The sequence below is a fragment of the Musa acuminata genome, chromosome BXJ3-4 (assembly GCF_036884655.1).
Source record: "Musa acuminata AAA Group cultivar baxijiao chromosome BXJ3-4, Cavendish_Baxijiao_AAA, whole genome shotgun sequence".
NCBI classification, from domain to species: Eukaryota; Viridiplantae; Streptophyta; class Magnoliopsida; order Zingiberales; family Musaceae; genus Musa; species Musa acuminata.
Window position 1 is genome coordinate 5,388,452 of NC_088352.1, and position 69,455 is coordinate 5,457,906.

At 38.4% G+C, this 69,455-nt stretch overlaps 8 protein-coding genes across 18 annotated transcripts in view; 5 read left to right on the forward strand and 3 right to left on the reverse strand.

The window, feature by feature from the left end:
* Window positions 1–3,868: 3,868 nt before the first annotated feature.
* LOC135635279 (protein SOB FIVE-LIKE 5-like) lies at window positions 3,869–5,458 on the forward strand. The gene is made up of 4 exons (XM_065146252.1): window positions 3,869–4,662; window positions 4,750–4,857; window positions 4,946–5,023; window positions 5,131–5,458. Exons 1-4 carry the CDS (start codon window positions 4,267–4,269, stop codon window positions 5,197–5,199), a joined length of 651 nt encoding a protein of 216 aa, XP_065002324.1. The 5' UTR covers window positions 3,869–4,266; the 3' UTR covers window positions 5,200–5,458.
* Window positions 5,459–8,716: 3,258 nt separating this feature from the next.
* LOC103980827 (NAC domain-containing protein 72) lies at window positions 8,717–14,964 on the forward strand. Of its 2 annotated transcripts, none has more exons than XM_009397341.3 (6): window positions 8,717–8,831; window positions 9,640–9,809; window positions 11,551–11,801; window positions 11,907–12,086; window positions 13,059–13,401; window positions 14,219–14,964. In XM_009397341.3, the coding sequence occupies exons 1-6, from the start codon at window positions 8,809–8,811 to the stop codon at window positions 14,503–14,505; spliced, it is 1,254 nt and encodes a 417-aa protein (XP_009395616.2). In that variant the 5' UTR covers window positions 8,717–8,808; the 3' UTR covers window positions 14,506–14,964. The 2 variants fall into 2 exon arrangements, with proteins under 2 accessions (XP_009395616.2, XP_009395617.2); XM_009397342.3 differs by having other exon boundaries at window positions 14,276–14,964.
* Window positions 14,965–16,418: 1,454 nt separating this feature from the next.
* On the forward strand, window positions 16,419–37,659 carry LOC135634872 (myosin-11-like). Its single transcript, XM_065145554.1, has 40 exons — window positions 16,419–16,556; window positions 16,664–16,742; window positions 17,262–17,390; window positions 20,018–20,161; window positions 20,256–20,401; window positions 20,482–20,638; window positions 20,746–20,804; window positions 20,909–21,068; window positions 21,200–21,349; window positions 21,438–21,574; window positions 21,664–21,810; window positions 21,924–22,025; window positions 22,126–22,183; window positions 22,450–22,551; window positions 24,255–24,292; window positions 24,433–24,559; window positions 24,637–24,807; window positions 24,932–25,063; window positions 25,171–25,280; window positions 25,398–25,458; window positions 25,834–26,011; window positions 26,086–26,291; window positions 26,413–26,532; window positions 27,408–27,506; window positions 27,715–27,936; window positions 28,577–28,716; window positions 30,237–30,348; window positions 30,437–30,487; window positions 30,595–30,678; window positions 30,796–30,966; window positions 31,049–31,204; window positions 31,314–31,520; window positions 31,711–31,854; window positions 32,097–32,167; window positions 32,244–32,343; window positions 36,414–36,470; window positions 36,873–36,929; window positions 37,012–37,092; window positions 37,165–37,247; window positions 37,382–37,659. Exons 2-40 carry the CDS (start codon window positions 16,728–16,730, stop codon window positions 37,503–37,505), a joined length of 4,608 nt encoding a protein of 1,535 aa, XP_065001626.1. The 5' UTR covers window positions 16,419–16,556; window positions 16,664–16,727; the 3' UTR covers window positions 37,506–37,659.
* Window positions 37,660–38,519: 860 nt separating this feature from the next.
* LOC135582310 (methyltransferase-like protein 2) lies at window positions 38,520–43,211 on the forward strand. Of its 10 annotated transcripts, none has more exons than XM_065145034.1 (10): window positions 38,520–38,910; window positions 39,006–39,219; window positions 39,575–39,717; window positions 39,930–39,999; window positions 40,108–40,201; window positions 41,109–41,286; window positions 41,417–41,506; window positions 41,669–41,765; window positions 42,418–42,664; window positions 42,901–43,211. In XM_065145034.1, the coding sequence occupies exons 1-9, from the start codon at window positions 38,632–38,634 to the stop codon at window positions 42,567–42,569; spliced, it is 1,317 nt and encodes a 438-aa protein (XP_065001106.1). In that variant the 5' UTR covers window positions 38,520–38,631; the 3' UTR covers window positions 42,570–42,664; window positions 42,901–43,211. The 10 variants fall into 10 exon arrangements, with proteins under 10 accessions (XP_065001106.1, XP_065001107.1, XP_065001109.1 ...); XM_065145035.1 differs by having other exon boundaries at window positions 42,916–43,211; XM_065145037.1 differs by having other exon boundaries at window positions 42,924–43,211.
* A 3,259-nt stretch (window positions 43,212–46,470) lies between these two features.
* Window positions 46,471–47,635, forward strand: LOC135634632 (homeobox-leucine zipper protein HOX14-like). Its single transcript, XM_065145078.1, has 3 exons — window positions 46,471–46,714; window positions 46,830–47,131; window positions 47,207–47,635. Exons 1-3 carry the CDS (start codon window positions 46,645–46,647, stop codon window positions 47,438–47,440), a joined length of 606 nt encoding a protein of 201 aa, XP_065001150.1. The 5' UTR covers window positions 46,471–46,644; the 3' UTR covers window positions 47,441–47,635.
* Window positions 47,636–48,673: 1,038 nt separating this feature from the next.
* LOC135634631 (deSI-like protein At4g17486) lies at window positions 48,674–56,740 on the reverse strand. Its single transcript, XM_065145077.1, has 4 exons — window positions 56,417–56,740; window positions 55,205–55,416; window positions 54,557–54,844; window positions 48,674–49,229 (listed from the first exon to the last, which is right to left on the reverse strand). Exons 2-4 carry the CDS (start codon window positions 55,410–55,412, stop codon window positions 48,985–48,987), a joined length of 741 nt encoding a protein of 246 aa, XP_065001149.1. The 5' UTR covers window positions 55,413–55,416; window positions 56,417–56,740; the 3' UTR covers window positions 48,674–48,984.
* Window positions 56,741–61,364: 4,624 nt separating this feature from the next.
* LOC135635114 (scarecrow-like protein 15) lies at window positions 61,365–62,933 on the reverse strand. The gene has a single exon (XM_065145980.1). It carries the CDS (start codon window positions 62,931–62,933, stop codon window positions 61,365–61,367), a length of 1,569 nt encoding a protein of 522 aa, XP_065002052.1.
* A 4,500-nt stretch (window positions 62,934–67,433) lies between these two features.
* The window catches only part of LOC135636049 (zinc finger protein GAI-ASSOCIATED FACTOR 1-like), a 3,001-nt gene continuing 979 nt past the window's right edge, over window positions 67,434–69,455 (reverse strand). The window contains exons 2-4 of the mRNA XM_065147582.1: window positions 69,425–69,455; window positions 69,101–69,300; window positions 67,434–68,636 (exon numbers count right to left, since the gene is read on the reverse strand). The exon at window positions 69,425–69,455 is cut by the window's right edge and continues 366 nt beyond it. Coding sequence (XP_065003654.1) covers window positions 67,867–68,636; window positions 69,101–69,300; window positions 69,425–69,455 — 1,001 coding nt within the window. The 3' untranslated portion in view covers window positions 67,434–67,866. The remainder of the gene's footprint in view (window positions 68,637–69,100; window positions 69,301–69,424) is intronic.

Consider the following 69,455-nt stretch of genomic DNA (forward strand, 5'->3'; position numbering starts at 1 on the left):
GAAAAAATAATTTCAAAATAATTTTCACTTTTTCTTGAAAAAAGTTTATTATCAGAAAGGGAAAGATGTCACTGTAGATGAATACACTACCATTTACGATTGGAGAGGAGATAAGGTCACTATTTACGTAATTATTAAAGAGGAGCAGAACAGTTCATCACCACTGGAGAGGGGAAGATGTTGTTTTCATCCGTAAATACCAAATATGAGTAGAGGACTTTGTCATCGCCATTCATCATCGAAGAGGAAAAGAAGATTTCACCGTAGGAGAGGATGTTATCGCCATTTGTAAATATTAGAGAGGAGCAAAAGATTTCACTATCAAAAGGAGCAAAGGAGTTCGTTGTTACCAGAGAAGAGATGATGTTATTATCATTCATTAAAGGGGCTAAGGAGGGAGAGGAGCATTGGTTGCCATCAATTATATAAGAGTTACAATAATTTGGAGTAATCCTCGTATAAACCTTTTATCTTTTGATTCAAACTTAATCATATATATTTTGTAGGATTCGACCCAAACTAGCTCTTAGATCGACCAACCGATTTAAAAAAATGATCAAACCAATTTGAAGAGTACTTTTAAAATTTTAAACAAAGGGATATCCCTGATAAAAATAAATAAATATGGAGCGCAATCTAATAAAACCTCATAATTATTTTTTTGATAAATTATCCTTTATTTATTATATTTTTTTTCAAAAAATAACAATTTGTGAGCAGAAGGTTTCAGCATTGCATATAATAATATTATATTATGAAGCAGCTGTTAATAGTATGATAAATGAGAAATTTTTGTATCATTAAAATAACTCAAAGGGTAGTTAAATAGTTGACAAAAATTCTCTCCCTTAAGACTTGCTTATTTTACTACATTATGAAGCAAGCGGTGAATCCTATATTCCTTTTAAGGGTAGCATATCTTAATTTTGTTTGGTAAAAGAAAATTTCTGAGCCACGTTGACTTGTGTCACACACCGTTGTCAACGAAATAATTTGTCAAATTATTGAGAATTTAATTTGTTTGGCCTCTTTATTGTGTGTCCTACTAAAGTAAGAGATGTGAGCAGTAAGCAGTCTGCTATAAGAGCAGCTGTCAAAATAAGCTAATTTCATGTCACACGTTATACATATCTTTCATATTCTACCAAATATATCAATCTAAGAGAAGAAAATAATAATAATAATAATAATAGTTATAGTTTTATTTTTTATTGTTTAAAGAAGTCTCTTTTGTGAAGTTGTTCTTACACGAACTCTCATACGACAGTGGCAGAGACAATAGATGAAGAGATACACAAGGGGATTTCCAATTTTGTTTTGGAAGAAGAGATCGATCACCTTTGATTGTAGTCGACAAGTTCATGCACCTCAAACATCAACCGTCTTTTTCCCCTCATCATGTTCAATGTACATGCTGAAGTCATAGTAGCCGATGACAAAAGACCTTCTCTCAATATATCTTATTCTATTTTTTCGTTTGAAGACCTACTGCTTGCAAGATTGCAAGACTTGTGTGCAGCCACTTGTTATATAACATTGAGCTTTTCCTTTGCAAAGCAGTCCTTTTTGTCATAGCTTCTTCCTCATGTGGATCAGATCATTGCCGCACCACTTTTCTGAGTCTGCTTTGATGATAGCTGTTGAAACGATGCTTCACTGAAGTCCTGCATCTGTTGTTGGGTGATCACTTGGCATTTGAAATCACGACAATGAAGGCAGAATTCTTGAATCATGAGCTCAATCATGCATTTAGGTGGTGGTAATGTCTGCACTTATTCATCTGAGTTCAGACGTCTTTAGCAATGAGCAAAGCTTCTTTTTATTCTTTTGACAAAGAAAAAGGGGTTTTTTTTTTAAATAAATTTTAATTTTGAAATTTTTTTACAAAGTGCTCTCATTTTCAAAGATTTTTGGAGAGCGCTTTCATTTTAAAAAATATTCACAAAACACAACTTCTTTAAAAAAAAAGATGATTTTATCTCTACTCACTAGTCATAATCTCTTCCCCTAGCCCCGCTTATACCTTCGTGCACAGGTCCCCCCATCATATTTTATCATTGTCGATGATGACTCATGAACTCTCACCCATGACCCCCTCTACACTATGACTATATGATCGATTGCTTTCGCCACAACTCTCCTTTGTTGACTACCTCAATCATTATCTTGGTAGAGGGGGTTATGGGTAAGGGCAAAGACCTACGGGTCATCTCTCTGCCCATCATCTCCGTCATCCCATCGTTGACTTTAGCGAAGGGGTTACGGACGAAAACGATAATAGAGAAAAGGAAAAGGAGAAGAGAGACAAGAGCAGTGGCCAAGGGCAGAGATAAAAGGTAATTTTATCATTTAAAAAAGGAATAATATACAAAAAAAATTAAAAAATATGTGTTAACTAAGATTTTTTCTAAAAAAAAGAGGACTTAAAAAAAAAGGGTGCTCTGTAATATCATCATTAAAAAAAAGAAAAAAAAAACTAACTGAGAATTTTTTTTCAAAAAATAACAGCTTTCTCTGGCAATTTGCCCCAAAAAGGACAATTAAATGATTGGGAAAAGGTTGGAGTCATATCGTGAAACAAATCACAATGTCTGCCATTGATGCCAAAGATAAATATCATTATTGCCTTCTGCTCTCATTCTGAGAGCTGAGAGTTGAGGATTGATCCACTAATCTTCTCTGTTCGCCATTGCTAGAGCTGATATAACTCTGAAACTTACGTTCTATCAGCTCCTTTTACCCACGTATGACTGTCGACCATCACCAGAATGAACTCATCATCATTGCATACCATCTCAGGCACCTCAAGAAGCATGATTGTTTCAAGTGTAAGTCAAAAGAGATGGGAGCAATGGCAACCTTTCTTTGGGGGCAAAATAGGGCAGTAAGTCCCCCATCATGTGCAGGTGCATTCAAAGAGGGGTAACAGCAAGCAGCACAGGCCTGTCTTCCTCTTTCTCTTGGTCCCATGATAGGACCAAGGGGATCCATCATTTTGATGATGATGGCACATATGACTTGAGCTTCAAGGAGTCAAAAAGGGTCCCATATCATCTTCCAGTTTACTATCATTAACTTAAGTATTTTCTGTCAGTATTTATATTCCTCATAGATGCAAATTATATCAATAAACCTTGTTTTTACCTCCTCATTGAAACTTTTTGCCTCCTTTCTTTCTGATCCTTCCTTCTCTCTGTTTCTCCATATATTACACAGCTTTAATTGTTATACTCAAGTCCTATAAACTGCTCTGCGTGTACTAAATGGGAATCACAAGACATTGTTAATGCGATACATTTTGAATATTTCCCTTATGCTTCAGAAATATCATCAGTAACTCTTGCCATGCTAATCTACTTCCATCAGTTTACTGCGAACACAGCATGGTTTAGATTCTGAAGACAGAAAACGAAGAGAGAAGGGATGGAATTGATTCCACGCACTACAGGCATTGATGTTCTTGTGTCTCTCGTGAACAATGGATGGCACCAAGCCGTGGAAGCTAAGGTCGAAATATCCAATGTACTCCATTTCAATTGCTATTGATCTGTGTATGTATCTATTCTTTCTACAGAAGTAAGCAAAGAAACACTGTTACTGATTCCAAAGGCCCCAAGGAAGGAGGGGGGATTAAAGAGGCTAATCCATGACGCGGTATTTGGAGGCCGTACGCGGAGTTATAGGCTGCACCTTCCCATGTTTCCTCCGTTCACGGGATCTGGACGCAAATAATGAAACCGGTGTAGCGTGGTACTCTTTGCCTCGCTGTATCGCATGTGAAGCCGTTGTGCCTCCGTTCTTTCTACGGATAGAGGCAAAGACTCCCTCCGATGGTGCATGTGTGTGATGGACACCAAAAGAGAATAGAGAGAGAGAGAGAGAGCTCTTTGTTTCATAGTCTCTCTTTCTTTCTTTCTCGCTCTGTGGTCTCTGTTTGTGTAGTCTCACTGTGCAGGTTCATCAACAAAGCGCGCCCAGTGCCCAACTGGCAGTCTTAATTTTCATGTGCACTGAGGAAAGCAAGGAGGTGGGAGGGGTGGCATCGAGACAGGGACAAAACTAGTCTGGGAATTGGCTCTGATGCTCTTCATTTCTTTCTGCCTCCAGTCTCCCTCCCAATCCCGCCACCACGTACTCCTTTCTTCCAGTCGCATCTTGATTGTACTACGCCTACTGCTACTGCCACTATCTTCTCCATTTCAAACTAGTCCTTGAGGTGAGAGGAGGAGGAGCTGTCTTTTGCCAGAGTGCTTCTCCTATATTGTAATGCTGGGGGAAGGGGAAGATGTTAGCTCAGAGTGCAGCAGCGGATGTCAATCTGGTTGGACCACCTACCTAGACCACTCCTCCTGTGAGCCTCTTGTCTATAACAAAGGTGGTTTCTTTCATGGGAAGGAGGAGGAGGAGGAGGAAGACCTATCCATGGTCTCTGATGCATCCTCTGGGCCACCGCACTTTCAAGAAGAGGATGAGCATTGCTTCTACTATCTTCACTCCAGCACTTGCTTTGGAGGCAATGGCTGCCTCTGCTCTGCCTTGGTTCCAACAGCTGAATTGGCCGTGGGTGGTGGCAAAAAGAGGAGAGTCGAACCAAAGCAACAGGGGAAGCATTCCTCTCTTCTGGATGACACCGCAAGCTCCCCTCCCTTCAGCTCTTCCAAGGCATGCTCCATTCCCTGACACTCGCTCTCAGTCTTGATCTCACCCTTGTTGTTTCCTTGATCTCTTTGGGGTTCATTTACCTCGCAGACTAATAGCTTTAGCGGCGACGACAACAGGAGCCGCGGCAGCCATATGATGCCACCCATTGCAAGCGTTTTGGAGTTCTCTTGTGGCTTCTCCGCTACTCATTTTAAGGTGCATTTGAGGTTCTGGTACTTTTGTTTCTTCGACAGTGTTCTTCTTTGCTGCGTTACATTGACTACAAAATATGAGATCATGGCAGAGAAATCATGCAGTGGAGAAGCAGATGGGCGGCTATCTTCAATCCTCTGCTCCTGTGAAACCAACCCCTTCAATACCAGTTAAGTGATCTCCATATTCTTCATCTACATATCTTCAAAGGTGAAAGAAATCTTCAGTTCTTCACAGTTTTTCTTTGACTTACTCCTGTGCACTTTGTATCAACAGGTACCAAGGAAAGAAGGCGGGAAGACCATCTGCTCGCAAGAAGAAGAAACAAAAAGGATAAATGTCTGAAGATCTCAGAGAAATCTTGCTTGGTCTTCTGTTGTACTTCTCTCATCTGTTATTATCCTTTTTGTCATGTCATTGCAGTGGGAAGCAATCAACCTGAGCAGTAGAAAAGAGAGAAATAAATAATAGCCTTCTGTTTCCCTTCTTTATTCCTTCTTCTCTCATGAATGAAAAGTAACAAAATGAAGCTTGTGGGTTATCTGCCCATACCTACTTTCCGTGGCATCAGAGGGAGCTACCAAACTCCTTTTCAATCCTCACCTCCCACCTTCCCATGGAGGATCCACAGCAATCCAGACTGTCATCATGAGATTACAAAACAACACTTCTTTATCTCAGTTCTAAGCCACATGCATAGAACCATCAGGGTGTACTTTCGAAATGCACATTCAGGCTAAGAACCCTTATCCAGTTAACAAGTTCATAAATTCCAAGATAAGAATCAGTGACCTAAAAGCATATGGAATGATGGAAGAGGAAGGAGCTACCAGAACATGTCACTTGTCCAAATAAGCTTCATGCATGGTCACTTTCAATACCAGCTTGGCCTAGAACAGCTCATTGATGAGCTAGCTGTGAAGGGGATCTCATGTGAGTCAGTGAGTGACATTAAAGCCACCCTAATATAAACAAAGGAATAAGATGCAAGCTCTCTACTACTGGCACTGCCAGCATTTTTGGATCAAACGGAGGCATACATAGCAAGCTTACCCACTATGAGCATGATGCAACAGCTAAGGACTGGTGAAAGAGAAACATGGACACCTTTTCCACTATTTTGAGAAGCTCTAAGATTCTTTAGATTTGATTTAAAAGGAGATTACACAAAAACCAGTTCTAGATAAAATACTCAAAATGCCTGTATTTTTCTAGGACAAAGTCTATCCAAAACAAAGTTTGACTTGGTTAATCTGAAGGATCTAATCTAAGTGGCCTGAGATCCTTCATCCAGATATTGCATGCCGAGAGTCCAATTTAATATTATGATCCCTCTCCTTATTGAAATCCAATATCTCTGTCTCCTTTTTCTAATGTCTTCTGCCTCCTAGGCTGTCCCCTCTGGCACAGTCTTGAGTCCTGTGCCATGCAACTACAACATGAAAGAGAGAAACAGTATAGTTAAAGAAAGAGGATTGGAGTTCGGAATGATCACATATCACAAAATCTAATATCAGGGAGAGAGAGAGAGAGAGAGGAGAGAGAAGCTAGCAATAAGCAAATAAAAGCTCCCGTCTCACTGCAATCTGATGCTGTTCTCAATTAAAATACAGCCGTGAAGTGCACTAGGTCTTTAACTTGAGCACTTAGCCCCAGAAACTCTCAAACCAAGATATCACCATGAGCAGAGTAACATGTTACATTGTTACTCCCAATCATATTTGCTGAGTATGAGTTCTTGGTGGTTTGATGCAAAAGCTGGTAAGAACTTTGTCAGGCTAGAAATTTTTAAGCACATCGATGAGATGAAAGATTGCTCACTTGACCCTCATTAAGAATCACTAGGGAAGAAGACAAGCTATCAAATATGCAAGGTTTGGCTTAAACCACAAAAAGAGATCAAATAGACACCAGGCTGCAGAAGTCAAACCTAGTCTTTCAGAGAACATAGCTCTTTGATGGGGTGCTGCTTTTGAGTTGGTTCACTCATCGCAAGCCTTCATAAATGAGTCTTTAACCGAGCAAGCAAACACATGCACATGAACCTTAGCAGTCAAATCCAGTCTTTAAGACTGCACACCCTCATCATCTTTGTCAGCCTTTGCGTTCACCACCTTTATCAGCCTTAAATGGCAATTCATTGTCGGTAGTGAGTGGGTCTGATGCCCCCGTAAATATTCTCTTCGAGAACAAACATGTGGTATGACTGACTCACACCTTCCACCTCCATCATCTCGGTCCTGATATCATCAAACACCCACTGAATCCTTTGAAGTCTCAACAAACCTTCCTCGTTGCATCTGATCTCAGAGAGGAATCTACCATCCCTACAATAGAAAGAATCGATCCAACATAGTCTCTTCATTGTGCGAATGAAAACATTAAAATTTGATTTTAATAATACTTTTGTCATTCTATTATGTTTTCATGATCTAATAACCTGTATTTCTCTCGATATAAATCTTACGGAACCATAAGAGATTAATAATACACACTTAAGATATTAGAGAAATTATCTAAAACACTAATTTGTTTAGCTGATAAATAATATATATTGTCATGTGAGACAGACTTTTCATTCGGAGAACATGTACTCAGTCTCGAAATGATTGTACTTGGCGGACCACTGTGATCAAGTGCAGTCAACAAGGACAAGTGGCCGATACAGTGAGTCCATTCGGTCAAACGGAGGCAACACGTTGCACCGTGTTACTCGCGAGACAGTGAGAACGCAATCGGGTGCGATTAGGACCGAGATCTAAAAGTAAACACCGTCTAAAAAATGTCAGCCGAAGAATGTGCAAGTTATAGATCCTCATCGATCGAGCTTAAATAAAAGAATTCAAAGTCACAATCTCTTTCATACCATGATAGAAAACGTTCGATTCATTTTAAATGGTAAAGACCGGATTCGATCCCCCGAGTTTATGAGAATATGATAGTATCTTTACTAGCTATGATACATCATGATCAAATTAATATATTTAATATATAAATATATTCGACTTTTAATAAGTTGATCTGATTTATCATCGTATCAGATTAATATTTGACATATAAAAATTATATTAAATACGATTTCGACAAATAAATCAACGTGTTGCTACGATCATTCCACAAAGGATGGAGCTCATAATAATTTTATTTCAACCCAAGTCAAATTGTACCTGAACTCATTATAAAACCGATTGAAAAATAGACGGATATAAGCATCCAAAGAATTCGCTAAAGGAAACTATCATGACCGGTCTTAATCAAACACAGTGGATTACAATCCACCATCGCGTTTCTACCCAAAAGACGTCCTTTGCGTCGCGGTTTTGGGACGGGATTCGCCATGCGTCCTTTGTCTTCCCCACGTGAGTGAGCCGTTCACACTGGAAGAAGCTTGTAACTTGGTGTGGTCCAAGGTGGACTGGGCCCCGCCGTTCCACCGACCAGGGCCCAGTTGTCTACTTTCACGCGTGACGGGTAAAATTGTCATATACGGACGGGATCTTTGGGTCTCCGAGGGGCCCCATTCGTCGAGAGACGTGTCGAAGTGAAATTGTCAGTTTTATAAACGCCGTCTATCGCAATCATAAGCATAATTCGGATTACATCATAATTCAAATTTCGGATTTTTTTATTTGATTATATAAACTACTTTGTCATAGGTTCGGCATCAATTTAATCGAATATATATATATATATTCAATATCTATTATATTATTATAATATGCACCCAAAATATGCTTGGATCACGTTCAACGGCGTAACGATGGTGTGTCGGATGACGTCAAACAGCGGCGGCTCCGTGAGTAGAGATTAATCGGAGGGTAGAAAAAGGAGTGCCTATTCGCTCCACTTTAACTAACCATGGGTTTAACCCCTCGGGTTAAGAGCTTCTCGCGCTCTATATAATGAGCTCACTGGCCGTCGCGCTTGCCTTCGCTTCAGCGTTTCGATATATCGATGCGAGGAGTTCCGGATCCCAGGTTAGATTCGTAGCCTTGGTTTCGATTCCTTTCATTCGGTTCTCAGTAGTTTGAGCTGTTGGAGATTGAAATTTCGAAAGAATCCGACCATCGTCATCGAATCGGTTCTTTGATTTCTGTTTTTCTGGATTCTTATGGTCCGTGGAGTTGTTTCTTCGGATCGTTGTGGGGAGCTTTATGAGAGGTTTGAGGGAATTGTTAGGTTACCCATTAGTGGCTTTCTCGGAGTCTTCTAGGGTATTTGGTATTGTTCCGAATTGTGGTTGCAAATTGGGCCTTTGCTGATGGTCTTTGTCGATTGTTATGGATGCGTTTGCGTACAGATTCCGTTTTATGTTATCGGACCAAAATTTAGCTTTTTATGTTAATTCTGTTATTTGTCGTTGGCCTTTGATTCGTGTGAATTTTGAACAGAGGACAGGAATCATAAGGATCTGTTTGTTCGATCAGATTCATTTAAGATTTCCAATTGATGGTGTTTTTTCGCTTGCGTTTGTTATCTATCCACTTCAAAATTCCAGATTCGGCGTTCCCCCTTTCGGATGTTGCTGTTAGCTAGGATTCTTTGTTTTGCTTGGCAAGCAAAGAAAAAGGACGTTTTGGATTGCCACGACTTATAAATTCCATTTTTCTCTAGTGTTATTGTCATCTATAGAAACTCTGTTTTTGCTTGTCAAGCAAAATAAAAAGCGAGACGGTTTATTATTGTCCACCCTTGCTATCCTCTCCCGTGCTTATTTGTTCTTTTAGAAAGTTTTTGTTGCACTTGTATTTTAACCCTTTCCTTTATTCGGCCTTGTTAAATCAGGGTTGACTTATATCCTTCAGCATCCAAGTCTGTCCCAATGGACATTAACATCAATTCAACTGATGATGAAGTTGTACTGTACCTGGAAGGCAGGAAAGTTGGAGATCCCACTCCAAACAATGTCATCACTGAAGTGAACCCTTTTGGCGTTGAACCATGGGATTCTCCTGGTTAGCTTTGGTTGAGATTCGAGTAGCCTATTTTATATCCTTGTTGTTGATGGTTTCACGGTTAAGGTATCAGATATCAAATATCAATCCCCTGAATCTAGTATTGATGGCTTCTCGAGGATTACTTCCATTGCATGGTTATGCTTTTGGTTCTCAAATCATTAAAATTATGAACTATCATCTGGGACTTGTTGGTATTTTACATTATTAAAAAAAATTATTATTATAGCATCACAGGCTAAACATGAAGTTATCATGCCTGAGATTTTGAATCCGGATTCTTATGTTGTATGCTTTACTATTCATTTTTGGGCTAAATCTGACTTTTCATATTGTGGATTCTCTTAGTTTATACAACGGTTGTTGATAGCCTAGGACATTATCCGTTGCTTTAGCTTCAATGATTTGGCTCATTGCTGGTTATAGTAAACATATGAAGAGAAGGAAATACTTTCAGTAATTCCATATAATTAATGTTTGGCGATGAGCACCTATATTTCTCTAGCGTATCTAAATATGGGCAAGAACTAACGGTATGGATATCCTAAAAGTCACAGGAAGAGTTTGTGGTTTGGGCAATTATAAGTTAATTTTTCTCTGTAAAACTAAGAAACTTTGGACTAGGTTTAACATTCATTTTTTTTAGTAAGATTTCATTGAAAGTGCAAGTAGGACAATGACTCGTATTCTTTGTCAGGTGATGAAATATATTTTAGTTGACAATATCTTTAAGCTGGCTGGAGGTTTCAATTTTCGATTATGATGTCAAACTGAAAGTAACAATGCATAGATAAAAAGAAAAAAACATGTATATATGCATGGGTACGTATCTGTATAACTCATGGTTTATGCACCAAAGGTAATTCGTGAATGTGAAATCATAATATTTGCCATGCTTATATTATTTGACTGTAGATCTCAATGCAGTAAACTGATTACACAGCTATGTCAGTTTTAGGTTTAGAGGATGAACAATTACCATTTTAATGGAATGTAACATCAATCTTCTAGCAAAAATAGCATATCTTTAGGTAACAGGAACTTGATGGTGCCCATTGTTAGCGTATGAACAGCAACATTTGTTAATTGAATTTGGTTATGGTTGCCTCTCTTTGTTTGTGCTTTCTTCTGATATCCGGTTAGCCACTCATCTAGATGGAGTGATGTTCCTTGGATCTAGAAACAAAGTAGTTTCAATGTTCGATTTGTGGTTCACCATTTCTAGGCCAGCTATATCTTTCTATCTACACATTGCAAGCCCAGAAGATCAGAGTACGACATAGAACATTAGGCCTACAAGGAAACTAAAACATATTTGATTATACAAGATAATGCACACATCAGATCAGTCATGTGACGAGTAACACGAGAGTTGGAGCAGGATTCTACAAAAATACAAAACAAAAATGATTTTAATCAGAAGGCAAAATTTTGGTTGGAAATCTAATGTTGAGTGCATAAAGCTACAAAGATTTCATATGAATGCATTGTCAACTTGCCGTTCATAAAAAAGATCACACTATATGTAAGATGGGGTGATATGATTTGAAGTCTTTGTAAGGAAACCATTGAATCTATTGGGCAGTCATCTGTTTACTAGAGTTTGTACTACAAGTTGGTTAACATGTGCTTGAATAAGATATTCAGCCTCTCCTGGCATCAAATTTTCCCTGCTTTTTCAATCTGAAACACTAGAAAGCTTTAACTACACTGAGGAGCTGTCACTTAAAATAATATGCAGAAAAAATTTGGTACCTGTACCACTCAGAGGGGCCACGATCTCCTGAAGGGGGATGTGAAATCAAAGTAACAAGATCTGGGTACTGGAGACCAACAGATGATGTAAAGATATATACAGGTACCAGCACCATTGGTAGGAAAACAACACTGGAATTTTGTAAAGGCAAAGTACCTTTCGGAGACAGAACTGGGTGGATGATGCATGAATATCAGGCGGAACAGCATAAGCTGAATGGATATATTTACTCAAAGGTACTCAATCAGTCTTGACACTAAACTCTTCTGGTGCCTAGCTAATATGTAATTTATAGAACTTCATAAATACCTTAGAATTTCAATTTTCACATGATTTTGCAGGATAGCAGTTCCTTGTTTAGAATCTTCCTGCAAACTGACAGAAGTAGAAGTCAAGGGGAATTGAATTATTCTGCAAGTGCTGGTGCATCTGGTGGTGAGTATGTAGAACAATTGTTGTTGAGCCTTCTAGAACAAGAAGAGATCAACTTATGTCTGACGGTTTCTGCCAACAGTTCCCAGGTAGAGACTGTTTCTTTTCTTCAAGTTGTGGTTCGTGCTCTGCATCATTGCTATTAAGCGCTTTGCACTATGTGTGTCTTTTGGTTCTTTTCCAAATGGCATTGATGGTTGAACATATCTTGGAGACTCTTTCAAAATTATTGTTGGTACTCTTTTAATTTTATAGTAGCCAGGATTTTTAATTTGATCATTATTTCTATAACAAATGTCAGATGTAGAGCCCTGATCTAATTGATATGATTTTTGGTCCATATGATACTGTTTAATTATTATTTTATATCTTGGCATTCACTAATAAATTCTTTTGAAAAACACCACCCACTCTCTCGAATATCCGAGCTCCACTATGTAGTAACAATTTTAAGTAAATTTGCAAAGTTGATTTGGTTTGAGGATTGCTGAATGAATTACAAAGTGATAAAACCAAATAACTGGATCTATCTGACATGGGATTTCTTTCCCTTTATCACTCAAATCTGTTGGAGAAGCCATAAACCGGCCAGGACCATTCCAAGATCAGCTTAGAACCAGCTAGAAATTTGTCGCAATAGTCTAGACTTGAACTGGTTAAATTGGTGGGGGCAGTTAAGCCAGCCCGCCATAACCTGCCTGAACTATCCTGGAAGCAACCAGGTCCACTAGAATCCTATCCAATTCTGATTGAGTGGTTGTCAATTCTGGCTAGTGTTGGCCGAGTCTGACCAGTGCTTCTAAAAACAGGTTTTTCTTGCCGAATCCAACCTGTAGCACCCAGATTTTTCTGTGTATGCTATCACTGTTTTAAGTGACAATTGCGCATGCAAGCCAAGCTGTCAGTGCCTAGTTGTATTTCCTGTGCCGGTATACAATATCACATAGGCTTAGTATTTGCATGTGGTGCATACCACAAACTTGAAAGCCTTGATTAGAATAGTATAAATGATTTGATTATAAATTTTGTGCACACTTTAGTTTGACATAACTCCAACGCAGACTGTTGCTGAGATGGATCAAGCACAATCAGCATTGTCCAGCAGAAGGCCTGATGAACCTGTACCCGAGAATTTTCATGCGAACATGTATGGAAATTGTGACTTTTCAAAGGGAGAATACTTGGAATTGAATGATTTTAATAGTCCAGAGACATCTTCAGCTAGTTCAGGCAATTCCAGCCGGTTGTCAGTGAATTCTGATGAATACTTTGATCCTGATGCATTAATAAGGGATATTGAGAATGATCATGGTCTTGGTGTTGAAGAGGAGTATACAGAATGCAGGTACAGTATTTCTGCACCTGTCAAATCAAGTCAGGTGGTTATCAGGCCTCCGCCATCAGGTATGCCAATATTCCAGCTCCTTTGAAAACTTATGCAATTTTTTGAGAAGGTTCTTGTTACTCATAGAACTAGCAATTGGCTTTGTGAGGGAATATTTAAGCCGAGTTAAGCCCATCAGCCACTTCAATCATATGCTATTTCATTACCACCATCTATATTGTACACTTGGATCATTCTTCCCACATTACATTTTTATTAGAAGCTAAACTTCTGCACTACCTTGTTTATACTTTGTTTAGTTATCATGCTTGTACCACAAGTCAACCTGAGCACTTAAACTTTGATGATTATACTTAGTGCTAAGATTTTTAGGTAGAACAAGCTGTAATGACTGCAGCCCATTTTATGACACTTTGTATTCTGTTCAATCTTGAATGGACAAATCCATATTCAGATATATTATTGTCATTTATCATTATAGGGATGATGAATTTGCTTCTACTTTATAAACAAAGTTATAATTCTATTGACTATTAAAGGCATGATTTTGCATTTTTTCCATGAATTTCATCTAAATCGTCAGCATTTTAAATTGTAGCCTCATAACTGTAATTATCAATTAATAAAATTATAATGAAGATAGAATTTGAAGTCCTAGCAAACAACTCCATTTTAAACTTTATAGAGAGACTAGATTAGATTTAATTGTCCACTCTAATTTTGTAATATCTTTCTTGGTTTTTTTATTTATTTCTTCATTTCTTCGAATGAATTTTGGATGAGATTCTCTTATTTATGTGTCTACTTTTTATCTGCTATAACATATTTTCTAAATATAGCTTTTACAGCTTTAAGTTGATATTCATTTATGCACAGGTTCAATTAAAAGAAATGGTAATCTTGCAATCTATGAGAACAATAATTGTGGAACAGGCCATCTGCTGGACAGAAATGGATTGACAATACAGCCAGGGCATTCTTCATCGACTGATAAGATACAGCAAAAAGGAAAGGCTTCTACAACTAGCAGGCCGCTTGGTAGTCATGCCAACGAAATTAATGATAGCTCACAGCGTCTCAGGGCTTCTGGGGGGAATGGAAAGAACTCCATTCATAAGTTTGCAAATATAGGAAAAAAATACTTCTGCTTTGGATCATTTTGATCTTAACATCGCCGGTGATATGATTGACTCAGTACATCACTGATATTGATTATATGGGGAGAAAGGATTCTCGTAGCAGTATTGTCACCTTTTCCAAGGTTTCCTTGCTTTCAGATCCCATAAAGAAGTTACCGTGATAATTTAAATGTTTATGTATCAGCTTTGAGTGATCACAAGGAATGTAACACCCATCTTGAAGTAAGTTGGCAAATAGTTCTCCAAGAAGTACCAAGGGTGGAAGATGTGTTTAGGTGTCTAGGCTTCATCATGTTTATTTAACACAAGTCTTGCACATTTACTTAGCTAAGTATGAATATATGCATCATAATCATCATTCTCAGCACCATTAGTTGTAAAAACTGATAGCAAGACAGTTGTATATTTTGTTGATATATGTATTTGTTACGTTTGTATAACTACATTGTCCATTCATAATTAATTGATTACACTTTGACATCATGTATACACTCCCATGGAGGGCTCTGAGACATTTTCTTTTTAATGGTTATGATTGGTTGTTAGAATTTTGTGGTGCTCATAATAATGCTGTCTCTCTTTTGAATTGCTTCATTAGATAAGGCTTCAGTTAGCAGGAAATTGAAGGATATGGATTCATGTTTGGGACAGGAATTTGTAGTGAACGAAGAATATAAAAACAAGCAAAGCAAAACAAAGAAAAAAGAAACACAATATCTTAACCCAGTTTTGAAGGTGCATAGTCAAAAGCCATTGACACTCTGAAGACGATGATGATTCTTCAGTGGCGGTTTGGTAGCTGATAAAAAGGATTTTGGTTTTCCGGGAAAAAGAATGGAGAAAATATTTTTTTCTTCCCAAGAAAAATAGAATCCGCTGGAAAGACAGATATAAATAATGAAAATAAGAGTACATTTTATAAGAAAATGGTTAAGACATTTTTATGATAGTTATGATCAGATGGTAATTATTTATATATATTAAAAATCATGATGAATTTGAAAATAACTTGTTTGCACTTACTAATTTTAGTATATGCTATATACTTTTCTCCAAACATTAAAGTCCTACAAGTATATATACTCTTGAAAAATCATCTGAAAATCCAAGTTAAGTATTAGTAATGGTGACTAGCATTTTTTAAAATTTAAAAAATAATTTACAAATAAATTATCCTTAAGAATCTTATAATTATTATATGCATTAGAATTTCTATTAGAAGTCAAATGAAAGTGAACTGATGAATGATTAACCCTTATGATCCAAGCTTGTCAAACAAATGCTTAAGTTAAGGTCAATAGTGGTATCATAAATCTAAGTTTTCACTGCTAATAATAGTATCTAACCTAGTGATGATTTTATGTTTTAATACCATTTATGATGACCTGCTCTTATGAAATAATTCTCATTAGGTTTGTCGAGTTTGAATCATTATCTCAAGATACCTAACTTGAAATTAACAATATAATACTAATCAAATTTTTATAAGTTAATCTTAGTTTTTTTTTTGCATAGTTTCGATATGAAACTAAATCGAAAGGTTATATTAATTAAAAAATCTTGAAACTCAAGTTTTTTAAGGATATAAACCGAATTATAGAATGGAGGTATAAATACAAAATTATTTACTTCAGAGGGGTTTATATGCAAATTGTTCTTTCTAAGCCGTTTTGGCGGTTCGAAAGCATGACATGTTATAAAGCATCAAACCGATTTAGCGGTCCGTTTAATGTGTGTGTGTTAGAGAGGGAAGTGAGGGCAGAGGGAGCTCCGATGGAAATGGCGCAGGTGAAGGGAGGCAACGGCCACCACTCGCGGCCGCGGGTGACACGGGCCGTCTCGTGGCTCCCGTCGCGCAGCGTCTCCGAATGGCGAGGGTGCGCGCTAAATCGCCTTCGGTCCAAACACGTCCCGCTCCCCTTCCGCTCGTCTCGTCTCGGGGTTCCCCGCCCTGCTTCCTTCCGCCACATCCACATCCTCTTCAACTCCTCCATCGCCGTCGACGCTCTTCTTTTTCCCTTATTCTTGTTCATCCTCCCGAGGAGAGGCATATGGACGCGAACCAATCCAAAATGGTGCGGATCCCTTACCCCTATATCCTCCTCGTCCGTTTTGTATTTTCGGCTTACGTTCTTGGATCTCCGTCTTCATATTATGTTGTGTCTCTGTCCGTTATTCATAGGTGCAAGTGTAATCGTGAAGTAGAAACAGAAACTACGGTGGCTTGACATTTCAGGAAGCTTGTGATGGCATCAGTACCAGTAAGTTGAAGATGAGAACACAATATATATATATATAATTTAGATAACCACTAGAAGTATACAATTTTTTTGGAAATTTTAATGTAAGCATGAACGCTCAAGCGGAATTGATGCACTTTCAAGCCTAAGTTCTGGTTACATAATGTTCTTCTTTGGGTCTCCTGGAGGGGAATCTAGTTTGCTTGGAGGTGTAATTAAGTGAAAATGAAATCCATAGTTTCACAAGAAACTGCTAAATGGTTGGTGTGGTCCATATATTGAAAGGTGTAATCTGCATATTGATATGTAATTTTTTTATCTTATGAATAGATTTATCAGTAACAACAACAAAAACATTCCATAGTGTCTCATTTATTTGGTGTTGGCCATTGGTTTGTTTTCCTGCTATTGAGATCTTATCGATGAATTTACGACGATAATTGTTTTTCACGCTGATGATTATGAAGATATAGCTAGTGCAACATTTCCTTTACAAAACTTTGAACATGATTATAATTTTATTTTTTCTAATTTCTGCAGGGAACTCCAGTTAATATAAGTATAGGTTCTCATGTATGGGTTGAAGATCCAACATCATCTTGGATTGATGGACAGGTCACTAAGATCACCGGTGAAAATGCTGAGGTCCAAGCTTCTAATGGGAAAACAGTAAGCTGACTGCTACTGCTGAAGTCCAGATCCATTCAAGCATTATTATTAGTAGATTTGTATAGACTTACTCATGAAATTCTATTCCGTCTGATTATTATGTAATCTGAAGGTTGATAGGTAAATATAATTTATGCCAAGATTAAACATGGATGGTTCGTCAAGCACAGACTTCTGTAAATTCCAGCTCTCCACTTGTACAACATGACTTATTACTTCTTTCTGGACAAAATTTGGTAACCAACTCATAGATAGCCTCAAGCAAATTTGGTTTCAGAAGGACAAAAAGTTGTTCACATTCCTACTCATGAACTTATAAGTTCATGAGTTCCTATTGTTTTCTAAGTTCATGAGTTCATGAGTTCCTATTGTTTCCTACTCATGAACTTATAAGTTCATGACAGAAGGACAAATTTGGTTTCAAAAAGAAAAACTTATAAGTTTTTCTTTTTGTTTTCTACCTTCTCTCCTCAATTTCCTATTATTTTGCAGTTTGGAAAATGTTTTTACTGTTAAAGCTTATTGTCACTACTACAAGTTCTTTTCAGATATAATTTTTTTAAGTTTATTTGATATTTTCTTCAAATTTGTGACTACAAATAGGATAGCAAATTTTCGTTCACCATTTTTGTCATCCAAGACTCTGATGATTTAATATATGGATATTACTTAGTTTAGGTCTATGCAATGATATGCTGAACAATCTACTGGTGCACCAATCGCATCTGTTTGGTGTGTCTTCTGTTTATTTATACCTTATTCTTGACTTCCCAAATTTTAGTTGCTAACATTTTTCATTCCATGTAGTGTAGCAATTGTGCTAAACTTAGGGCATATTATTCTCCCTTTAATATTTACAAACAGAATTTACTGCAGAAGACCATTGGGTTATGTTCTCCCCTATTCTCATTTTTTTTCATGATTATATTATTTCTTTAAAGGGTTACCATGTCCTTTCCTTACACTCGGTGATGCTTAGTGTGAGAACATTTGTTCTAATATGTTTTTTTATGAGTCTATTGGCCTGTAAAACTCTTATCATGTGTTTTTTTAATCAAGCCCAGCTGATGTTAATTCCATAATCCTTACTAGGTGCTAATTTATGATTTCCTTCTGTCCTTAATGGACATCTCGGTAGAAGTATTGGTTCAGGTTACCAGAACGGAAACGAAAAATGACTGGTTGAGGTTTGGGACTTTGGGTCACTATGTCACTGATCGAATCGGTGGGTCATTTGGTGGGACTGCATATTTAACAAAAAAATTTAAAAAAATATAAAATAATTCAAAGTTATATGTAGTCCAAAAAAAATCTAGAAATATCAAAATTAATAAAAAATGAACAATCTTGAACATAAATGAAAATAAAACCTTAGTTATATGTAATAACATAAGAAAATAACATCAGTCAATACTCAATACATTGTTCAAGAATATGAAATAAATAATTTATCTAGCATAATTGTCATGATAAGGATATAACATACACCATGAGTTGTGAAGTTGTCGAAGGAAGAAATGGATAGAAGGTGAGGAAAGACTAAGGAGAGGGATGAGCGAAGGAAGATGAGCTGAAGAGAGAAGAGTATGAAAGAGTGGAAATAGAAAAGCAATTAGAGAGAAATGAGAAGATGAGGGAGGGGCGGTCGATGGGAGAGAAAGCAGAAGAGTGATCTGATGAGAAAGAATTTTCTCTCCTTATCTTTAATTTAATTAACATAAATTCCTCTGGAATAAAAAAAAAATGTAATGAACAGTATTTAAGTATTATTTACTATACTACCAAATAATTTGTTCCTGGTGTTTTCAGCCCAACCACCTAGTCTGGTCCTATTATGATAGCTATGCATAGAAGGACTGGCAATTGAAAAAAAAAAGAGAGGTGGGATTGCCACTATGGAACCGTTGGTCATGTACATTCTAGAAGAATTATAAAGGATCCCAATCCATGACAAGCATGTCATATTTGGACTGCATCATGGAAAGAATTTAGGTTATTTCTCACCATTGAGGTGCAATTTATGAATAATCTTTCCGAGGAGAAAGTCCTTTGTGGTTTTGAGCTTCCTGTGATAAGCTCGAAGATTTATTTTTGTTGCCAAAGATCCTTGTAAATTACTGTTATCGAGCCACAATGTCTAGAATGTGTTTGTACATCTTCCATTTAACCTGAGATCCATGACATTGCCTGGGTTTTGGGTACGTACTTGCTGATATGTCTCCCTATGATCAGTATTGGAATCCATCAATAGGGTATTCTTGTTGATCTAATTTCCTGTGATAATTACATGTGGCTTCTTGAGGTCCTATGTTAAATATTCTTTTCACATTTGTTACTCTATATATTAATATAATAAAAATGATAATTGATCATAATTGGAAGAACACATGCAAACCAACACCAACTGATTCACTTGATCATGTCTATTTTCTCTCAATCTTGTAAAGTGCAATGCTAGTCTTTATCATTTATACTCAAATATCTAACTTAAAGATAGAAATAATATAGGTATATTTCACTCTTAATTTTCTTGATTCGTATGTTTAAATGCTAAATTAAATGGAGAATATACTTTATGAATCAAGATGTGTATACAGTGCTAATATGTATTTATTATGATTCACCAGGTTGTTACTAATCTATCAAAAATATATCCCAAAGATATGGAAGCCCCACCTGGAGGGGTTGATGACATGACAAAACTCTCTTATCTGCATGAGCCTGGTTTACTGCAGAACTTGTCAACCAGATACCAACTGAATGAAATTTATGTAAGCTGTACCTTGTTTATCATCCAATTTACTTTTCAGTACATATGCTCCTTTTTTATTTTATGTTTTAATCTGATATGTATATTCTTGGCAGACTTACACAGGAAATATTCTAATTGCCATAAATCCATTTCAAAGGTTGCCCCATCTATATGATTCTCACATGATGATACAATATAAAGGAGCTCGATTGGGTGAGCTAAGTCCTCATGTGTTTGCAGTGGCAGATGTGGCATACAGGTTTAATTTATTGCTTTTGTGTACTAGATTCATAATCCTACAAAATCATAAGTTTGTTCCTAGCTATGTATATGAAACAGGGCAATGATAAATGAGGAGAAAAGTAATTCCATTTTGGTTAGCGGTGAAAGTGGTGCGGGTAAAACTGAGACAACAAAGATGCTTATGCGTTATCTTGCTTATTTGGGTGGACGGGCTGCTACTGAAGGACGAACTGTAGAGCAACAAGTACTTGAAGTAAGTTGATGATCTCTGATAATTAGTAAGCACAGTTCAACTAGAACTTCTGTAGTAGTCTATTTATGATCTGTTTCTGAGGGGTAGATAAGTGATTGTTTTTCCAGTCAAACCCAGTTCTTGAAGCATTTGGAAATGCAAAAACTGTCAGAAATAACAACTCCAGGTAATGCATTAAGAGGTTTTGATGTCAAATAAAATATTATTTTGTGACATGCTATTATCTTCATGAGCATCTATATTGATCCATATGTTTTACAACAAATGCAGTCGTTTTGGCAAGTTTGTTGAGATCCAATTTGATAGGCAAGGTAGAATATCAGGTGCTGCCATTCGGACATATCTTCTTGAGAGGTCCCGAGTTTGCCAGGTTTCTGATCCAGAGCGTAACTACCACTGCTTTTACCTTCTATGTGCAGCACCAACAGAGGTGTCTTTTTTGTAATAATTATTTATTTACTATGTAATTTATGTATTATGATGCTTAATGGTGAAACATCTTTTTTGATCTTAAGTTTACTTCCCAAGTATTACAGTAACTAATTTTGCATCTCATTCCAGGTGGTTGAAAAGTACAAGTTATCAAAACCAAATTCATTTCATTATCTTAACCAATCAAATTGCTATGAGTTGGTTGGTGTGAGTGATGCCCATGACTATTTAGCCACCAGGAGGGCTATGGATATAGTTGGAATTAGTGCACAGGAACAGGTAAATATTGATTTTTTAAAATGTAACTGCTATTGCATCTGTGACTAAAGCAATATTGTGAAATTCATCTTTTGGGTCCTATTCCCAGGATGCAATTTTTAGGGTTGTTGCAGCCATTCTTCATCTTGGAAATATTGATTTTGCCAAGGGACAAGATATAGATTCATCAGTTTTGAAAGATGACAAATCTAAGTTCCATCTGAAGATGACCGCTGAGCTTCTTATGTGAAGTCCAAATTCTAAATGCACTTGTTCTTGTTGCTTTAGATGCTACTATTTCAAAGTCGTTGAAATAAGAACGTATGATATTTCAGGTGTGATTCTGCAGCTCTGGAAGATGCACTGTGTAAGCGTGTGATGATCACACCTGAAGAAGTTATTAAGAGACCACTTGATCCTCGTGCTGCAACCATCAGTAGGGATGGCTTAGCTAAGACAATATATTCTCGCTTGTTTGACTGGTAAAGAACTGTGATTACTCAATCTCATACTACTTTAAACTTTCTTGAACCATTAATGAAAATGATGAGTCTTGAAGAATTTGATATTATACTTTATTTCATTTAATTTACAGGATTGTTGATAAAATAAATGTCTCAATTGGACAAGATCCAAATTCTAAGTCACTGATTGGGGTCCTTGACATTTACGGTTTTGAAAGTTTTAAGACAAACAGGTAAAATAACAAAAAGGAACTTTATTAAGCAAGTGGCAGTAATAAGTTCTTTTTATCCCTAATGTGATCCTATTCTATATTTACCTTTTTTTTTTTGCAGCTTTGAGCAGTTTTGTATTAACTTCACAAATGAGAAACTACAGCAGCATTTCAACCAGGTAAACTCTTCGCATATGGTAAATTCATTCTTGTCTTTGTTGATTAAAAAAAATTCAGTAGATGTAATATGTAATGCCCAATATTTCAAGGTTGGTACAACTCGTCTTTTCAGCATGGGAAATTAAATATGAAACTTCTTTTTTTCTCTATTAGTAGTTTTAATAGCAGGTAGAGAGTTTTATTTGATAAAGGAAAATGAAAACAAAGGTAAGTACTTGAGGTGGTTCTTTAACAACTGAACTGGATTGCAACTTGTTCTTTTCAGCATGTTTTCAAGATGGAGCAGGAAGAGTACACAAAAGAGGAGATAGATTGGAGCTACATTGAATTTGTTGATAATCAAGATGTCCTGGATCTTATTGAGAAGGTTTTCTCATTTCTCTTTTACTTGCACATGATCCATGAATGTTAGTTTTGTGTTTTATGGAAAATTTTCTGGAGATGTTAATCTATATCCATCATTCACATGTTTGTGTGGCACGTATGTACTGTATATGTGTGCTAATGTCTGGTAATGTCCAGATCTTGATCAATTATGTTCTAAAAATGGGGCATGGTGTCTTTCATAGTGGTTTTAAGTCTAAGTTTCATGCAGTGCATATGATGGTGGTATCTTGTGGAATCGGAGTGATGTTGATGCATTAGCACCACAATTGCTGATATTGTGGGATGCTATGATGTACCCTAAGCTGACCACTTTCAACCTTATCTCTGTTTGCAGCTCAAATTAAGACTGGTCCCACTCTTAGGTAGCATTAACAGAACAGTCAAATTCTAAATGGAAACATCAAAATGAGTTCTCATATTTGTTAACAATTAGTACAAATAGTGACTTGATGCTTGTAATTCTAGAATGGTCAGAACAAAATTATATTTGTTCTGTTCGATAACCAGCATGCAAAAAAGTAAAATGTACTCAAGAACTTTAGATTGACCCTACAGGTGTGAAAATTTGCTCTAACATAAGTAGCATAACTGTGTTTAACAAAATGATGTTCTATCTTTCTCTTGAGCACAGTAAACATGTGCACTGGATGGTGTTGTGGTATTACATCTTGATGGAAGGAGGGGTTGGTCTATTGTTTTGCATGAAGTAAATAAATAGTTTAGTTGTTTGCCTTGGCTTATTTTGTTACGCTACATCTTAAGTACTTTTGAATATTAATCAATATAGGCCTTTTTGGATAATGCAACAAATGTGTTTTTTAACATCTTCCCTGATTACAGTAGTATCCTGGTGTCACTTTTTGCAAATGGTGGCCTTTTAAATTAGTAAAGCAACCTTTGTGCATTTTGTTGGTACTAATGTTAAATTAAAGATGATCTATATTCATGATGTTATCAAGAAGAGGAAAATGAGTTCTAGTTCCCAGTAGTTTCTGTTTGCAAAGAATAATGACAACGATTTTGTTATACATTGTTGCACATTTTTCGCTTTATGTGTATTTATATATTACGTAGATGCATAACATGCTCCTTGGCATGGCAACCCCCAACAATAGGATTCCCTCCGAGATTCTCAATCATCCAGCTATATGGATGGGAGCAGATATTTTACACTAATGAATTTCTATGGTATCTATTTGTGCAAAGAATTGCAATGGTCATGTCATGAATCTAAAACATGGCTTGAATGGGACTCAGCAAAATTAGGGTTTTCCTAATGAAATTCATATTTATCTTTTTATTTATTAGCATCTTTCACCAATTCTGTTGAATGGATTCCCATGTTTGCTACAATTGTACTACATGTTATGATTGATTAACTACCAACCAATGTTCCAGAAAACATTGGTGCATTATTCTTTCATGTTCATGTTACTTCCCGTAGTATTTCTCCATATTTATTTAAATTTCTTAGTACATTGATAATTCACATGACCTTCTCCTCTGCTTGTTGCTTCTTATGTTATAGTATTTCTCCTTATTCAATTCAATAGATAACTCATATGATCTTTTTGTCCTTTGCAACTGATGAAGATCATAACTTTTATGCAAAATGGTTAGATATTTGTAGCATTGAATGGAACATGCATGTTATGAAACTTAGGTTGCTATTTTCTATTGCAGAAACCTGGAGGTATCATCGCACTCCTTGATGAAGCATGGTAAACTTTAGTTTTCTTTTCTCTTCTGTCTAGTTCTTTTCTAGATTTGTTTTTCATTTTTTCCTTTTTCTCGGGAGAGAAATTTTTTACATTTTTTGCAATGTACAACCTTATGATGTTAATCATTCTTGTATCAACAGTATGTTTCCAAAATCAACACATGAAACCTTTGCGCAAAAGCTTTACCAGACATTTAAAACACACAAGCGCTTCATCAAGCCCAAGCTTTCTCGTACTGATTTTTCGATAAGCCATTATGCTGGAGAGGTTAGATAGCTTGATTTAGCTGAAAAACAGCTATAAGCATTGAGACTAATTTCAGTGCATTTGTTTTCTGTTATTAGGTTTTATATCAATCTGATCAGTTCCTGGACAAAAATAAGGATTATGTTGTGGCAGAACACCAAGATTTGTTGAGTGCTTCAAAATGCTCATTTGTTTCAGGCCTTTTTCCTCCTCTGCCTGAGGAGACATCCAAGACTTCAAAATTTTCATCCATTGGTTCTCGATTTAAGGTGTATACTTATCTTCCTCTTTTTCTATAAAAGCTAGATTTTTTTCTTTCTAGAGAATAATTTGGGGCCTTTTGTTTTCTTTTGTAAAATATGCATCTCACTCTAGATTAAAATTTTGCTGCAGCAACAACTACAGGCATTGATGGAGACATTAAATTCCACAGAACCCCATTACATTAGATGTGTGAAGCCGAACAATCTTCTAAAACCTGCCATTTTTGAGAATGTCAATGTTATGCAACAATTACGCTGTGGCGTGAGTACTTTTTGGACATTTTGATTGGTTCTGACTAAAGATGTTATTTTATATTAACTGTTTTAAAATTTAAATAATCATTTTTAATTCTTTTGGGGTGTCATTAGGGTGTTCTTGAGGCTATCAGAATTAGTTGTGCTGGATATCCTACTCGTCGCATATTCTATGAATTTTTACATCGTTTTGGTGTTCTTGCCCCAGAAGTTTTAGAGGGAAAGTAAGTTCAAGTGTCCTTCATTATGATGTTCTGCATATGGTTTTGTTAGATATATATTGCATTCCATGACTTTGATTGTATGAGGAGCTTTTGTTTTTGCTTTGCATTCTTGAACAGCTACGATGAAAAGATAGCTTGCAGGAAGATTCTGGAAAAGACGGGGTTGGCAGGTTTTCAGGTATTTCCTGAACCATGTTCATCATCATAACATTTTGCATGGTTAAATCACTGTTATCTTGAGTTGCCATGTGTATAGATGATCTCTGTATTATAATTTTAGCCATCTATCACTACTGCTAGCTTAAGTGCTTAACTAAAAATGTAAAATTGTCCCTATTAATTTACGTGACAAAGCCACTTTCCTTTGAATGAGTTTGTGTCATGAAAAATCTGCTTGCACTACTTTGTTTATTATTGTTTCCTGGTAGCAATTTATCTGTTGCCTTTGTTTTGAATTTGTTGATCATTCATTGACATGTATTTTTCATGTCTTGACCATTTATCTATTTGTTGTAAAATTCATGTAGTTTTAAACTGCTTCCCGATTTTACAGATAGGCAAATCAAAAGTTTTTCTTAGAGCTGGTCAGATGGCAGAGTTAGATGCTCGACGAGCTGAAGTGCTTAACAGCGCTGCAAAAACTATTCAAAATCAAATACGAACACATATTTTGCGGAAACAATTTATTGCTTTGAGGAAGGCTACCATATATGTGCAGTCATTATGGAGAAGTGTGTTTAACTCATTTCAATATAAGCTGTGTAATCTTTGGTTTTATACTCATCAAACATCTTTTTGTTCATAGGGAGACTGGCTTTTAAGTTGTATGAAGGCATGAGAAGGGAAAATGCTGCAATAAAGGTTCAGAAAAATTTGCGTCGTTACAAGGCTAAGAAGGCTTACACACGATTGAGATTGTCAGTTCTTGTCCTGCAAGCTGGTTTCAGATTTTTGGCTGCTCGGAATGAGTTTAGGTTTAGGAAGCAAACTAAGGCAGCAACTGTTATTCAGGTTGATTAGTTTTCCTTGTTGTCGAATTAATGAATAATTTGTTATTTTGTTCACTGTTGTACATTCTCGAAGACTTCAAATCCTCTATGTATATCCTTATCTTCTTGTTTGCTATTTGCAGGCTAAATGGCGTTGTTATAGAGCTTATTCATACCATAAGAAGCTAAAGAGGGCATCACTTGTCAGCCAATGCAGATGGAGGGGAAGGGTTGCAAGGAGAGAGCTTAGGAAGCTCAAATTGGTACGTACTTTTATAATGTACCACTATCTAGACAGGTTGAGGGTTTAGGCATGGGGTTCAGAGCTGTTGATTGAGTGATCAAGCAAGAGAGATAGAGAGAGAAAGGCAGACCTATTAATAAAGGATTTTTATATAAAAAGTCATAAACTGAAGCGAGACCACCCAAAATGGGCTAGTCTGCAGCCCCATTCTCCGTTGGACTGATATGTACCTCCCTGTTCACTTTGGTCCGAGCATTTTTTTCAAACATGGTTTTAAGGTGTTTTTGCATGTTTTCCTTTCAACACATTCTTCTTCGTTTCACTATTTATACCCCTGCAGCACATGAGCTTTGTCTGCCAGTTATCTCCTAAAGTTAAATAAAATATTAGTTTAAATTTAATACATAAAATGCTACCTCCTAGATTACCACAATAAATTGCACCTTTGTACCACTGCCATATACATTTATAGTTTTTTTTCCTTGAAAGAGAAATTATATTACTTTAAGAAATGATGACAACCAATGGTTAGCTCATCAGATTACAAAAGGGAACTCTCACTAGCACAAAAGTGTTGAAAACAATAACGCCATATACATTATAGTTACTCTCTCTAGTTGGGTATTGCCAATAGCAGAATGAAATAAACAAGCTACATAAACCTGATGTCCTCTTATTTACTTTGGACTATCAGAGAGTAGTTTTAAGTTTTAATTCGAGATTTTGATGTTTGACTAACTGCTGCGAAATGTTGCATATGTGTGTGTATATATATGTATGTATATGTATATCAGTATGTGTGTGTGTGTGTGTATATGTATATATATGAGTTGCTTATGGTCCTTGATAAACTTGTCATATTTAATTCATATGGATTTGATTTGTTTGATTCAGGCTGCACGAGAAACAGGTGCTCTCAAGGAAGCGAAGGATAAGCTTGAAAAGACAGTGGAAGAACTTACATGGCGTTTGCAATTAGAAAAGCGTTTGCGGGTAAGTTTTGGACATTTTATAATTATTATCTTTATGGTTAGATGTGCTGGTGCCTGGTGCTGATCTACAGTGAATAAACATGAAAGAAATTTAAGGCAGTCACATTCAAAATTTGATTTTATCATTACATCTATCAATTGTACACACACTGTTGCATTAACATATATTACTAAGGTAACAGGGCTAACTTAAGTTTTAATGGATACAGACAGACTTAGAGGAAGCTAAAGGACAAGAGATAACAAAGTTACAAAGCTCTTTGCAAGCAATGCAAAGTAAAGTGGATGAGACAACAGCAATGCTTGTCAAGGAACGAGAGGCTGCAAAAAAGGCTATTGAAGATGCACCTCCTGTTATCGAAGAAAATACTGTTCTTGTTCAAGATACTGAGAAGATTGATTCCTTGACGGATGAAGTGGAGAACTTGAAGGTGTTGGTCTTCATACAATTGGACATGTATTCACAATATTAGTAAATACATTTATATATTTTTTCAATATTGCTGAAACATACTGGGTATGCAGTTTCTTTAATGGTTATGATATAAGATATCATTTTAAAGTAAGCTTAATTCTTTCCCCTCTTTACTACTATCACTTCATCAACTGCAGGTGGCAACATTAGAAAGTTGATTCCATGGTAGAATGTAAATGGGGTTTACTTACATATGAATGAGAGCTTTACCAACATGAAAACTGAAAAGCATGCTTAAATAGCTAAGTACTTAGGCATCTTCTCTTTTGTGTGCAAATTGACTGCATTTGTATGCATCAAAGATTGATATTGAGTTTAATATGGATCGATAAGATTTCGTTAATTGTATATAATTTTATGGTCATCAAATTAATTAAAATTTGGTGGCATTTGCTTGCACTATAGTTCTGCTTACTTTAGAAAAGAAGGTTTCTATTGATGCAAATGATTCTGTGGGCAAGCTTTGATTCTTTTTCTTTTATACATGTCGCATATAATCTGTGAATTTTTTATCTGTTTATATATTAGAAAGTGCCTTCTATCAATATGAAGATCTTGGCTTATTTCATTGTTTTCTTGTTTTCTGCCCCTTTTAGGCCTCATTACAATCAGAAAAACAACGAGCTGATGATGCTGAAAACAGATTTAATGAAGCACAAACAACTAGTGAAGAAAGACAGAGGAAGTTACACGAATCAGAAGGAAAATTACATCAACTTCAGGAATCTTTACACAGGTTTTACTTTTTTCATTGTCTTACTCTTATGTTAAACACATTGGGAAAAAATCCATTTTATTTGAGATATAAATATGGACGGATGTCAAAATAGAGCTATCATGTAGATGTGATGATGCTTGCTGAATACGGACATCTGTTTGTCGTGAGCCATCAACTATCCTTTTTTTCAGAAACTTGATCGACATTGCTCATAGGTCAAATTTTCCTGGTCAGCGTGACTTGGAAAAAAGTTATTGTTTCTGGAATTGATCTGGCAGATCTTGGAACTGATTTATGCCCGAGAGGTGAATGATACCAGACTGTTGTTAGTTTTCTGGAGTAGGTCATTATTTATACAATTACAATTCTAGACAGTGGATGATATTTACATTACTTGAAGGAAGGAGACTGCAGATAGAGCAACTTAGGTTGCATACTTTTGCAGCTCAATGATTGGATAGTCAAATTTGAATCTAGAAAACAGATTTTGAGTTGACCGATACTCAGGCAACTATGAACTTTGTTCGTTACTGTGATCTGTACTTTATAATTTGCATAGCACCTCAACAGGAGATGTTTCAGGCGATATTGCCAAGGAATCTTTCTTGCAGCACTCACTCTTGATCAATAACTTATGTCAAAATCGTTGATGTTATTAGAAAACTGGAATATGGTCTTGCAGATCAATTTCAGATATAAGTTTTTTTTTTTTGAAAAATAAACTTGTATTACTTCAAGAATGTCATATACAATTTGAACCAAGCTCTTCCGAGCTTAGTAGAGAACCCAACACAGTAGGCCATCTGTCTCGCCAGATTTGGTGAGTATTTACATTATTTTCATAGGTGGCCTACCAATGCACACACCTAATACTTTCCCTATATACATGTGATATGGTCGAGAATTTATTCATCAGCATGTATAAGAAGTAATCAGTTCGATGTTATCTTATTCTTCCATTACAGGTTAGATCCTCTTCCCAAATTAAATAAACCTTTCGGCACTGCATACTCACTTTCTTTTGAATTTAAGCACAGTCCTCTGGTCTCAAACAAATGCTCTATTGATACTTGAGCACATGAGAAAAATATTTTTGGCGCAAGATGCAACTTGGTGCATCAATTTTTAGCGAAATCCAGTTAAGGTTGCTCTCTAACTTTTGTTCACGAGGACTGATGAATTGAAATTCTTCAGGTAACATGTGATAGTTAGGAATGTTCTAGGGTTGTCTCACTTATAAAGGTTGTGCACAAGAGTTCTGAAAGACTCCAAGAGGAATAGAGACATTTAAGACAAATCAGGAGAACTTTTATACTTGTAACTTTTCCTTATGTCATAACCTGAAGTGATGTTAAATGACACAGTTGAGGATTGTGAAAATGCTTTGTATGACATTTTGCATATTTAAGGTTCATTTTTGGATGGATGATTTGAGGTCTTAAAAATAGCTATCTTTGAATTGTCTGTACTAAGCAACGAATATTAGTACTAGAAAATGCCATTTTTCAGATACCTTAATTATATTCTTTCTTAACTAGGCTTGAAGAAAAGCTGGCAAACCTAGAGTCCGAAAATAAAGTACTTCGTCAGCAGGCTGTATCCATGGCACCCAATAAATTGTTATCAGGACGTTCTAAATCAACTCTGCAGGTGAATGTAACAAAGTTTTGGTACTGGATTCTAAAATGGCACTAATATTAATCTAGACTAAACCCCCTTTTTTATGATTGGTTGACAGAGGAGCTCCGAAAATGGTCTTGTTATTAACAGCGAGACCAGAACAATAGCAGTAAGATGAACCGATGCAGCTTCTTTTGTTTTTCAATTTTGGATACTTTATACATTAAAAACTTCAACTTGATATTTTCTCAACTAATATTGATTTGTGTGATTTAGGATCCACTTAGTGCATCATTCAACATGAGGGAGAATTCTGAAGTAGATGATAAGCCACAGAAATCTCTCAATGAGAAACAGCAGGTTAAATATCTGACTTAAACTTCTATTTATCTTCTTTCCTGCAAAGTTGGTGCTCCACATGTTGATATTTGAGTGAATTCTGGCACTCCCATATTGACTTGTCAACTCTTATTACAGGAAAACCAGGACTTATTGATTAGGTGTATTGCACAAGACCTAGGATTTGCAGGAAGCAGACCTGTTGCTGCCTGTATTACTTATAAATGCCTTCTACAATGGCGATCTTTTGAAGTTGAGCGAACAAGTGTGTTTGATCGAATTATTCAAACAATTGGTCATGCTATTGAGGTTTGAACTAATCCCTTGTTACTACTATCATTTTTTGTACTTGATGAGCTTCACAATGGATATTATTCATTGTATGTTGAAGACCCAGGATAATAATGAGGTCTTGGCCTATTGGCTTTCCAATGCTTCAACTTTATTGTTGCTACTTCAACGGACACTGAAAGCAAGTGGCGCAGCAGGAATGGCACCACAACGCCGTCGGTCATCATCTGCTACTCTTTTTGGCAGGATGACTCAAGTATGGGAATGTCTTAATTGTTGTTAAGATGCTTTTCACCATCGCCATCTTTTAAGTTTGTGCTTGGGGGAAAAACCTAGCAGTGATATTCTACAAATTTTATTCTTAGAGTTTCAGGGGTACACCGCAAGGTGTGAACCTTTCTTTTGTGAATGGAAGCTTGACTGGTGGAGTAGATAAATTGCGCCAAGTTGAAGCAAAGTACCCTGCTTTACTATTCAAACAACAACTTACTGCATATGTAGAAAAAATATATGGAATGATCAGGGATAATTTGAAGAAGGAGATATCTCCCTTGCTTGGTTTGTGCATTCAGGTATGCCTTGCTTGTTTGTGCTCTAAAACTAGGCTAATAAGGTTTCATGTCATGTTGCTGTCTTGCTGGTATTATTTACATAATATTTTACAATTTTGACCATCAAATTTCTCTTTAGCTAAGGTAGCATCTACATGGCATGCTTGATCATTAGCATGTTAGGGTTCATTTTTGTACATGGATGATGCAGGCCCCACGAACATCAAGAGCTAGTCTAGTCAAAGGTTCTTCTCGCTCACCAGGAAATGCTCCTGCACAGCAAGCTTTGATTGCCCACTGGCAAGGGATTGTTAAAAGTCTTGACAGTTTCTTGAACACATTGAAAGCAAATCACGTCAGTTTTTTTTTCTACACAGTACTGAGTTATTTATTTATCTTTTTCTTTCTTGAGATAGTATTCTTGAATTATTGTTGGTCTTGGTTACAAATTATGATCAGGTTAGAGAATTCAATACAACTTTTCCCAAAATTTGTCAGAATCGTTCCAGTCCCATTTTCCCTGCATATTTCATTTATTTGCTGAAAATATAATTATTTATCCTATAACTTCTTATTTGTGATTTCTTGTATAATTAGGTGCCTCCATTCTTAGTTCGGAAGGTGTTCACACAGATATTTTCCTTCATAAATGTACAACTATTTAACAGGTACACTTTTTAGACTACACCAGTCTCTGCTATTATTGTAATAAGAATTGTCATTAATGGGCTCTCATTTCTTCAGTCTTTTATTGAGGAGAGAATGTTGCTCATTTAGCAACGGTGAATATGTTAAAGCAGGATTAGCTGAACTAGAACATTGGTGCTACAAAGCAACAGATGAGGTAGTTATCTTCGTTCCAGTATATTTTTTTAAGAGCTGCTTATACCAGGACAAGGAAGTTGGTCTGAATTTTATCGGTAGCGTTGGTTTTTATCTTGGTTTGATTACTCTACTGTTTTTCTTCTATTTGGTAAAATTAATATTATAAATTATATAATAGTACATGAAAGTAGGTATTGATTACTTGTTATATCATTTCATTCCTTAACTACTTTTCTCAGAATAGCCTGCAATTGATAAAAATATAAGATATAAGCTTAGATATATAAGTTGAGAAATATACAAAAGAAAATAAATTATATAATAATACATGAAAGTAGGTATTGAATACTTGTTATATCAGTTCATTCCTTAACGAACTGCATTTCTCAGAATAGCCTGCAATTGATAAAAAATATAAGATATAAACTTAGATATATAAGTTGAGAAATATACAAAAGAAAAACAATTTAAAAAAGCAAGGGTATGAGATCTTAGTTGACGTGCTTTCATCATATTAGCAACTAGCAACTAGTAAGTTAGCATCAATTCTTATGCTAATTTCTATTTGTAAGAAGTAAATGTCAAAACCTATTGACAGCAGTGAAATAAAAGTTTATTATCTACTCATTTGTTAAAACTCTTGTTTGTATCCTTCCATTTCCTTGTCTAATCTACATGATAGAATAACACAAGAAGATCTATCCTCCTCTTGCTCCAGAAATCTTAGGAAGACTTAATAAGATGCCATTCTTATTTTTATGAATTAGTAGAATAGGGTTCAGTCATTGGCTTGAGCTACATGGACCATCAGCTGCTCATGGGTCCGAATACTCTGTGAAACTATATGCCATTTAATATTTTTTAGTGTTTTCACCCAATTCCTTCTAGTATCGTCCAGATTGGCATCGTAGTGGATCAACTTATAATCCTTTTGGGACCACTACCATCTTTATTGGACATATGAACCATAAGTTCCTTAAGTTTATCTAAAGCTGTTACTGCTTAAAAAATATGATAAGTGCAATTATTTCTTATTCTATATTGCCTAGTAAAACCTCTCATTCATCTCAAAGTTGTCTTCTTAACATTACTTATTACAGAACATCCTTAAATTTATTTGCTGCTTACCTTTTAACCCAAGGTTTTGATTCAGTCACCAATGTTAGAAGCAAGGTTTATGAAACCAGATAGTATTTACTGATATGACCATGAATTGGTACATGAACCACCATTTTTCGATGCTATTCGACCGGTCCTATTGCTTGGGTATGTTAACCTCTCTTGGAATACCACCCAGTTTAATTGTTAAGACGGGTACTAAGTGGTAGGACAATGTCTTTTTGCCTTTTTTTTCTCCCTTTCTTTCTCTCTTTCATACGATCCTTCTCCCCTCCTTCCTATTGCTTCACTGCTGCTTCCTTGTTCATCTCCAACCAATTCGTCTATTCCTCTGCCTCCTCTTTTCTTCCTCTTTCTCTCTGGTCCGAATGGTATGCCATTCTTTATTGGTATGTACTGGTCCGGCTTTTGGCTGGTATCAGTAACCAATGAGATTTTAAATATTGGTTAGAATTACCTCCTCACCTAGCTATCTTGTGCTAACCTTTTTTCAATTCATTAATCCTTTCTTGTAAAATATATTTCTTGTTGTCACTAAAACTCTATTTTGCATAATTAGTGTCTTAACACTTCTTTAATATATAACACAAACTATGAGACCACATTAATATGTGTTAGTTACTCCAACAGCACTATAAACTCTCAAATTTGGTGAGGTAAGCTTCATTTGCCAAGTTTCTACGTAACTTCTGCTATTTCAACATTTAGGACAATTTACTCCACAAATAGAATAAACTTTGAGACCTCATGAATATATGCACTAGTTAATCCAACAACACTATAAAGCTCTTGGATTTGGTGAGACAAGCTTCATTTGCCAAGGTTCTACTATAACTTCCACTGTTTGGAATTGCTTGCGATCTGTATTTTGTTGGTTCAATCTTTCGAATACCCTTTTATTTAGGAGAACTATGTTTTCTATGATCAATTCATACCAAACTAATTTCCTTTCATTCATGTAGCTGACATCTATAGCAATGGCGCACTGTATTTGATTTGTGACTTAAGCTTATATTAAGTTTACCTAAACCTTAGTTTTCTTCTTTCTAAAAGATTTTTACAACCAGAGACAGCTTATTATGATCAGGAGTTAACGATTGTGCCTTTGCTTCTCGCTGTCCCAGTGTTCTAAATGCAGCCTATTCAGTCACATGGGCAGCCCATGCAACCTATGAGCCTCAACATGCAGTATATACACATGTGCAGCTTCCTACATCTATGCAGCCACTTGTGCTGCCAATATATATATATATATGAAAATTCCAGCTGGCATAATGTAACAGCTTATCCAGCTCATACATCTAAGTGGCTGCTTTTGCAGGTTTTATATAAATGAAAACGTGGCTGCATGTACCTGTGATCTGCATAGCATGAACCCAAGATTGGAAATTGAATTATGTTTCCTCTATCTTGCTACTATTTCAGTTTTATGTAGTATTAATAGTGTAAAAAAAAAATTTAAGATTGATCTTGTAACTCTTCACTTAAATAAATTAGAATAGTAATATTGCCCCTTCAGTTTTTATTTGACAGTTGCTCATACTTATCCGCTTATTTTTGCATATTTGTTTGTTTGTCCTTGATTATACTTCATTAGCATTCTAACATGTATGACATTTATTGGCATATGTAGCTACATACTGCATATGCTTTATATAGAATGCCTTGACTACCTAAATATTGATATTGCTTCTTGTAACATTGTTCCATCCTCTTTCTTAAGTTGACTTCTTGACTACTTTTGTTTGTTTGTTTGTTCGTGTGCACCTGCATCACGTGAATGCTTCGTAGACTGCATTGACCATCTGGTTGATATTCCTTTATATAACATTGTTCCATTCTATTTCTTAAGGTGACTTCTTGACCGCTTTGGTGTTGTTTGTTGGAATCTCAATAACTGTGTTTTCAGTTTATGCCTCTCCATAGAGAAAGAAGGGAAGCTTCATTTGAATGTGGATTTTTACCTATAGAACTGTTCCTAGGTTTATTTTACTGAATCTCCTTTAAATTGCAGAATGAAATTTCATGTCCAAATATGATCTCTTGGTTTTTCTCTCCTCTTTCTTACAAAAATTTCAGCCATTAGATTATCTCTCAGAGGAAAATAGATTAATGCATAAGAATGAAAAGCTTGTAAGCGTCAAACTTTTGATCAAGTAATTAGCTGTTTGTAAATGAGTTATGCTTTCCTAGGTCTTGGAAGAAACCTACTGACTTTCTCACCATTTTGATCATAGTTATTAGAATCAGACCTGTCAGTCAAGTTTCAGATCAATGGGTCATTGGTTGAACCGGTGGGCCAATTGATCCTTCTGTAAAATTACTATATATAATATTGAAAATAAAAGATAATTATATATAATATTGGAAATATAAAACATATGTAGATATTATTGTAAAATAACTTTTATGATATAATGAAAGAGGACGATAAGGACGAAGTAAACACATTCAGTGAATGAGAGAATAATGAATTTAATATAGTTTTCTTCTTTTATCCTTATAATTAGGAGTTAAAATGTCCTTGGGAATATTCAAATATCTTTGATAATAAATAAATACTTGAGGGTATTTTAGCCTTTTTAAAGCTCTAGCATAGCAGATTGGACTGGCTGGTCTGATCCAGGATCTATAACTATGAACTTTGACATATGAAAATATTTCATTGAGATTATATCTTTTAAATATTCTTTGATATTCTGTTTATGATCATAGATAATCAAACGCTTAAAACAGATGTGAGCGATGCAATGTTTTAATCATCAAACTTGTGTGTGAATTTTTGATGCCAACTATGTTGTTGTCCTTATTTTTTGAGGAGCTTAATAAGATACAATTTGTATCATGAAACACATCATGGTCTAGAGGCCATATCGATATTGCTTTATGTTGTTTCAGAGTTACAATGAGGTTACCCCATTGATGATGGCTTGTTAATTTTTCCAAGAATTATTTGTTTTCTGATTGCAGTATGCAGGTTCAGCATGGGATGAACTAAAGCATATAAGACAGGCTATTGGATTCCTGGTAATGATTGTCCTCTTCATTTTCTTATAGTGTATGTCACATTGAAGAACCAGGACAGCTGCTTCATCATCCACAACATAATCCTTATTTTAGAGGAAGTTTGTATGCCTAATTTGACCAGAGTGGCCAATATAAATATTGGCCTACCCCAGCTTCTTTGTGAATTTTTTGACTAGTTAAATATTCTTGTATTCATAGACTATTCAGTAGAGGTTGTGCATCTTAAGTTGACCAGGTTAGCAGGTTATTCTAGAACCTTAACACATAACAATGCACCTTGTTTTTTGTCCACCTTGTAAATAGATTGAAAACTGTGTTAAAGGTTGACAACAAACCGAAGTACCTCTTTCCAATTTGAGAGTTTAAAGTTAAAACTGATGACATGAACTATGGCATATTCAGGTGATCCACCAAAAGCCAAAGAAGACCTTGGACGAAATTAGCCATGACCTTTGTCCAGTGAGTGAAAGTTTCTGATATTTCCTCAAACCTTTCTCCCTGATGTCTTATTGATAATCCAGCAAACTTCCTACATTTGCAGGTACTTAGTGTGCAACAGTTATATCGGATAAGTACAATGTACTGGGATGACAAATATGGTACACATAGTGTGTCCCCTGAGGTAAAAATTCATGGTGGATTCATTCATAAGAAATGGTTCAAGCTATGACCATAAGTTGTGACAATTCATTAGGTTATATCGAATATGAGGGTGCTGATGACTGAAGATTCGAACAATCCAGTGAGCAACTCATTCTTATTGGATGATGACTCGAGGTAAAACATTATGTTTACTCCATAACATGTTAGCTTAATTTATGCTTCAAAAGATAAAAAGCAAAGTGCCCATCGCTTTATGATCTTCAATTATTATTACTCCATCTGCTCATTCTACCCTGTTGAATATGCAGCATACCATTTTCAGTTGATGACATATCAAAGTCGATGGAACCAATTGATATATCTGATATCGAACCCCCTCCACTCATTCGGGAGAACTCAGGTTTCATGTTCTTGTTGCCACGCTCCGACTAAGAGTCTAAGCCAGTTAATTATTCTTCTCCAGTGGATCAGGGATGGTTTGAGTTTCATGCAAGTGGGGTTCTGATAGTCAACATATTCGACACTTGAAAGATCCGCATCCTCCCCTTAGGTTTAGTGCATTCTCGTGCATTCAGTTTGAAACCAATAGGAATCAAGACTGAAATCTACAATGAAGAATAGGAGCAAGCCTCCCTCTCTCTCTCTCTCTCTCGTGGGGCATTTTGTATGGCTCTCTTGGTTGTATGCCTGTATATTTAATCACGATATAGAACAAATCTGTTTGCTTTTTGCGCTCTGTTAGCTTGTAGCCAACTTGGAGTTTACACCCTACCATATTACTCCAGAAAATGTAAAGCAGAAGTAAAGCTGGCTTTGTTTTCATGGTTTCTTAGGATACCTTCATTCATGCTCTTATTCTACATGCAACAGCTCGTGGCAAAGATGCAGCTGTTCATGGGTTCATGTACCTTATATAGAAACTTCTTTTTGTAATACAAGATTCTAAGTATAGTGGTTTTGCTAACATTGAGTCATGATTTTGATTCGGATGCAAGAAGTTGGCCTGTGACCAGATGAAAGAACACAGCACAGAAGATTATTTTTCCTTTACGAGGTATTATTATTGGCCCTTGTTTGAGTACATCTTGATTTAATCATAAGAGATTGATGGATTTACTATGATTAAATTGAGTTAAGTATTTTGAACAAATGATTTAGTATCAACCAAACATATATATATATATATATATATATATATATGAATGTTCTAACATATCTTTCTTATTTTTCTTGCAACATTAGTATTAATTGTCTCATTTTTCGATTGTAATTTGATAAACGTGCGCTCGATCAATTCCTAAATGTGTATGTTATTATTATTATTATTATTATTATTATTATTATTATTATTATTGTTGTCGTAAGGTGAAAAGGGCATATTATTATTTGAATGTATTTGTATGGCAACAAATAAAAAATAAATAGTTGCATTCGGCTAATGAAAACAGAGCAGCTATGCCTGCGTCCGGCTTAGGTCATAGCGAACCGGGGTCTCACTCTCTCCCCTCCACCCATGGCGATTCCGCAGTCCGCGGGGTGGTCGAAAGCTTGAGAGGAGATGTCGGACGAGGTCAGATCATTCTTGGACACCGGAATCTATCGACTGGTTCGGGATGGGTCGAAGGTGGTCTTTCTCGACCCTGTTCGAATCATCAACCACTCCTACTCTCGATTTTGGGTATCACCGTCGGCTTACTACTCCCGCTCCTTCGATACTACCACCGCCGCATTGAAAACCGATGCCGTTGAGGATTCTCGGATTCTGAAGAAGAGGAAGAGGACGCGAGCGCCGCGCGATTTGAACGAGAGCGAAAGAGCCGCGGTGAAGCGCCACCAAGTACTGGTCTTCCCCCTTTTTCGTTGAAGCTTGATATTCCTCCCGTTTCCTTTGAGGGCAAAAAGTTCCTCTTTTTATAAAGAAATATCTGACAGGAAGCGAGAACTTTTTTGCTGAATGCGCACAAAGCATTTCTCGAAGCTGCTGAGCTCCAAGCCTTGCTTCCCGAATTGGTGAAGTCTGAGGTCTCCTTGCCTACTAGGAGAGCTTCGGAACAGAAATTTATTCAGCTTGGAAGCCTCTGGCAAGCGCCGTTGTACGAGATATCACTTTGTTTTAGGAACAAGAACTTGTCAGATGATACAGGAGGTCAGGATCCTTAACTGACATACAAAAGATTTGCATAAGATGCTTTAGCAAATTCTAATATTGTTCGAAGGGCCTGGAGTTTGCTTTAAGTAGCTCCTTGGTGAAGTGCTTGCAAAGAATATAATAATCATGTGGAGTTATCTGGCTGTTTTCTGTGGTAAACTTATTCATGCAGTTATATCTTTTTGAAATTAGAGTTTGGTTTATGATAGATGGTGATGTGATATTTTTCCATGGAAATTTTGGAACATTTGTAGCACGAGTTCTTCTTCCCATAATGTTCTGAAACTATGATGACGTTGGTAAGTCTACCACCAAGACAACCAATTAACTTTCTTTCATTATGATTTGTCAGGTTATAGGCTTGGCGATCATGGCGGAACTATTATAGTGCACCAATTGTATAATAACTTAATTTGTAATGAGACAAATGAAGATGTGGAAGCTGAGTTTCAGAGCAATCACTATATATTACCCAGTAGAAGCTGCTTCCACATGGTACCATTTGACACTTGTGATTATTCTGTTGCTCACTAAGAGCATTAAAATTTTTATTATTTTTATTGATGTACCTCTTGGTTTGTAGACCACTGAATTCAGAATTAAGGTACATAGGCTGAGGCTTGTTTTGGTACTCTTTGGCCTGCAATGTCTAATATGATCTCTCTTGTGTATGTCTATGTTGGGTTTGGTGATCTGTCGAATGGAAGTCTGACTTACGACAAGTTCGCAATCTTGTTCCTGGTAATCTTCACAAGTCAAATCAAACACTCTCATTCAGTAATCAACTTCTGTAGAGAAGGCCAAGTCATCAACATTCCTGACTGTTCCACTTCTTTCTTCCAGATAATATAAATAATTATTTTCCTTGCTCTTCTTCTAATGCAGTTGAAAAATGTTTTACAGCTCACTCAAAAGATGGTTTTAACTTTATTGTGATTGACCCACCATGGGAAAATGGGAGTGCCTGCCAAAAAGCAGTGTATGTTTCATCAGTTTCAGCTTTTAGCTTTTTGCATGTTTATTTGGTATCTAGCGCAAATAGATGGTGCATTTTTTTGATTTTTCTATTTCTTAGACATTCTAGAGTAAATGTGTTTTTTGACTATCATTTCCAAATACTTGTCTAAGTATCCAAGAAATGCTGTGTTGCTTTTATTATAAGTAAAGGTAGCTGCTTAATCGCAATTGGATGGTCCAGGTGATGTAAGCAAGCCTCGTTGATCATTTGAACACTATGACAGGTTTAATTTTGGAATAGATTATTAAAGGAACCATAACACTCATGAAACGTGTGAAGTTATCCTGTATATTCTGATTTGATATTTGAACCGGTAAACGTACAATCTTGAAATGGTATGACCTTTTGTAATCAGTATGTTAAAACTAGTTCATACCTGATAGTTTTTGCTGATATAGAGATTGAGTTGAATGTCTTCCATAATCTGGAAAGAGTGTTACATGGCTCCCCACAGTTTTGTTGCATCAATAATACCCACCCACACCCTGGTGCACAACCCCAAGAAGTGAAATATATTATGCTTCACATTACCTAATTTGTTAACCAAGCATCATGTAGTATGAGACTCAACCTACTGATGAGGAACTCAAACCAATTTCCAAAATTTAGTGCCCGTTCTTGGTGATTTAACCAACATCTTTGTCCACAACTTTCATATGGATGACTGTCACATTCATTGTTGGGAACTTTTGAATAAATGGTAATCAACAAGTGCATGCTTATATTAGTCTAAGCTTGGTAGGTCCTTCAAAAATTATTGCCGTCTTATTGTACTTGGATATAAATATTCCAATCTCGTACCATATCTGAGTCGTAATATCTATCTTATTGAAATGAGTTTCTAATTATTTCCAAGTTTCTGTTGCAGGTACCCGACGTTACCTAACAGATACTTTCTGTATCTTCCTGTCAAGGAACTTGCTCATGAAGGGGGAGCCCTTGTGGCACTTTGGATGACTAATCGGGAAAAGCTACGCATATTTGTCGAGAATGAACTATTTCCTGCTTGGGGAGTGACAAAATTTGTTCTCTCCTATTGGTTAAAGGTCACTCAGAATATCACATTTGTTTGCTGCATTTTTTTCTTATTCAAGTGTTCGGCCAGTTTAACTGTGATGATCTTCAACTCTGGTGACCTGTGGATGAAATCTTACTTATTTATAAAACTTGATATAGGTGAAACCAGATGGATCATTGATCGGTGAACTGGATTTATTTCATCACAGACCGTATGAGTGCCTGCTTCTTGGATACATAAATTTGCAGGTAGCTTCTTACCCGATATTTTTGTCGAGTATGGATGACAGATTTTGTTGATAAATATTTTCAATTTTTGCTGTCAGGTGTGCCATTAATATGTGGATATGATATTTATTCACAACAGTATTTTTTTTATTTCTCATGTATTTTTTATTTAATTTTCCATAGAATGATGACTCAAGAGCCATGCCATTTGAGTATTTGGGAATCAATCAAGTCATTGTCAGCATTCCTGGTGATTACTCGAGGAAGCCTCCACTGGGACGTATCCTTGCCTAGGATATGTTGCATCTTTAAATATAGCATAACATGTCATATATACCTACCTATCTCTTTTTATCTGCTGAAGATGTTTGTTGGATAAGTTCCTTCTCTCTTTTTTTTCGTTTTCCTACATATACCTATGCAATGTTCATATTTGTCTAGTCATTTGGAAGTACATTTTGCTTGAACAGGGCAACCTTTTATATGTCTTTCACTACCATAGGAAGGTTAGATGTGCATCCCCTTTTATGTGGAGAGTTGGCATCTTTAAGGCAAACATATGATGTGCTTGTTTTAATGATGCTTGTGCATATGTAATGACTATATTTTCATTTCATAGTAATTAAGGAGATGAGGAGGTTATTAAAACTTCATACAGAATCCATCATGGTAGTAAGGCTGTTGGAACAAACCCAGACTATCACATAATTTAATATAGAGCTTTTCTTGTCAATACTAACCCCTGCAAATGAAATTCTGTCCATTACCCAATGCTGTGTGTTTCTTCATCTATTCACGTCATTACGGTTCTTTACACTATGCAACTAGTTTGAAGCAGCACATTTTGTGTCGTAAGCTTTTTTCATGATATATTCAAGGGAAGAACCTCCTTTTTCTTTTAAGAACCTCATTTGAAACTTGATCAATATCAGAATTATTGAAGGATCATATACCAGGCCCCAAGCCCGCAAAGTGCATTGAGCTTTTTGCCAGAGAACTGGGGGCAGGTTGGACTTCATGGGGGAATGAGCCACTTCACTTCCAAGACTCAAAATACTTTGTGGAAAGAGACAATGAAAGATAATGCTCCTTGATGGGATCTTTCCTGCTGGAATTAAGGCAGTCTCTTTGCCATTGTTTGGATGCTGCAAAGAAGCCTTTTTGACTCTGATATCTCATGTAAGTATCCGTAGTGATCGTTGTAGTCTTTTCTTTGAAATGGTCACAAGCATGATACTTTCTGGTTATCATATGCATTTCCTAACAACCTTTTGTTATACTTGTCTTTCATAGCTTGATTTCTTTATTTTCTTAATTTGAGAATCCAAAGAAGCTGGATTCTTTCATGATTAATCTATTTGGTTGATCATTTTAAGTCCCTTGGAATCAATTACATGCTAATATGTAGCGGGTAGTATCCTGTGATGTAGCTGTTCAGGTACTTGGAGAGACCAATCTTCGAGCAGAGCCCCACAATCACAATCTCGAGATGAAAAGTTGGTGGATGCTGCTTTGTTAAGGTCATGCTTAAGGTGAAAAATCTTTTGCTTTTAACTTGTGATGTTATGGTGCTTGGGATAAAGAGACATAACAAGCGGTTGATTAGCCTGTAGAACCCCCTCCACTGCTTGAGGATGGTATACATCTGTTGTTTATGCAGCATGCGGTATAAAATTCCATTGTATCATCAACATTAAAATGCGATTCATAACTTGCATTTTAATCACATTAGCATCGCATGATACTTCGAATGGGGACCGAAAGCATTCGACTCGAATGAGTTTTCTGTCAGCATCGGAATGGCAGAAAAGATTTCATACGGTTGAATTCTGAGCTAAATTCCTTCCCGAAGAACTTTTTGTAGGATATTAGCTGGTGATCCGAGGAACAAACCAGCATCAAATCTTTTACCACGGCGGGATAAATACGAGGAAAAAGGTAAAAGAGTTAGAATAAAAAATCAAGGTTTATCTCTTTTCGATTCATTAATATTAATTGACTCGACATCTTCTGACTATAATATTTATATATTTCTTAGCATATATTCATATCATTTTAATAAGTTTTTTTTTTTTTTAAATCTTTTTTGCAACCTTACCAAAATATATTCCTTAATTTCTGCATTTCAATGTTAAAAGACTCGATTGTGAAAAAGGACCTTTTTAGTAACTTAATCCTCTGACCTATGTTCGATTTCCTTATCCAACAGAGAGTGGTCGATTAAGGCTTCCTCAACATCCCATCAGAGGCACTTGGAACTTCGTGTCATCTCCCAAACACCATCGAAACGTGGCTCAAATTGTGCCACGATTCAAGGATTTGTATAATCAAGTGAGTTGGGTGATCATACGTTCTTACATCTTAAATATTGATATGGTAATAATAATATATCATATCTTCTTATCAAAAGGGAGGATTCGAAATCGTATTCAGTTTTTTTTTTTTTTATCGAATATGTCAATTAACTTAGTTGATAAAGATTTAAATAACATATCACATAATTTTGGATTCAAATCTCACTTATCCCTCGGGGAAAATAAATTTTTGAGTTAAAGCTGCTCACAAAATAAAGTTGGCTGGTCTGAAGCCTTCACTTTCCGTTATACGATGAACTCGAAATTATTATTATTATAAGTCGATCGGAAGATCCATTGAGTTGATCAGAATCCCTTCCTCGAATAAAAAGAATTGATCGTGTGTTACTCAAGGCTCCACGTTATAAAGTTTGACGGATGCAATTAGTTTACTAGATTGCAATGTTGATTGCGTGGATTTGTGGAAGAGCCAGCCATGATCTCGTACACCCTTTGAAGGATTAGATAGAGTATTTATTTGTCTAACGCTTCTGATTGGAGGTTGGTAATCGGGAAACAGGGGATGGGGAGTGTCCGGAACAAGAAAAAGATGTAATCTTTGGTTTATGTCAAAGGGTGTTGTAGTGGCGGAGGAGAGACTTTAGGCATGTGAAAGAATCCAACACAAAGGAAGGGCACGCACATGTGTTCTCAACTCATGTCGATTTATATTACACTACCAATCTATCTGTCTTTTCTTCTAAATAAGTACAACGCCTTTGCCCTCCCTCTCCCAATTGATTAATGGTGCTTAGCCTCTTTTATCCTAATCACCTGCTCTGCCCAAATCGTAAGAATGGAGTGGAAAGCATGCTTGCTGTCTTTTACTATCGTGAACTCGATCTAATCTGTTTTGTTTCCCTAAGTTGAGCGATCTCTGTTCGTAATGAATGGTCTTCTTGGCCTAATATTTTTCACCAACCTCTACCTCTGTAAATCCAATTTGGCCCTCACGAACCTTTTACGAGTCACCAGCCTCTTCATGGCTTCTCCAAAGTCCAAACACCAAAAGATTGCTTCGCGCCAAATCATCGATGGAGCGAAACAAGTGAAACATCACTTGAGAAGTGACTGCTGAGGCCTAAAGGTGGCAGAAAAGATGGGGGGGCTGTGGATTGCTCCATATCCATCAGCCTCCCATGCCACTCATGGTTATGTTAATCCTGCCAGCTAGAGATCAGTGCAGAAATGATTATGGTATGTTAGATAAGCATTGCCACCATTGCAGGGAAAGTGGGAAAGAAGAAACAAGACAGTGGCTGCTAGAGATGAGTTGAGGATAGGAATTGCCTCATAGAGGCGAGATTGCAGCAACCCCAAAAGCCAGGGGGGGGGCCTTCCAAGTTTCCATTTCATCCTTTTCAGGGAACCAGATGCAGCTTACTGTGTCAACAATGGACACAGGTCAAGTGTGAGACGGCTCTGCCGAGCTTTCCAAAAGTTGATGTCACTGGTTGTGGTAGCAGCATATGTAAAGCAAGAATCACTTGGAGACATTGATCAAATCATGATCAGATAAACTAAACCATGGACAGTTGGTGCATGCTTGACCACAGATCGGTGAATGGAGATGTGCCACCTTCCTCTGTAATGTATGTATAGTCTGCAACTTTGTTGGGAGATGCATAGGGTTGATCTTTATCCCCAGCTGAGACAAAGACCCTCCATTGGCACGGAGAGGATAAGATGACTGACAGCATGAAGAGCTCATCACAAGATACCGAGGCAACAGGTCCCCTCCTGAAGGAGTGCCAAGCCATGGCGACGCGTGTTGAGGTCTGCAATGTGTGCCCCATGTGCCTTCTTCACCAACCCTTGCGGCTCTGCAACCTGGAGCTGTTAGAGAAAGGCTTGGCGGCAAATGCAGGGATTAGCGGCTTCACCAAGCTGGAATAAGTGGATTTGACTGGCAAAGTAACCTCGGTTATTGCCCAAATTTGGACTGTTCTCTGAGCTATTGGGAGTATGAGCCCAGGTTTAGAAGATCATAAACAGCCAGAAATTACATACAATATATGGGTTGAGTCTGCATATAAACCTTGGTTGATCATACTTAGCAACCATGATCACTCTAATCCAGGCTACCACGGCACTTGCTTTGCACATGCAGGGTAGATTACCCGAGGCATGGAGAGAGTTAACCTCAGAAACGAAGAAGAGCCATGAGGATGTGCAGGACAGCCTCCAATCAGGAAACCAAGCAACTCTCTCACCCTCCATCCAATTAACGGAGAAAGACGCTGGCTTACGACTTGCATCTAAGGGAAAGGACGGTGGCATACGACTTGCAATAGAGGGAAGAAAACGTTGTCACGAAGGTCAAAAAAACACAGCAGAGTGGCCATTTTGCTTGTCTGTCTACGCAGAACACCAGAGAAAGAAAATGTACATTATATTCGACGTTGGAGTGCCCAACAACGTCGTCAGATCACATTGTTTTCATGGCGTCCCGACGTTAACCAAGTAAGGAGCCGAATAAAAATGGCAGGGAACTCCTCTCACCTCGGTTTCACCCCCATACACGTCTCTCCCCATCATGAGCCATGGCGTTCGTGTCATTCTGCCCGTTGTTCCATGGCCTTCGAGTCCACCGAACACCTATAAATAAGCCGCGAGACTTCAACCATGGCAAGTAAACATCGGTCTCCCTTCCCCTCCCCCCTCCCTTGCATTATTCTGTGTAGGGTAGAGAGCTAAGCTACCGAAACGGAAGATTCAGAGCATCCTTCTTCCTTTCTAGTTGAAGAGAGCGAAGAGATTGGGCACTGTTGAAGGGCGGAAGGTGGACCGTGCACGAGAAAGAATATGACCGAGGAAAAGAAGGTGCAGATCCCCTCCCTCTGGGCATCTGAACGCTGCTCTCAGATGCCTCAAGGTCAATCCACTTCCCAATCCTTTCTTTTGCCTTCCTCTTTCGTGTCCATGTCCATGTCCCAGTTTCCGGTGGTCACTCGATCATGCATTGCAAGAACTGACTTGTTCCTTTCCAGACTCGGTCGGCGAGAAAAGGACGCGGCGAAGGAGGAAGAAGGCGAAGGGAGATGCGAAGAAGAGGCGACTGAGTGAGGATCAAGTGAAGTTGCTGGAGATGAGCTTTATGGACGAGAGGAAATTGGAGGCAGGGAGGAAGGCCCACCTCGCCGCCAAGCTCGGGCTCGACGCCAAGCAGGTGGCCGTCTGGTTCCAGAACCGGCGGGTGCGGCACAAAAGCAAGCAGGTGAAGGAGGCCTACGTCGAGCTCAAGCTGGCGCACGACGCTGTCGTCCTCGAGAAGTGCCACCTCGAGAACGAGGTTCGTCCATCACTCTTTGTTTGCAGTGTCAAAGCTGACTGCAGCAAAGCTGAGATCACATGTTTCTAATGGCAGGTGTCGAACCTAAAGGAGAAGCTCTCGGAAGCAGAGGAGGAGGTAAGGAAGCTCGCCTCCGGCATGAATGGAGCTTCTGGCGGCAACGGCGAGAGCGGCGATGGCAGCCCGAGCTCGTGCTTCTCAGCTGCGAGCCTCCAATGGCAGCGAGAAGAAGCTGAACTCATGTGCATAAACGAGTACGATTTCACCAACTACATGATGATGGAGTGGGCAGATCTATATGGCGTCTAGAGATTGTTGCTGTAATCATCATGATTCATCAGATCACCCCTCGTCCATTGTCGTTAATCTCCTCGCTTACAGTAACAGGAGCTTGTAGTAGTAAATTAAGGTTGCTGCAGTAGTCTTAATGTATCAGAAGGATGATGTTGCAAGCATCCAGTTCTGTAAGTCTTTTAAGTGACAGAAGTACTGTTGATCTCCCAAGACAAGCAAACTATTGCCCGTGTCTAGTTTCATCACTCAAAAACTCTTTCTAAGATTGGCAGGTTTGGTCAAAGAAAAGGAAAGGAAAAAGAAGATAGATCAGAAGACCAAGGTGCAGTAGGGTGGATGGAATTTGTGCACAAATGATTTGAAGGAGTAATCTTTCTTGAGAGAATACAAAAATCTGGGAATTAAAAGGAATCTTGACCTGGTGAGAGAGACATGAGTTTGTAATGGCAGGGCTTTCAATGAATAAGTTTGAAAGAGACAGTACCAGGAAAAATCAAAAGCTGCTCATGGTTGTCACTTTCCTGCAGCTCAAGCAAATAGACCCAGAAGTGGTTGTGGTGAAGTGACAAACACACTGCTCCTTGAATCCACTGTTCTAATATCTATCATTCACAAGTATAAACAGACAATATATAATGCATTTAAGGATGATAAGAAAGAGAATAAAAAATAATGTCACCATGAGCAACTTACCAAGCAATAGTAATTCATGACAAGTTGCAGAGTCGTTCAATGCAATACCAAAGAATAGGTTGTATCTTGCGAAAGCATCATTATCGTCGGCTAAAAAATAGAACTAAATCTAAATAAATAGAATATCCTCGTCTCGAAAAATTCAGAACATCATGTCGCAGCTGAAGAACAGTAAGTTTATCAAGCATATTCAGTGGTAAAATTGCACAACAAAATATATTTCTTTGCCAACCAATATTCTTGAGATATCGGAGCAGAAGCATAGAGCATTGTGATTATTCAGCATTTCTATCTATTGTGTAAAGTTTCAAATTTTCATTTTCATTATCGTATTGCATTATTCAGGAATCCATCAGATGCTTTCTCGGTGGAATTCTTAAAGCCCCATTTTCTACTATACAACTCAAACAATTGCCAGAAACTATTTTTGAGTTTGTTTCATCTAAGTTCTGTGCATCCAAGAGTATTTCGAGCAAAAAATAAATTGTTAGCAGTACAACATTAAGGCCAAGCAAGCATGAAATTTCAGGAAAGGGCGGACGCAGTTATCCCAAATTTTGGGTACCTCTAAGTTCTAAACAAAATCATATAAAAAACAGAGCCAATCAAACCTACAAGAGTCTCTGTTCAAGTGAGCAACCTAAGATAACAGAAAGTATCATTACCTTCATTTAGTTCTTGACATCAAACTAACATTTTTCCGTAACCTTCACATCCATGACGAGCTTTTGTAACAAGGCCAAAGCTTTTAGATGTTATGGGCTGCCATCATTCTGTACTATGATCAACATTCTTGACAAGATCTCTTGCAGGAAAAAGATCTCAGAAGCCAAGGCTGTTTTGTTGATCAAAAGATCCTATAATTTTCAGGTATCCTTCAATGGAATAGCACCAGACCTTCTGAAATCCCAATGCGAAAGGGACCCTCTAAAAGGAGATGTCAAGAGAAGAGAAGAAGCAGAGAACTGTCTCTGTCGCATAGAAATCGAAGATAGACAGCCGAAAGCACTTCTCAGCCTCCTTTTCTCGCCATCCTCAGATGGAGAGTCTGGGCCATGTTGAACAGCAGTTATTTTAAGTGCCTCGGGCAGTAGGCAGTTGCAAAGGGAGCCTGCAGAAAAATAGGCTGTTATTTGATATGTCCAGAAAATTTGATATAAGAAACAAAATAAAATAAAATGATCAAAAAAATGAGTAATATAACGCTGTCCACAAACAGAAGAAGAAAAGACATCTTGATTTCAAACTTATTGTTTGACCAGTGAAGAATGCTTCCATGTCTGAGGTTCAAATTCAGTACATGCAGTAAAAAAAAAGGTTTTATTTCTCCATAGCATTTAGTTGCAACTCGAACATATACAGATTGAACAAATCTACATCATCGTAAAAGATGCCAAGGATGTCATGTATGCTGAATGCATTTGGATCCCAGTCTGCAATCATCAGACTAGATGCCTACAAAATTTCATTCAACAAGAAAGAAAACTACCATACATTGTTGAAAGTTGAAACAGATGACAAGTGATTTCCCACAAATCTAGCACAAATCCATCTTTTCACCAGAGGACAAATGTCCGAGAAAACTTCAGAAATCATCCCCAAGAATCACCAAATAGAACCCAGTTTGTTAAAATCTTAAAAAACTGGTAGATAATTTTGAAGTATCCAACAGGGATTAAAAAGTTATCTGATGATGTCAATATGCGAACCCAATACAAGTTTGGCAATTAAAATATCCAGGTTACATAAATGTTTGTGCTTAGAATTGGAGAAACAAATAGATCTGTAGTTAACATCATGAACATCAAACTACAACATTTAAGGCATGGGAATTATCTTGCCATTTGGCACTAAATCCTCTTTGGTGCTCCACCTAGCATCCAAACGAATCAAGTGTTTGTACCTTAGTTGATTGCACAAGGTATTTAGCTACAGACAAGTCAATGACAAAAAGAAAATCATAATCTGGTGACCTACAAGATTTTGACATACTCAAATAAACAATTCTATAAGAAGGTTATATTAATGAATTACTCTACAAATGCAAAATCAAATTTATCACATGGATATCTTCCATTATTTCAAATCATACAACCAGAATCGTTAGCTGTTGATCCCAATGCTGGACTAGCTCCAAACTGTCCGACTTCTCCTTCTTTGAGCTATGCCAATTTGAAACCCTAACACTTATCAGGTATCGAACAACCTCACTAAACTCGGTAGGATTTACAATCTTGACCACTTCAGGTCGAGCTTGACAATCTTGGTTGATAACTAGTTGAATCTAAGCTACCTCAGAGAAACTAGATATTTCTGTCAAATGTTGGGGATGGAGGAGGAAGGAAAAAATAGAATACTACGATACGAGTAAAAAAAATCCTTTCGATTCAAGAAAACTGATATAGTATTTAAAACAAGAGGAATGACATAGAACACTTACAAGATATTCTCAAGTGTATTCTCCCTTCTATCTTACTTCATGAACTACAGTCCTATTTATAGGACCTAGTGGTAACTACCCATATTACCATGTCACTCATGATTGAGGTAGTTATTGAAACTACCCTATAACTTCTAGATTATGGTAACTACCTAGATAACTACTAGATCATGGTAACTACCTAGATAACTACTATAAATCAATTTTCAATACTCTCCCTTAATTCATAGTTATATACACCGATTTACGACATGAAATAAACATGCTTTTGAACTAAAAGCGACTTGATGAGGATATCTGCAACTTGCTCATCTGTTCCACAATACTTCATTGCTATGGCTCCACTTGCTACAAGATCCTGGATGAAATAATAGCATATTTCTATATGCTTCGTTCTTCCATGAAATGTTAGATTCTATCTGAATCATGAGTGACATGGTGATATGGGTGGTTACCGCTAGGTCCTATAAATAAGACCATAGTTCATGAAGCAAGATAGAAGGGAGAATACACTTGAGAATATCTTGTAAGTGTTCTATGTCAATCCTCTTATTTTAAATACTACATGAGTTTTTTTTAATCGAAAGGATTCTTTTTACTCGTATCGTAGTATTCTATTTTTTTCCTTGCTCCTCCATCCCCAACATTTGTGGTATCAGAGCCTAGTTTCAATCTGAACTGTGCATTATGACTTTCAATGGTAATTTCATGTCTCAAACCCTTATTTTCATCTTCTCGGGCAAATGCTATGAATTTTGGAGTATCAAGATGAAGACTCTATTCAAGTCTCAAGATCTTTAGGACTTAATAAAAAATAGATATGCGGATCCAGATGATGAAATCAAGCTGAGGGAAAATAGAAAGAAAGACTCAAAGGCATTGTTCACAAGTTGTACATGAGATAATCTTCTCAAGAATTGCAGCAGCGATAACCTCATAGCAAGCTTGGTTGATACTTCAAAATGAATTTCAAGGCTAATCAAGGGTGGTTACGGTAAAACTTCAAACCTTCCGTCATGAGTTTAAAATTTTGTTCTTACTACAATTAAGGAGTCAAAAGATTTATCTACATTTTCATTTGATAAACTAATGGGTTTTTGCAAGCACATGAAAAGGCTGAACAAGTCACTTGAAAAAAGTGAAGAGAAAGTATTTCAGGTTAAGGGAGAGTTTTTTTACTTCAAAAGAAGACAAAAAATCAGCAGAAAAAGGACGTAGCAGAGGAGAGTTTCATGATAAAAGAAATGAAAAAGGAAGAGGACACTTTGATGGGCATGATGAACAAAGACAATCAAATTATAATAAAAAAAATTACAAAAGTGAAATTCAATGTCACTATTGTAAAAAGTTTAGTCACATGAAGGCAGATTGTTGGAAAAGATAAAAGCAATCAAGCTATGTGGAGAGAAATGAAGAAAATAGTAAGTTGTTTATGACTCATTCACAAGTTCATTATATCTCAAATGATATTTGATTTTTGGATAGTGGATGTTCTAATCATATGTCAGGCATAAAATCAATATTTAGAGATATTGATGAAACTCACAAGTTGAAAGTTAGACTTAGAGATAATAAGCAAATCTAAGTGGAAGGGAAAGGAACAATTGAGGTGAAGACAAATCAAGGGAAGGTAAAATACCTTGATAATTTTTATTTCACAAAGAAGGTATGCAATAGATCTACTCAAAAAATCTAACTTTATCAAGGTATTTTACCTTCCCTTGATTTGTCTTCACCTTAATTGTTCATTTCCCTTCCGGATTTGCTTATTATCTCCAAGTCTAACTTTCAACTTGCGAGTTTCATCAATATCTCTAAATATTGATTTTATGCCTAACATATGATTAGAACATCTACTATCCAGAAACCAAATATCATTTGAGATATCATAAACTTATGAATGAGTCATAAACAACTTACTATTTTCTTCATTTTCCTCCATATAGCTTGCTTGCTTTTCTCTTTTCTAGCAATCTGCCTTCATGTGATCAATTTTTTTACAATAGTGACATTGAATTCCACTCTTATAATTTTTTTTATCATAATTTGATTGTCTTTGTTCATCATGCTCATCAAAGTGCCATCTTCCTCTTCCATTTTCTATACCACGAAATCCTCTTCTGTCACGTCCTCTTCTTGCTGAATTTTTGTCTTCTTTTGAGTAGAAGACTCTCGCTTAACCTGAAATACTTTCTTTTCGCTTTTTTCAAGTGACTTATTCAACCTTGTTTCATGTGCTTGCAAGGAACCCATTAGTTCATCAAATGAAAATGTAAATAAATCTTTTGACTCCTTAATTATGGCAATAACATAGATCAAATTTCAGAGTTAAACTTTTCAAAACTTTTGCAACAATTATATGATCAGAAAGATGTTCACCATAAGATTTTATTTAACTAACAATTTCAATCACTCAAGAAAGAAAATCTTGCACCGATTCATTGCTTTTCATGAATAAAATTTCAAACTCACGACGAAGGGTTTAAAGTTTAAACGTAATCACCCTTAATGAGCCTTGAAATTCATTTTAAAGTATCAACCAAGCTTGCTTTAAGGTTGCCGCTGCTGCAATTTTCAAGAAGATTATCTCATGTATAGCTTGTTGAATGAAGAACAATGCCTTTGAGACATTCTTTCCATTTTCCCTTAACTTGATTTCGTCATCTGGATCCGTATATCCATTTTCTATTAAGTCCCAAATATCTTGAGACTTGAATAGAGTCTTCATCTTGATACTCCAAAATTCATAACATTTACCCGAGAAGATTGAAATAAGGGGTTGAGACATGGAATTGTCATTAAAAGTCATAATGCCCAGTTCAGATTGAAACTGGGATACTAGACTCCGATATCACAAATGTTAGGGATGGAAGAGCAAGAAAAAAACATAATACTACGATACGAGTAAAAAGAATCGAAAACTGATGTAGTATTTAAAACAAGAAGATTGGCATAGAACACTTACAAGATATTCTCAAATGTATTCTCCCTTCTATCTTGTTTCATGAATTACAATCTTATTTATAGAACCTAGTGGTAACTACCCATATCATCATGTCACCCATGAGGTAGTTCTTGAAACTACCCTATAACATCTAGATCATGGTAACTACCTAGATAACTATTAGATCATGGTAACTACCTAGATAACTACCCATATCATCATGTCACCCATGATTAAGGTAGTTCTTGAAACTATCCTATAACATCTAGATCATGGTAACTACCTAGATAACTACTAGATCATGGTAACTACCAAGATAACTACTAGATCATTGAAACTATCTAGATAACTACTATATCATGGTAACTACCTAGATAACTATTATGAATCAATTCTCAATAACTTCAATAAAAGATAAAAGAAGGATAAGAGAGGAAGAAGTAAAAGAAAAAGGACAATAATAAAACACAAAGAAGTTTTAAAAGAAGAGAAAATCAAAACCAACAAAAGTGAAAAAAAGTCTACTGACGTATATTCGTTTATCACCCGCAAACTTTTAGCCTAGATCACCTTTTTTGAAAAGATAAAGTCAAGGCTGCTTTGGTTCCATGAGTTTTTAAAGTTTTTTGGAATATAATTTTTCTCTATTTTTCTGCCTTGTATAGTATATATTTTCATTTTGTGACTTTTTTATATGCTGTTGGTGAAAAGGACAGAATAGTTCAATCCAACTGTCAAACCCGATCCAGACTCCAGATTGTAGTGCTGGTGTTTCAGACATTGTTTTAATTGCATTGCTAAGAAACTGAAACAGTAATGTTTAGATCAACTTTTTCCTCCCTATATTTTAAGTGGCTTCTAATACTTTTTAATGATAATATTAAAATATTAATGACGTCAAGATGTAGATATGAAGTGAAAAACAATATTTTGAGTTGTGCAAGAGGTATCTCGGTTGCAGAAAACTGTTGAAATAGTTTGCGGCACTAGCTAGTACCCACAATTCTTCTGAAAACACAGTTGTTTATGCTTTAAACAAAAAACAGAAGCATACCTATCCTAGCAAGTCGGTTCACCCATTTTGGAATTGAATTGCCAGTTAACTTATAACAGATATCTTTGCAGAAGTGGTTGCAGTTCTTCATGATCAAGTGGTAGGTGTCTCCATTGTAATTCACAGACTGAAGTTCCATAAATTCTCTTAGCTGCAATGGGTCTAAGCACGTTGTACCCATGAATATTGATTTCCTAAACCTGAAGCCTGGACATTGACGAGGCTCAACCTCAAAGACTCCACTTGATGGATAGTCATGTGCTCCAAATGCATATTCCACCCCATGAACTACGATAACCAATAAAGAGGATTAAAACTAATATCATGCATGGGAAAAGTGGTTTAATCTTAAGAATTTTATGGGTAAATATAGGAATCAAGAGGCCTCTAGCCCTACAGAATTGGCATGGAAATAACAATTTAGCCAGAATGTAAGAATGTACACAAGTGATAAAGCATGTATTGTACTGAAAAATACGAGCATTTTGATTAAGGGTGAGCTTGACTTAGTAACATTTTGTGTTCAAAAAGGAATTCAGGGATTACTTTAAAAAATTGCAAGAATCTTATAAACATTTATGCATATTAATAGACAACAATTTTCTGTGAATTCCTTATCCGAACCAAAAAGGCATCAGCAGACAATACCTTCAACACCTGTGTGATATATCCCAAGGCCTGCCCAGTACATATAGCCATTTATTGGTGTCAAGTCATATACATTCAGGTAAACCGGTGCATTTCCTGATGTTTGGCTTGCCGATCGAACCTTTGGGAACATGCAAAAATGGGTGGAAGACCTACTTAGCCGAAGAGGCATGAGGGATTTCCAACCCTTCTTTGAGCACGACTTCATCTTCCTTCAAATGAAGAAAAAGGGAGGGGGAAAAAGGTCAACAGTTAGTCAAACTGAAGTGGAAAACACAAACGATTTACAGTGAGATGGAGTTTTCAGACAAAGTGAAACCCGGAAGAGCCACCCAGAAATTTCTGAATTCTTGTTTCACAAAAAGTAATCTTAGTAACAGATGTCAATTTATTGTCACTTGGAAGAATTATACAACCATGAAACTTAAAAAAGAAGCTTTTAAGATCAAACAAGTGTCAAACTAAGGCAATTGAGAGATATCAAAGACATATAATTGAATTTAGGAAGCATGAAGTCCAAACGTCGCAAACTAGATCTTGTCAGAACATGAAAGGAAGCTGACATTTGCAGGACGAATCTGTAAACAGCATAGAAGGTATAATTCCATAAGACCCGAGGTATCAAAGGACTTCATCAAATTCAAAGGACAGGACAGTGACAACTGCCTGGCAACTAGTCACGACACTTGAGCAATAAAAGAAAATTACTAGGGCACTTGAGGAGAAAATAGGCAAATTAAAAGCAAAGATCAGAGAAATGACCTACGCAGTGAAAAATCCGATCTGAGAAAGGTAACTTGATGCACACTGGCAAGGAAAATGTCGGAAAACAGGTCTTGACAGAAAAATCGAAGCACACAAGAACAGATTTACATTCTTTGAAGTACTAACAAGTAAAACCACAACCATTGCATCTACATTGCCTGAAGAGAGGAGGAGAATAAGATGTTTACAGGAAAAAGATGTTCTTTTCTGCTACTATAGCCTCGCAAGAACACTCGGATTTGCCCTAAGGCGACGAGGAACCTACGCACATTTAGCTGAATCCATTCAGCGCCGTCAAAATATATATATATATATATTTCCATCAATTCCACGACATTTAACAGATCACAAGCAAACGGTATCCTAAAGGACCGAAATTGCAAGAGAAAACACAAGAAAATGCCAAAAAGAGGAGAAAGAAAGCAAAGAACAAAGAGACGGACTCACCCTCCTCAAGCAAACCCCCGAATCAGGTCATCGACCGCCACAATGCATAGGAAAGGCGTCATTTTGAGATCCCGAGGGATCACCACCGGCCGACCGCGGCACCAATCAAGGGGGAAGACGAGGAACAGGTGGGGGAGACCGGAGAGGCCTCGAAAGATTTTAGAGATGTGCTCCCGTTGTTTTGCTTCGGCTTCGGAGAGATCCCTGAACAGGTGTGGTTTATATCATCAGGAAGACGGGAGAGCGAGGCTTGGCCTCCTCTGCCTGCCCTGTTACAGGCACAGTAGAAACAACCAGGAGACAGCCTATTTCTCTGGAGGCGCGCTCCTTCGATACTTTCTAATGACAACACGATAAAAAATGCACCTCCTCGCAAGAAGATAAAAGTTCGAACGTGGTCATCTTTCTCTTACTTTCGCTTGAATAATCGATTGCATTACCGGTGATCGGGAGAATGGTGAGTAGATGATGGCATTCCAGATTCTTGTCATCAACATTCATTATGCAACACCTTCATCCAACTCATTACACCCTGCAGCATCCACACAACAGTGCTGCAAACAGGCATCTGCTTTCCATGCTTCAATTCTTTTCTCTATCCTCCCAGTGTCAGGGGTGGTCAAGGACAACGTCAGAGGCCAAACGCCAAAAGGCTGCAGTTTCACCGAGAAAGTTTAAAAGTCCTTCTGCTGCCAGTCTTAGTACGGGAATCTGCCTGACATATACTGTAGTAAACTTTTGGATGTTATGCATGTCTTTTACCCACTGGTAGCATACAGTGAACATTCAGATATCACTGTGGAGCTGGAAGAGCTACAGTAATATCGACACAGCTTTTCCTAATATTATTTATTTCATGGTTCATGGTTCATGGTTCATTGTTAGGTAGATGCATATAGTAATGCATCAACCTGAGCAAGACTAATAGTACAAGACCACTGTCAAAGTGGAATGATCCGAAAGATATATAGGTTTACTAGTCTTAAACTATAGCTTGTTAAGAATTGTGGGCATCAAATTATCCTGTCCAGGAATCTTGGTCCTACATATTTTGACTGGTTTATGAAGCTTGCCAAAGAGCCAGACGAGGGTTGTCGTGGAATAACAGGGTTTGCACGCATGCATGCACTTTTGTTTTTGTCTGAGCAAACTTTATTGTGCTACAAGATTGCAGAATCATCATCACATTGTTACTCTTATTGCTTCCAAAATTTGCAGAATTCAAGTTTCCCGTGCATTTAGACTAGATTAGGAGCACTTTTGCTGAACGTTACTGATGTCTTCAACAGCTGAGTGATCCTAGTTCTTCATGAAACTAACGTTGCTGGGAGACTCATGAACTACTACTGTGTCGTCTTCAAGTAGATTGATATCTGAGACTAAAGGCGTTGTAGTTTATGAGCAGGAATCGACTTGAGACACCGACGGGGGAAGTGATGCGAGAGCATCTGCGCTGGCGAAGCGGATGATTTGACATCCATGCATGTGCTTGCGTCAAGATCCAAGAAAACGAGACCTACAGTGGAATTGGCATGTGAAGAATTGGAACGCGCGGAATGCCAAGAGGAACAGGCGACGTGTTTTGAACAGGCTTTCCATGAACAAAGAGGAGCCGAGCAAATGTGTGACGAGCGAGCTTGTCGACAACAACAACTGTGCAAGAGATCCGCGATCAGGATGATATCTGAGACGCCCAAATCGTCCGGTAGGGGGAGTTCTCCTCTCCCTTTTTTCTATTACGCATGGCGGTTCCCAATGCGGCCCAAAATCCTCGGCCTTGTGGACAGATTGGAGCCCACACAAACGCTATAATTGGAAGAAATTGGTCAGAGGAATTTCCAATTTGAAAGTCGATGACCTTTGTACACGTGTCCTCTATGTCAAAAGAAAAGATAAGGACTCGTTGATATGAAATGTTGCCAATGTTGTAAGTGACAGGTTTGTGTCCATTTTTTTTCTGTCTATCGAGAATTAGATAGTAATGACTTGTGCCAATGTTTTTTCTTCTAATTAATAGGTGCAAAAAACATCAAATGTTTCAGCGTCATGTGTATATGGAATGTTATATTTAGCAAAGGATAAGGTATAGCAGATTTCCTCGACTACGATCAAGCTTCTTCAGTAATTTATTTTCTATTTCTGCCAAAGCCTTCTGCTGCTCCTCTGGGTGTCGGTGTGGAAGCTAGAAGGATTGGTTTTGACTTCGTTCCTCCACTGCAGAAGACCGATGATTCCTCTCCCGTCTCCTCTTCCTCTTTCCTGTCTGGCTGGAAAGGGCAGCATCGTTGCTTACCTCTCCTCCAGTGCCTGCGGGCTTCTTCTCTCGCCTCTCCGACTCCGTCACCTGCTACCTCTCGGAGCACCGTAGCTGGTCCGAACTCGCCGACCGCTCAGCCACCTCCCACCCTCACAAGAACCTCGCCTATGCTATGGTGGTGGTCGTCGTCCTCGCAACTGCTCCCCGGCCAGCGACCTCTCCTTCTCATTCCCGCATCTCACTCGAGCGAGAAGTGTCGCTGCCACCATCCTTGCTGCACAACCATCACTGCTTTCCTGCGGCAGCAGGAACCATTGCAGTTCTTGCAGTAGCAGCCGCTTCCATCTGCCGCTGCATCTTGCTTCCTTTACTGCAGTAGCTTTCGCTGCATCTACTGCTACTGCCGCTTCCTGCATTGAGGCCGACGGAGCTTTAGCAGATTTCTCATAAATTTCTCCTACTACAGCATCGCTGTAGATTTCTTTAACATCGCTGCAACATCACTGCAGCTTCCTCATCGTTGCAGTAATAGTTTTCAGCAGCTTCTGCAGCAACAGCCGCAACAATCTGCAGCTACTCTTCTCACTCATTTCCTCCCTCACTTCCTCCATCTACCGTGAAGCATTGTAGTAAAAAAAAAAAAACTGATATTTCAATTCCTATTTCTATAGGAACTCACAATTCTTCTTCTTATCTCCATCAATGCAGCCACACTAATCCCTTTAAGTTATCAAAGGGTGGCAACTTTGTATCTTAACGGGCTCAATTTTCTAATCTCTTATTTGGATATAACTTGCTAGGTTACGTTGACGACTCCTTCAATTCTTTGCCAGCTATGCTTAACATCCCCGGAGAACCTAGTCCAGTACCTAATCCAGCTCACAAACTGTGATTGCGTCAAGATCGTCTCATCCTTCAAGCTATTCAAGCCTCAATTGTTGGATCCATCGCTCTATTGATTTTTGCATGTGTGACTACTGTTGATGCGTGGTCTAAACTACAAACAACCTTGGTGAATCATTCACATACTCGCTAGCTCAGTCTTCTATCCAAGCTGATGGTGACCAAACAAGAAGGAAGTATTATCACTAATTATCTATAAAATATCAAAGTTATTATCGATGACTTAGCTTTGATAGGTCATTCCCTATGTGACGAGAAGATCATCATTCATACCCTAAATGGTTTTAGAGACGACTACAAGGAGTTGGCGGCTGTAATTCGGGCACGTGACTCGCCAGTCTCCTTTGAAGAACTCTATGACAAGTTGACTGACTATGAGATGTATTTGAAGCGTGCGGAGAAACTGCTCGAACTGTCTATCACAACTCAAGTCAGTTATAAGTCTAAGAGGAAGAATGCTCGGTACCCTCCGTACATCACCAAAGGTATTCTTGATCCTATGGGTCCCATGCAACACCCCCCTTATCGTCCGAACTTCTCGCAAAGTGGCAACTCCAATACTCGTCCACCTTGTCATCTTGCCCCTTCAAGCCACCAACGACTGATCGCCTGCCAGTTGTGTGACAAAATCGAACACTTCGCTAAAGTTTGTCGGTCTTGACCTAAGGCAAATATCTTAATCTCCTCACTACTTTGACGATTAGCCAGCCCAACTGGATTGTGAACTCTGGTGCCTCCCATCATATTATCTCTAATCTTCAGAATTTGTCTCTCCACAATCCCTATGGTGGCGATGAAGATATCATCATCGGTGACGGTAATGGCCTTCCTATAGCTCAAACTGGTTCCACAACGCTTACTTCTGATACTACTACATTTACACTCGATGATGTTTTATGTGCCCCTAATATTAAACGCAACCTCATTATGTTTCTCAGTTTTATAAAAGTAATAATATTTTAATTGAATTCTTTTCTGATTCTTTTCTTGTTAAGAACTTTGAGCACGGGACATCCTTAATCCAAGACCCGAATAGAAGAAACATTTGCGAATGACTGTCAGCTCCATAAATAACCTAACTCACTATTCATTAATCTGTTGCGGCTCTAATTGATATGTGGTATCGTCGTTTTGACCATCCCTCGTCTCTTATTTAGCATAAATCACTTTCTAATTTCTCTCTTTTTATATTTCTTAATCGTATAGTTCTATAACGCATACATATCTTAGTAATATATTTCTAAATCGTACCAGTCATTTGGTTCATTTTCTATTCCCACCTTTAAATTATTTGAAACATACTCTTTATTGGCTCCACTCGGCCCAAAATCCTCGACCTTTGTACAGGTGTCCTCTATGTTAAAAGAAAAGATTTGAGGACTCGTTGCTAATGTTGTAAGTGATAGGTTTGTTACCAATTTTTTTCTTTTAATTAATAGGTGCCGAAAACATCAAATGTTTCAGCGCGTTTGGTGTAAATGGAATGTTATATTTAGCAAACGGATAAAGATAAGATTTCATCATATCTCTCTATTCTGTTTAGTTCAGAAAAATCCTCTAATTAGTTGAAAAAAAATTTCTTTTCTAATTTATATAAATAGGAGAGGGATATGTGAATTCTAACCAAGTTTCTTCAGTAATTTTTTTTTATCTTTTTTTTAACAATTAGAAAAAAAAAGAGTACACACGAAAGCAGCATCCAATCACCAGCGCGCCAATTAGTAATTACAATCGACAATAGAATATATCTAAGGACACGGAGGACGGCGGCTGCGGGGCCCGCAAGAATTAGCATCTCCAGGCTGACGTGGATGCCAGCTCCCTCCCCCTCCAGCTCAGCACGAGGGCTCTGTTCCTCCTCGCCACGTGGTGGCCGTCCACCGGGGCTCGCTGCACCAGACACTTGGCCTGCGACTCGGCTATCTCGCTGAGGTGTAGGGGAACCCATCCGGCCCCAGCGAGCATCTCTCGCCACAGGCCTAGCCGCACCGGCCACTCTCCCACCGTGGCCGCCACCCACGGCCGCACCACCGCCCGCTCCACCTGTTGCACCGCCCCTTCCCCAGCTCCCGTCGCGGCCGCCGCTTCCGCCACCGACTCCAGCAGCGCCGCATAGTGTCCCACCCCCTCCGACACCCTCCGCTGCAGCGATAGCGTGGGGTGGGCGCCCGCTACCCCGGAAGTGGCGCCGCCGTCCGTGTCGACGAACACCACGACCCGCGGGGATGCACGGCGGACGAAGCGGAGTAGCGTGGCGGTGGACACCTGTGCGCCGTCGCCGCTGCTGAAGAGGCGAAATGCGGAGGGCGTGAGGACGACGGCCGTGGGCTCCCCGGCGCCGGAGAGGACGATGTCATTGAAGGCGAGCTTTCCGAGGCCGCCGACGCGGACGAAGTTGACGACGAGGCTGATTTTGAGGTTACGGGCGAAGTCGCGAAGGTTCTCCGCCGCAAAAGCCGTCTCAGCGGACTCCTCCGCGATGACGGCTGTGATGCGCACGGCAGGCGGGGAGGAGAGGGAGGCGCCGCTCCCCTCGGCGAGCTCCTGCGCGAAGGACGACCACTGCACGCCGAGGCCGAAATCGAAGTCAACGAGGTGGATGGACCGGGCGCCACCGTCGAGCGTCTCGATGAGGATCTGGGTGGCGGTGAAGGTGGCGAAGTGAGGAACGGGAGAGAGGTCCGAGAAGACCTTATGGTCATCGATGTGTCGGAGGAGCTCCAGGGCAGGGATGGGCGGCTCGGCGGTGGAGGGGCAGAGCAGGCCCAAGAGCGCCTCCTTGAAGAGAGAGACAGCTCTTTGGAGAGGGGAGACCACCGTAGAGGGTATGTGTTGATTGAGCCGCGACAATATCACGCGTGCCGCGTCGAAATCGTTGGATTCCAGGTAATAGGCGGCGCGGATGAGCGACTCGAGCTGGGAACGGTCGAAGCCGGGGGACGGCGACGAAACGAGGTCGCCGGCGGCGAAAGAGTCGAAGGGGATGTCAAAGTGGAAGTTGAGGAAGGAGGGGTTGACGTCGTCGGGAAGGGGGGAAAGGTCAGGGGTTTCAGGAAGCAACCAGGAGGCGGTGTACCATTCGTCCGAGGAGGGGAAGTGGTGGTGAGAGTTGCCGCCGCCTCGGAAGAGGCGAGGGGGTTCGCAGACGCCGGCGGGTGCGGCCGACGGGGCGGTGACAAACCTGGAGGTGAGGCGTGGGTCGAGGACGGAGGTGGGCTCGTAGAAGAGGTTGGGCGCGAAGAGGATGCTGTTAGTATTGAGGTTGTCGGGAGAGGAGTCGAGGAGGAGGGGTTTGGAAGGCACAGCGAACCGGCGATGAGTCCGAGGGGAGTCAGTGCGGGCCTCGGAATGCCTCATTAGAATCACCAGCGTAGCGTCGGAAAGGGAGCAAAGGTTCTCTCTAACTCTCGCTGATCACATACACATGAATCCTTTCTTGGATCTTGGGACAGGAGCGAGGGAGGAGCTTTTGGTTGTTGCCAAGAGGGCGTCCGTCATAAAGGGGGGGAAGAGAGGGAAGGCGAAGAAATGGCACGGGGGGAAACGAGCACTGTGGATGCGTGAAAACGATGAGGAGAGGACATGGGTCAAACAGGCCTTCCCTTACGGCCGCCGAGAGGATTCAGCGTGAAGCTGTTGCTTTCACGTAACTTTGTTGGTGGCCGCCAGTGAGACCACTGACACGCAACAGTGTTTGGGCTCAGTGGTCCTGTTGCTTGTGATATCACTACTCTTTTACTTCTTTTGGTCTCTCTTCTCCCTCGGGATGTCACCTCGTGGATTTGCCGTCTCGTGCAAAAGGAGGGATGGTGATGTTTGCACGCTAGACTGTTTCCCCTTCTCGACTAACTAAAACACTCATCGCTGTCTTGTCGAGAAGGCCAACTTTACCTTCAGGAGGTTGTCGAGTAACTTCATCAATGCTACTGCTAAACGTACTGTAAATTTGGTGCCAATTGATGATGCAAGTTATAACGAAGACGTTCACCGGTAGGTTCCAATCGAGTAAATATAATTGACGATCAGTAGCTTCTCATCTATCTTGGTCCTTTGCCACCCTCAAATTATTACGTGAAAATTGCATGATTCATCGTTCTCTTCCGTTATCCTGGATGTCTGAAGTGTATTTGAAGTCATATAACTCCAAACCTGACGATATTATCTACAGTGAGCAGTCAACCATTGTACAGTTAATGGATGACTATCGATTATAAATCATGGTCATCGAGTCTTCGGACACAGGGAGAATTACAGAAGCTTCAATATCTGATGTGGACACACCCAACCATTTGTTGATGCCAAAAGACAAATTATAGCTCCGATCAGTATATATTATATACTGTGATGTCCCGATTTAGTTCTACTAAAAGGACGAATGCAACTATACGTAAGGTTGGATCAATCTGTTAATATTAATTTAAGTATTACAAATAATATGCTTTTCAACTCTTCAATTATCAAAATCCATACTAGAATATTTAATAGCATGCAAAATTATCTTTAAATAAGTTGACCAAAAAAAAAAGAAAATAATTATATCTACGTGGAAGGTCTCCTCATTGCCTTCTATTTGAGTGTGCCATGAAGACCAACTTTCTGTAGTACTGCCGTGTAGGGGCACCCTGGACGCCAAGCCATACTTTGGAAATGATATGATGCGACCATTTTGATGTAAAGCAGAAATGACGAGAACATTTGGTGCACGGTAGACGCACGATGTTCCTTGTGAATGTCGCCCATAAATACATGGGATTGGAGGTCAGTGGAGATCGATGTCATCAAAAGTCACTTTTGTCAGCTTTTGTTAACATGGACTTGTCTTTGATGATTCCTGAGGCTTTTGACATCGATCCAATTTCCTGTTGAATAAAGGAACACTAGAATTCTACATTGTAGACTCCAACCTAGCCAATTCCTCCTTTGATTAGATCAACAAGTAGAAGCTTTCTCTTTCCGAAATGTAATGCTCATCGACCAAGAGGAAAATATTTATCCAAATTATATCTCCACATCTAGACAGAAGGATGAGTCGTATCACATCTACGCCAAGAGATAAAGCGTGCAGAACTCGGAACTCCCACATTTTTGTGTGTGTGTACGTGTACACGTGTATGCACTGGCAAGCAAAGGGAGCAGCGTGGGTGCATGCGCATGCAAAGGGTAACTTGCACGAGGACGAACATGGCGATCGTCGACGACAGGTGTAGGCACCACGTGAGCGTTGGGCCCACGCGGGAACGGACTGCCGCAGCCTCTCCTCGACCGGTGGGTCCGGTCGGCCCCGCCAGCGTCACGCGTTTTGTGGTCCCCACGACATGGGTAACCTGGCGGCCTTCCATGAATGCACCCAAGCACGCATCACATCAGGCAACGCGGGAGCCACGTCACCTGCAAAAGACCCACCTGTGGGCCACCATCTCACGAGACGAGCCGCGATGCATTTTGACCGACGCATCGGGTGACGGTGATCGGATGCTTACGAGTCACATCCTCTTGTTATCTGTTTTCATTGTATTTCTTCGGCACACAACATAATGTCATCACAGGTTCTTTTCGAAGGATAATCTACCCACGTTATAGATTAAATATATATTTTTAGTTTTATTTTAACTCGTTGAAAGTGAAATATTAAATTAGATCGCATCGTGCATATTAGATGTCTTATGATCGGATTCGATCGTATTAAAAATATAAAATATTTAATAATCAGAGTCTATCTATCATGTTGGAGATAAGAGATATCTCATATTTAATAAAATATTTAACTACATCAAATATATAAATATTTAATGATCAAATTTAATTTAATAAAAAAATATGAATTTTTTTATGATCGAATTTGAAATTAATTATTGTAGATTCTAGCTGTTCAGGATTTAGTACCGATCTTAATTCTTATCACGAGTTTGATATTAAAAATTAGTTAAATTTAATATAAACTAGCATACCTAAAGATATTTAAAGTGAGAAAAAATTTATAAAAATAATTATTTAAAATGATTTGATATTATTTGGACATTAAACGTCAACCAATCCATCGAGCATTATGGATAATATCATACGAGCTACATAATTAACATGTTAGACTAAGTGTTTAAATAAGAATGATGTGAAGTTAGAAGGTTTACACGCAACATTCATTATTAAATTTCATAAGGATTCTTTTATTTAAATAAAAAGTCCATCGAATTCCTCCTCGGTGATTTTGGAGGAATCCAACCCGATTATAAACGATATTTACGATTTACCAAATAATAATAATAATAATATAAAAAGTTACATAAAATAATCATGAGGTAGAAGATAGTCAAAGATTTCGTGTCTTCGTGAATAGATTCAGTGCATCCGCCTTCAATGAATGTGATTATTTTGACGACAGAACCAGCAACCGGTCCGGACCGACAACCTACCCTGCAATTGGACCCGTAATGGATGGGCCCGGACCGGACCGGTTGTGTTTACAGATGTTAAATGCGGGTCGGTCGAACGCTGTTTCGAGTCCCATTTCTAACACCTCAACCACTGTTAAACCCCATCTCATCTAAAACCTCGTCCGGTTCAGTGACGAGGTCTTATTTCATGGTTCGAACGCCGAGCTTTTATTAAATCCAGACCGTCCATCGGATGAAAATGCCGATCATCATGATCAACGATACGGCTTGCAATTACCAACTGAACCATACTATAATAATATAATTAGAAAATTTTGAAATATAAAAAACATATATTTGTTGTGTGTTTGTGTTTTTCTTAACATTCATATTCAAATCGAATGAAAAGATAGGAAAAGGAAAGGTAGAAGATAACGTGGACTTGCAACCAAACAGCTATCCCTTGAATGAGATCGAATCCGACATCAATTGATTTGTGCGAGGATGGCTGCCTTTAATTTTTTGTTTCCCAAACACAAAAGAACTCATCCTTCTCTGCCACACACATCTTTCACTACGACATTATTATTAGCTTTCTTTATATTTCGAGGACTTACTACTGCCTGGATAACTATGTAGCTATTTGCTGAAAAAAGGCTATCCACATTTCTTTTTTTGAGTTTCTTGCATATCGGGTGATTGTTAAATCAATATATTTATATTTATATTTTGCTTAAAACGTATTCATATATACCCTCCATAGCTTTTCCCCATCACCTAATATCCTTTCATAATAGTTATGATGACAATAATATTTATGACATTTTAGTTATGAATAATTAATTAACCATTGAGAATATAAGTGTAATTGATAATTCAACCAGTATAATATATTTGAGTGATTTTCCTATAAATGTTGCTCTTTTTAGGATTTTTTTCTGAGCCCCATGTTCGATTTTTTTTTTGTGCACTTATTTTCATATAATATCCTAAATATTTATCTTCATCACTCGTCTCTTACATTTTATCATGGTCATCTTTGCCCCGCTTGTGACTTGACAAGGGGATTATCACTAAGGAGGGCAAAGAGCAACAACATACCACCCTTCTTAAGGATTATCTTTCTATATTGTAATCGTTCTCGTCGACCACGGAAGTGAGAACCAAGGTGATGTGGGCACAATCGGTAAGAGCTCAGGTGGGGGAATTGGATAGTGACAATGTAGTTCCAAACCCAAGGAAGATGGAGTCAATGTTGACGTTGAAAGAAGACTTGTGACGAAACTACCATATTTATCTTTGTCAAAGTAGATGAACATGAGTTAATTAAAGTCAACAACGGATGCGTCAAAGTGATGATAATGACTTGATAAAAAGACGTCGATATGATAAGAACGACAAACAATGAGGGTATGCTTTAGGATCTTTGTGACGATACGACAGTCAGAGAAGATGAAATGAAAGCAACGAGAGTATCATAGGAAAATAAAACACCAAAATAAGATGGTCTTCTTCTTGGCCTCTTTATCATTAATACCAAACTCGGAAGGTAGCGAGGCGCATTATATAATAACAATGTGTGCATTCCGTAGCCATACATACCAACATTAGGTTGCCACATTAATGTGAGTTTGTGTTGCATCGATGATGGAAAGGAGGGAGGATGAGACAGGATATTGCTGACTCATTTACATTAATTTTCTATCACTACATTTAGACTACTATATATGAGACACTCTTACAAATTAAAACCTATTTAAGTACGCTCTCAGCATTTTACTATTCTCTTCCTAATGAATAAATACAAGTGAAGGGAAAAAGTGCTGCTTTGTTTCTTGCTTTGCTTGACGGCCGCTGTCAACTTGCGTCCGATGAGAGCTCCACTCGCGCGAATAATGAAGGGCACCGGCGTCCTGTCGCTACAGAACTGAGGGGCTAGCCGGCTTCCTCTCCGCTCCTTTCCACTCTCCAGTCGCCGCTGCAGATCTCATGTCGATTCCACCGCCGGCCGAAGTCGTCAATGCCGATAGCCCGCCTTTGGCGGAACCACCGACTGCCCCCATTCCTAAACCCAGCAAGTCCAGCGTCGTCGCCGGCTTTGTTCTGAACAACGACGAGGACCCCGTCATCAGGTCCGGCTCATAAGCGAGTCCGAGCCCCAGCCATGCCGATAGCATTGGTGCTCCTGGCTCCGTTTCTGGTTGGTGGTGGTGCTGCTGCTGGCCCCATTGCAGGTTGCTACCCTGGATCATCTTCTCCTGATGCCCTGTTGGAGCATCGAGGCCGAATCCTTTGAGGAAGGATGACCCGGTCGGCGTGGCGACCATATGAGCTGCCTTCTGCAGCAGCGCGGTCGCGGACATGTGCGGGGAAGGCGCCGGTGGTGCGAACGGACGTCGGCCATGAGCTTGTGCCTGCGGCGAGAACAACCATGCTGGCCCTCCGTTCGTGGCGAGACCAAGCGAGGGAGGTTCCATTAGGGGCCGGTCGTCATGGCCCACGGCGGCCATACGGTCCGACAAGAAGGTGGTGGTGTGAGCGGCAGCGGTGGTGATACTTGACGCGAAGAGGCTCGCAAACAGGCTAGTGTTGCTCCTGCTGCTGCTACTGGCGGTGGCGCAGCTGGTGTTGGCGATCGACGTTGACGGAGGCGGCACGTACTGTAGCGATCCAATTGGGTTCTCCAGCTCTGCAAAAGGAATTGTCAGCCGTAAGCACTCCATGGGAAAAAGAATGGTCCAAGAAGAAGAAATGATGCCATCGACATGAGTAAATCTCCCGTAACTTTAGATTCATTCCGACTGCTTATGCTCAGTAGCAGCAATGCAAAGTTCTAATCACACACAACTTTCGCAGCTCGCTCTAAAAGTCCCTTCTTTTTACCTTCATCATCTGCCCACAAAACTCTACCTTTCTCTTCTCCATTTGAATCCGCAGAGAGTGCTTCTCGGGCTGACAAAAGATCCCAATAAACCATGTCTTATTTCTCGCTAACTTCGCGTGTTTTTGTTTTGTATTGCATCGAAATCTAAGATCCGATCAGACCCCTTCGTTTCTCTTCTCCTCCCATTCCCTTAATTAATAGCATTCCGCAGACTGAAAGAAGCCATAGAAGAGAACAAAGGAGGAGGGGGGAGGAGGAGGACCACAGACCTTGCCGAACCAGCGGCTCCACCTGTTGTAGCGAAAATGGTGGCGCGACCACTGCGGCCGCTGCTGTCGTTTCCGAAACTGCAGCTGCTTCTCCGTCGTCCTCTGCAGAGGGCTTTGGGTCTGTCGGCGGCGACGCTGTCTTCGAGCTCTCCTCCGCCAGCGCATCGCAGATTGCTCTGTGGGTGACGAAGCTATCCCTCCTAACCAACCAAAGCGAAACAGCATATGAAGGAAGTGAACAATGAGATCTACGATCGGAATCGAAGACCACGCAACAAAAACGAATCATTTGGGTGGGGAAGTTATCGGGAACGAGTCGAGTACCGGGAGAAGAGGGTGCCGCAGTCGCAGCGGT

Bases quoted from the DNA above. Each gene is read 5' to 3' on its own strand.
- LOC135635114 (XM_065145980.1), bottom strand. From the start codon at position 62,933: ATGAGGCATTCCGAGGCCCGCACTGACTCCCCTCGGACTCATCGCCGG.
- LOC135634632 (XM_065145078.1), top strand. From the start codon at position 46,645: ATGACCGAGGAAAAGAAGGTGCAGATCCCCTCCCTCTGGGCATCTGAA. The intron at 46,715-46,829 runs GTCAATCCACTT...GTTCCTTTCCAG, and splicing joins CTGCTCTCAGATGCCTCAAG to ACTCGGTCGGCGAGAAAAGG. The intron at 47,132-47,206 runs GTTCGTCCATCA...TTCTAATGGCAG, and splicing joins AGTGCCACCTCGAGAACGAG to GTGTCGAACCTAAAGGAGAA.
- LOC135635279 (XM_065146252.1), top strand. From the start codon at position 4,267: ATGCTGGGGGAAGGGGAAGATGTTAGCTCAGAGTGCAGCAGCGGATGT. The intron at 4,663-4,749 runs GCATGCTCCATT...TTTACCTCGCAG, and splicing joins CTCCCTTCAGCTCTTCCAAG to ACTAATAGCTTTAGCGGCGA. The intron at 5,024-5,130 runs GTTAAGTGATCT...TTGTATCAACAG, and splicing joins AACCAACCCCTTCAATACCA to GTACCAAGGAAAGAAGGCGG.
- LOC135634631 (XM_065145077.1), bottom strand. From the start codon at position 55,412: ATGAAGTCGTGCTCAAAGAAGGGTTGGAAATCCCTCATGCCTCTTCGG. The intron at 54,845-55,204 runs GTATTGTCTGCT...TGGTTATCGTAG, and splicing joins ATATCACACAGGTGTTGAAG to TTCATGGGGTGGAATATGCA. The intron at 49,230-54,556 runs GTATGCTTCTGT...ATTTTTCTGCAG, and splicing joins GAACCGACTTGCTAGGATAG to GCTCCCTTTGCAACTGCCTA.
- LOC103980827 (XM_009397341.3), top strand. From the start codon at position 8,809: ATGCGAGGAGTTCCGGATCCCAG. The intron at 8,832-9,639 runs GTTAGATTCGTA...TTGTTAAATCAG, and splicing joins CGAGGAGTTCCGGATCCCAG to GGTTGACTTATATCCTTCAG. The intron at 9,810-11,550 runs GTTAGCTTTGGT...AATAATATGCAG, and splicing joins TGAACCATGGGATTCTCCTG to AAAAAATTTGGTACCTGTAC.
- LOC135634872 (XM_065145554.1), top strand. The intron at 27,507-27,714 runs GTAAGTTTTGGA...TAATGGATACAG, and splicing joins AATTAGAAAAGCGTTTGCGG to ACAGACTTAGAGGAAGCTAA. The intron at 37,248-37,381 runs GTAAAACATTAT...TTGAATATGCAG, and splicing joins TTATTGGATGATGACTCGAG to CATACCATTTTCAGTTGATG.
- LOC135582310 (XM_065145034.1), top strand. From the start codon at position 38,632: ATGTCGGACGAGGTCAGATCATTCTTGGACACCGGAATCTATCGACTG. The intron at 40,202-41,108 runs GTATGTTTCATC...TTTCTGTTGCAG, and splicing joins AGTGCCTGCCAAAAAGCAGT to GTACCCGACGTTACCTAACA. The intron at 41,766-42,417 runs GTATCCTTGCCT...GATCAATATCAG, and splicing joins GAGGAAGCCTCCACTGGGAC to AATTATTGAAGGATCATATA.